The 55345-nt window shown below is 44.0% G+C and overlaps 5 protein-coding genes across 8 annotated transcripts in view; 2 read left to right on the forward strand and 3 right to left on the reverse strand.

Moving 5' to 3' along the window:
* Positions 1–249: 249 nt before the first annotated feature.
* Positions 250–1852, forward strand: LOC133906619 (B3 domain-containing protein Os11g0156000-like). The gene is made up of 3 exons (XM_062348575.1): positions 250–854; positions 967–1138; positions 1296–1852. The coding sequence occupies exons 1-3, from the start codon at positions 251–253 to the stop codon at positions 1306–1308; spliced, it is 789 nt and encodes a 262-aa protein (XP_062204559.1). The 5' UTR covers position 250; the 3' UTR covers positions 1309–1852.
* Positions 1025–9370, reverse strand: LOC133906617 (pentatricopeptide repeat-containing protein At5g04780, mitochondrial-like). 4 transcript variants are annotated; one of them, XM_062348572.1, is made up of 5 exons: positions 9081–9370; positions 7158–8514; positions 3633–6052; positions 3386–3535; positions 1025–1163 (listed from the first exon to the last, which is right to left on the reverse strand). In XM_062348572.1, exons 2-3 carry the CDS (start codon positions 8190–8192, stop codon positions 5951–5953), a joined length of 1137 nt encoding a protein of 378 aa, XP_062204556.1. In that variant the 5' UTR covers positions 8193–8514; positions 9081–9370; the 3' UTR covers positions 1025–1163; positions 3386–3535; positions 3633–5950. The 4 variants fall into 4 exon arrangements, with proteins under 4 accessions (XP_062204556.1, XP_062204558.1, XP_062204557.1 ...); XM_062348574.1 differs by lacking the exon at positions 3386–3535 and having other exon boundaries at positions 1079–1163; positions 5813–5915; XM_062348573.1 differs by lacking the exon at positions 3386–3535 and having other exon boundaries at positions 1079–1163; positions 5813–6052.
* A 14699-nt stretch (positions 9371–24069) lies between these two features.
* LOC133905784 (cationic amino acid transporter 6, chloroplastic-like) lies at positions 24070–29584 on the reverse strand. Its single transcript, XM_062347545.1, has 5 exons — positions 29000–29584; positions 27524–27746; positions 26424–26775; positions 25383–25614; positions 24070–24879 (listed from the first exon to the last, which is right to left on the reverse strand). Exons 1-5 carry the CDS (start codon positions 29409–29411, stop codon positions 24329–24331), a joined length of 1770 nt encoding a protein of 589 aa, XP_062203529.1. The 5' UTR covers positions 29412–29584; the 3' UTR covers positions 24070–24328.
* A 23255-nt stretch (positions 29585–52839) lies between these two features.
* On the forward strand, positions 52840–54046 carry LOC133905719 (probable F-box protein At2g36090). Its single transcript, XM_062347480.1, has one exon. The coding sequence runs from the start codon at positions 52939–52941 to the stop codon at positions 53887–53889; it is 951 nt and encodes a 316-aa protein (XP_062203464.1). The 5' UTR covers positions 52840–52938; the 3' UTR covers positions 53890–54046.
* Positions 54047–54658: 612 nt separating this feature from the next.
* Positions 54659–55345, reverse strand: part of LOC133906737 (mRNA-decapping enzyme-like protein) — a 4410-nt gene continuing 3723 nt past the window's right edge. The window contains exons 7-8 of the mRNA XM_062348722.1: positions 55149–55345; positions 54659–55070 (exon numbers count right to left, since the gene is read on the reverse strand). The exon at positions 55149–55345 is cut by the window's right edge and continues 259 nt beyond it. Of these exons, the coding sequence (XP_062204706.1) occupies positions 55017–55070; positions 55149–55345 (251 nt within the window). The 3' untranslated portion in view covers positions 54659–55016. The remainder of the gene's footprint in view (positions 55071–55148) is intronic.

Consider the following 55345-nt stretch of genomic DNA (forward strand, 5'->3'; position numbering starts at 1 on the left):
TACCATGAAAATATTATCGATAGTACATTACATGTAGACACCTCCCTGACCACCTAAAGTTGTTATTCTACTACTTGGGAGGCTGGCTATAAATGCCTGGCCATGACATATGCATGGCTCTCTCTACACAGCACACCATCGCCTCTTCACTGCCAAACTTTTTGCCAGGGTTAGTCAAGCTCACACACAGCTTTCTTCTTCCACATCTAGCTGTCTAGCTTCCCTCCAGAGCAAGAAGTCAAGAGCAAGAATGGCCATGCACCCTCTCTCCCAGGGGGCACAGGCGTGGCCGTGGGGGATGGCCATGTACACGAACCTGCACTACCACCACCAGTACGAGAGGGAACAGCTGTTCGAGAAGCCCCTCACGCCCAGCGACGTGGGCAAGCTGAATCGGCTGGTGATCCCCAAGCAGCACGCCGAGAGGTACTTTCCTCTTGGCGGAGGCGGCGGCGACTCCAGCGAGAAGGGCCTGCTGCTGTCTTTCGAGGACGAAGCCGGCAAGCCATGGCGGTTCCGGTACTCGTACTGGACCAGCAGCCAGAGCTACGTGCTCACCAAGGGCTGGAGCCGGTACGTCAAGGAGAAGCACCTCGACGCCGGCGATGTCGTGTGCTTCGAGCGGGTACGCGGCGGCCTCGGCGCGGGGGACCGCCTGTTCATCGGCTGCAGGCGCCGCGGCGAGAGCGCACCGGCACCGCCGACATCGCCACCGCCCGTGCGCGCCCCGACGCCCGCGCTGAACGTCAGCGAGCAGCAGCCGTGGAGTCCGATGTGCTACAGCACGTCGGGGTCATCGTACCCGACCAGCCCCGCCAGCTCCTACGCCTACCACAGCGACATGCCACGTGCAGGTATATAAAATATACAAGAACAAAACACAGATAATTAACATGACGCTAGCAAAGTTAGTGAAGATCAAAGATCATGCCGGCAGCTGACGCCATTTGCGGTGACCAATCGCAGGAGAGGCGGACGCCAAGAGCAGCGGCACGCCGTCAGCGCCGTCGAGGAAGCTCCGGCTGTTCGGCGTCAACCTCGACTGCGGCCCGGAGCCGGAGCCGGAGACGCCGACGGCAATGTACGGCTACATGCACCAGAGCCCCTACGCGGCGGTGTCCACAGTGCCAAATTATTGGTGAGTCGTCAGTTGGTACTGCAAACTGCAAACATCACCGAGTTCAGTTGCATTATAATAATCTGGTAGAATAGAAATCAACTAGCTAAACACATCTCTCATCACACAAAAAATCTTAAATTAATTGGTTGAATTTATGTCTTTTGTTTGTCAACAGGGGCAGTTCATAGGAGAGGAGATCTGAGGCCATGCTTGCGGAATCCTAACCATCAACAATGAAGGAACTAGTTACTACTGCTCTGTAGTCTGTCTGTACTGAGTGACAGGTTTGAATTGACCCGTGGAAGCAAAAGGAAGGGGGTGAAAGAGATCCCTTGTTTCCCGGGCAATCTTCCTTCCATCACCACAGCCCAGAGAGCCCCTTTTTCTGCCTTCTTTTTTCCATCTTGTCTTCCAGAAACCCTACTTGCGGTACCGGCCGGGGCCTTTGCAGCAGCAGGTAGGAGGTTTCAGGAAACATCAGGTTGATAAGGAGAGGTAGAGACAGAGGGGGAGCGAGGGATGGTGATACACATGAAGAAAAAAAAGACAATAGGACATGCTTGCATGTATGTATGTGTCAACTGTAGTATGTGGGTTGGTCCACGAACAAACTGTGATGGGTGAAGTTGATGTATATGTATCTTCTTCTCCCTCCCCTGCCTCCTCAAGGAACAAAGATGTCCCCATAGGGATTCTGTTCTCTCGCTTCTATTATACTAGTGTTCTAGACCTCATGCAGTCGTTTTTTCCCTTTTTATTTTAAACGGAAAAGCAGGAGAGATGCATTTCATTTCAAATAAGAGAAGTGCAAAAATTGAGATGACCCAAAGAACGAAAGAAAGTAAAAAAGAGAGAGAATTGAACATGGCCAAAGGCCGGAAGCTGATGCAGTCAATTGGTGCAATGCTTTTTACTCTACTTGTCTAGTTCATGCAATCCAACCAATCTATCCAATGCGTTCACCTCAAGGGGTAAACTAGCTAGTAGCTACGCAATGGCATTTCACCATCTCCAAACAAACATAAGGCTAGAAAAAATCACAGATGCCCAAGGACCATAAAAGAAGAAGCCATGTTGTGGCACAAGCGATGCCGACATCTGGGGATTTTCGTGTCCTGATCTCTCACTAGTCTATTAATGGCCGGTCTCCGCCTTTTTGTTCCCTCCAGAAAGAAAGGCTGGGTAAAAGTTTCAGTGTCCAAGTGGGCTCAAATTGCCCTAATAGGATACTAACAAAAAAAGGCTGGCTGGCTGGCTGGCTAAGCTGACGGTCTTAGAGGGCAGGTTTCAGACAGGAAAGGGACGCTAAACTCCAATAACCAGCAAGATTCCCCGGCCGCAGCACATATCAAAAGATGAACGTAGATCTGTCTCCCCCTTTTGTTGCCGGCCGGCCTACGTCGGAAAGGCTTGCACGAGGCTAGACAACAGCTCTTCTGGCCGGTCAAATAATTTAGAGCATGCAGTAAGATGCCTGGAGAAACCTGACCAAACTAAGCTGACGTGGTGCAATCAGCTCTTAATTATAGTCATTGCGAAAATATTTTATTTGCCTTAATTCGTATCCACATGTGAAACACAAGAAAGCTTAAACAATTTACCTGAAGAATCTAGAGTGAGGGACTCTTACCTAGCTAGGTCCCGTAACTGGGTATAAAGACTGCGCAACTGCAAGTTGCCTGGGAGAAACTAGTAGGTATAAAACTTGCTCAATATGCAGTACAAGTGCAACGTGATGAGACGCTGTATTAAACAAGGTCCTAGAATATTGAACTGATTAGGAAAAAATAATCGAGATGCAGGTTAATTTCACATTCATCTGAATGGAGTAGCAGCAACTGTGGTAACGACGATTAAACTTATAGGTTAACTACCGTATCAACAGCAAGATTTCATGTCTGCTAGCGAGAACAGGAGCCATGTGCAGGGGGGAGGCTTTTCCTAATGACCACAAATGAACCTTATCCGAGGCACTCCAGGGCTACATGATTAACACCTTTGAACACCCAAATAATATATCTTAACGCTAGAACTAAAGTGTCATGTGAGGGCCATAATGGTAAAGTAGACTCGCCTACTAACACATACCGAGAAAATAAGAAAAAGTACCGTCTAGCGAAGTGGAGTGCCATGGGCCAACCTAGAGACTAGGGTGGTTTAGGGATAAGGGATCTGGATGCCTGTAACTTGGCCATGCTATGTAAATGATTTTATAACTTAGAAACATGAGAAGTGAATTAGCAAGAGTTATTGCGGAACAAATACCTTAGATCCAAACCTTTATCAGGGTTACATGGAAACCTGATGACTTCCATTTTTTGGGCTAGACTGATGAAGGTCAAGAATATCCTATTCCGCTTTGGCTCCTTCGTCATCAAAGATGGGTCTCAAATCAGATTTTGAGAAGATCAATGGCTGAGAAATGCACCACTTAGAGAGCAGTACCCTAGTATGTATAATATTGCGCAAAACAATGAGGACACGGTGGCCACCGTGCTATGCTTAAACCCACCTGGAATTTCTTTTCAGAGGAGCCTCATTGGCCCAAAGCTACATGCTTGGAACGAGCTGACTCAACGCCTTATATATATCTGCTTGTCGCAAGGGCGTGATGAGTTCCGGTGGAATCTCTCGCAAGAGGGAAATTTTCGAGTTAATTCATTATACAACGCACTAATTCATCACAATGTGCTTCTTTGGTACCTAGGCAAAGGAGTTCTGTTACCAAAAAAAACCTTTCTAAAAGACAATGGCAAGTAGCCATAAGTGTTGCTTTTGTTACCAGAAGGAGAGGATGAAGCTTGAAGCACCTCTTTTTTTACTGTCGTTTTGCCTGATCAGCATGGTTCATAGTCCAAGCGGTCTCCAATATTTACCCACCACGTAGCACAACTAATATGTTTGATAATTAGCTCCATGATCTAAGTAAACAATAGAAAGCCAATCTAATGACGGCTGCAGCCATCTTTTGTTGGTCTATCTGGCTATACAGAAATGATAGTCTTTAACAAAAAAACAATGTTCCTCTCCTTTGCATATTATCTTTTCATGTACACGGTGGTTCCGTATGTGGTCTATTCTGCAGCGACAGGAGCGATGATTTTCGGTGGCTACTGCGTGCACGTACTTGGAGTGGGCGGTCAGGAAGCTCTTTACTCATTTTGGGTGGCTGTCTGGACTACGCATAGTAGATTGACGTTCTTAGACGTGTTTTGAAGTGTTTCACCTCTCAGAGTATTTTGTTTTATCCTTTTTGTTCCTATTTATGTGCATCTTAGTTAAGTAGAGATTGAGAGCACACTCTTTAACAGCTATATCATCTTGATGTGACAACAAGAGTTAATAAAGTTTCCATTATAAAAAAACACATACCAAGAAAAGTAACAGATTCTTTCATGCAAAAGAGAGTTGTCGAAGGATGCATGCAACTAGTACAAAGTACAAACTAACCACGTCATCCAGGTAAAAGTACACTGCAGCTAAAAATGAAAGTTTTTTTTTTGTTTGTCTGGGAATAAATAAAGTCAATAAACCCTTCTGTCTAGTAGTTTCACTGTCTTGAGCAAGGTTGTGATAGTTGAGTTTTACTGTCAATAAACCCTGGGACACAAAATACGAGTGTATGGAGAAGATAGGAAGGTAAACCAAGAATTAATATATGACAATGTCATGATGGTAAGCAGGCATTATTGAACTACTAGCCAAGATGAGGGTGCATCACATGAGTGAATGACTTGGAGGTAGCAGAGGCCTGGCCTATGAAACTGGCTGGACCTACAAAATGCTATGATATACCCATCAGGCATCAGCCACATGAGGCCAATGGCTTCATGGAGCTCATGAAGCATGGTCCACAAGAAATGGCTAACCCGACGAATAGTCGTGGTCTCTAGTGTCCATTATTTGCCCTTTCCGCAGTACCTGCTAGTGGTTCTAGACGCCAGCTTTGTACGCACACAATACTTTTGAGAAACAGATGTAACATGTGCAGATGGTGGACCAATGGAGACTCTGTAGGACCTAATACAAGATGTGTCAGGTTGCAACATGATACGGAAACTATGCACAGCTAAGTTGGCAAACATGACAAATGACACGGATAAGCATTTTCACTGTATTGGTACTTTCAATGTTGATGAGAAATGCCACAGAAGGAACTACGTATATATCTTTGCTTCTCAGAAGTTCAAAGCGAGCGTCAATCCATGAACTCAACTACCACAACCTTATGCTCATGATTTGTCAGAAGAGAGAGAATGTCTTTGTTATTTTCTATATAACATGTGATTGAAAAGTTGAAACAACATCATGTTACTGGGTAATGAAAATGGGAACCGATGTTCTTTGGATTATTTCTAGGATATTCAACAGCTTGCACCTTACTGTATGCCATGCTGGACCAAGCCTAGGTAGTAATTAACTGCGATTGAAAGCTTGGGAACACAAAAAGAACAAAAATGCCCCCACCGTATGACCAAGCTCCAGGGAAACTTGGTTGTCACTTGTGAAAGTCAGAACAGAAGAATTGCTAGAAAAAACTACAATTAATATGGATTCATAAGCCCAGATGAGTAGGTTTCTGTTAATGTGAAAATGCTAAAATGCAAATTATCTGGTATGCAATATATTTAAATACAGCACAGGAAAAAAAATATAAAAATCGCAAGAACATTTTGAGACTTGTAAACATACCACTTTTGAGAATTAATTGTGGACTGGAAAGATAAGAGAAAGATCCGACCATAAGGCAGCTGTGGCCAAAATGTCATCAACTGGTGCAGTTCCAGTAAATCCACTGCAGTATCATAGTTATAAGTTGAATCGGAATCTTCAGGAACTGTAATCAACAAATGTTGCGGGAAGAAGAAATCCTCCTCCCATGTACATTTCTCCAAGATCAATAAATCTTGCATCCACTTCCCATCTATAGCTCTACAGAGACAAATTCATTGCTAAAAAATCATTGGCCTATGATGCATGACACAAGCACTGTACAAGACATAGTTTGTAGCCTTGTAGGTCACACAATCTATTCGGATAATCAACGATTCACAACTGTGCTTGGATATGGTATGCTAAGTTCAAATGATAGTGTTGATGTTACACCAAACGGGGCCAAAAGCATGACATTATTGACTTGAATGACAAAGCTACCAGCAGCATGCCACTACCATAGTGCAATAATTTGCTACATGATGAGAGTGCCAAACAATAGATGATTGCTATTCCTCATTCACGTCCTCAATTACCAGAACTCCGCACAAGAATACTGTTCAGTGAAATCTATAGATATCTCTTACAATGACTTAGTTCAGTAATACTGTTTGAAATCATAAAAAAGGAATGACAGTCTGCACCAACCTTAAGGTTCCTATATATTGTCATTGGTATATTAGGAGGGATGCTGATTAAACCAAAAGCAAGTGCTAACTTCTCTATGTGGTGTTTAAGAAGCTCCTCTTTATGTTGGATCAGTGAGCAAATTTTATCATCTCATGATAAACTTTCGCCAATGTGTTATAGATATCAACGATTCCAGGGTGCTCTATCTCTATCCAACACAAAAAACATGAATTTTACCCTTTGCCTAGATCCAACTCCTGCCCATATCTTTCATTGCACCACTATCCTTCAAATACTTCCTGGCCAACACAGCATTATCCCAGTTTCCACAGGCAGCATATACATCTGAGAGCAAAATATGGTTCCCCCCATTTTCAGGTTCAAGTTTGAAAAGCTGTTCAGCTGCTATTCTGGCTAATCTAATATGCCTGTACTTCTGGCATGACCCAAGCAAAGATCCCCACATGGAAATCATTGGTTCGAATGACATTTGTAGCATCAATTCCCAAGCCTCATCAATCTTCCCACATCGCCCCAAAACATCAACCATGCAGGAATAATGAAGGACATTAGGCTCAACAGTATGATCAGAAATTACAAGGCTAAAGTAGTGGCGGGCCTCTTCAACTAAACCTGCATGGCCGCACACAGACAACATGGATAGATAGGTAACTTCATTTGGAAAAATCCCTACCTGTTGCATTTTCTCAAAGAGAATCATTACTTCCCAAGAATGGCCATGCCTAGCAAAACTAACAATCATTGCATTCCATAGGACGACATTCTTATGTTCCATATCAGAAAATACTGCATAACCTTCCTCAATCTGCCCACACCTTGCATAGACATCCACAAGAGATGATGCCACAAAGAAGTTAACATGAAAACCACACTTGACATTAACTGCATGCAGCTGTGTTCCTTCCATTATCAATGCAAAGCTTGCACATGTGCTGAGCATCGCAGAAAGCGTGAATTCAGTCAATTGTATTCCATTCCTTTGTGAACTCTGAAATAACCGCAATGCCTCTTCATGAAGACCATTTTGCACGAGTCCTGCAAACAGAGAACTCCATGTAACTGTAGTTTTCTCAGGCATTTTCTCAAACACCCAGTAGGCATCGTTAATCATATTACATTTTGCATAAACATCAAGAACTGCAGTTCCAACAAAACTATTGGAGTCCAGGGCAAGCTTAATAGCAATAGTGTGTAACTGTTTGCATTCTATGATAACATATTTCACAGCACATGCGCAGAGAGTACTGGATAGGGTAAATTCACTCATATGTGCCCCTTCTCCGTGCATCATTGAAAAAAGCTTCAGAATTTGTACATCCTCTCCATTACGAGTATACCCAGCAATCATGGTATTCCATGATACTACACTTCTGACATGCATTGTATCAAAAGCATGGCGAGCACAATCATTCTGACCACATTTTGTGTATAAGTTGATGAGAATATTGCATGTGATAGTGTCAGTTACCAGACCAAAATGAATGGCTAAACCATGCCAACCTTTTCCAACCAAGAGGGACCTCCTCTTTGCACATAGTTGCAAAAGTTCATGCAGAGCAAACACGTGAATCGAATTCCTATCAAACCTAACAGGTCTTTTCTCCTTTAGGGCACTTATATGGTTCAGCTTGTTACAAAAAGAACGAGCAGCAAAATAAAGTCCCGAGCGCACAACAGTAAGAGATCTAGTATCTCTGATGTATAGCATGATGGTCAAACCAAATGCCCATCCAAGCAACTCAAGTACCCACAAGTTCTTGATTTTACTGAAACGCAAACTTCACCAATGGAAATTGTTTGACTCACAAAAAGGGACAATCAATAGGGAAAACATTTGGATGCTTGCCTGTTGTTAGGAACACATTATTTTTTCTGCTGCCTGACATGATAATGTTTCACCTTGTTTGCCCGCCTTCAAAGCTTATTACAGCATTGCATAGCTTCACCGGAAGAAACAGACAGTTAGGAACAACCATGTGATACTCATCAATCATCATAGTTTGGTGCATATTTTGCTAGGAAATTTAATCCTGTGAAAAATGAGATCCAATGAGAAAAAGGACACGAGTTTTCATGAAAATGGTTTGAGAAAATATGATGGAATATTCCTAAATAAATATACAAAGGATTCAGATAAAAAAACAAATGAAAAAATGAACCAGGAACTGAAACAAATGGAGCTACTGGTTTAACACCTTTGGACTGTACAAGCTGGAGTTAGTACGGTACTTGTCATGGGCAGTGAACACTGTATTTTAATGGAAACAGAAGTCCAAAGCTAATTAGCTCCAGGTTTCATTTCAATATTTCAATTTTGGGGTGCAGCTTTACTCAAATTGCAACTGGAGGGGCATGTTACAATCATTTGAAATGACGGAACAATAGAAGTGGAGGAAGAAAGAATTTGGTGCTAACTGAAAGCTGAGAACATTCACTAATATGGGGCTTTTTGATTGTCCAGTCCAGATGAGATGAGCTCATCCTGCATCAGAACGGTGTCAAACAGATGAACAAAGAGAAGACTCCGCTAATTAAGAAAAGTAGCATAGATACGCGGGGGTGAATAGACAGGCATGGAAACTCTTTAACAACCTACCTCTTTCGGTGGGGCATTCCGTCGAACAGCCACGGTGCACGCCGCGGACGACCCAAGGGTGGCGCCACCAGACAACGCAACGTCCACCACGCGCCTCCAGGAGGGGTGGGATGAGGAGGAGCACGAGGCGAGAGTAATTTGGAGACGGCTTCGAGGAGCCGGTGGAGGAGGTCACCGAGGCCGGATCGGAAGCTGGAGGCGGGTAACGCAGCGAGAGGAAAAAAATGGCGGGTATTCACGGACGGGCCGGGCGTCCAGATGGTGTACAAGGATTTCAGGCCCAACTGAGATACAATTTTCGTTTTCATTGAAAGGAAAAAAAAAGTGGTAACTTATTTAGCATTCTGTTTGGCAAATAAAGTGGTTTATGTATATATTTTTAGTTTAAAATAAAAATAAGATAGCTCATCTAAACACTCACAATATATCTACCGTTTCAGCTATATAAATTTTTGAAACTAGAGATACCTAGCTTTTTAGAGTTAGAACTCTACCAAATAAATCCTCCTTAACTAACATTCTGTTTCTAGAGTTGCTGAGTTGAGCTAAAGAAGATGAATTTGATAGGATTTCTTCAAGTAAAGAGAGCATAGAGACCAAATCTAGAATTTGAGGTCTATTTTGTGCTAAATCAGCAGTTCCTCCTCAAAATGTTGAGGAACTGATTCATAGGGCCTGGCGTTGGGACGTGCTTTTTTTTTTTAGGAACACGCAGCAGAGCAACACTTTTATGATATGGATGTGCAAGCCATACTGAATATTCCTGTTTCAGCTAGAGGCCTAGAGCTGACGCATGGACTTGATTTTCTGAAAAGAATAGTATTTGGTTTTCTGTATATGGTGGTATATGTATGGATGATACAAGATATGTTATTATGATGGTGTTTGGTTAGATAAATAGTATCAACTCGTCCAAAACAGATGTTATTATGATGGTGTTTGGTTAGATAAATAGTATCAACTCGTCCAAAACAGGTGATACAGATTATAGAAATATTTTATCAAGATGTTGAATCATCTCATAAGAAAAAATTACCCAAATGACCTTGTACATACTCTATCAACTCCTGTAATTACATACACTTAGTGATGATTAGTGAGTAGTAGTGAGAATTAAGAGCAATTAGATATGCATTAATTATTAGATGCTATGAGCCGTAATAAGTATTATTGTAGGTAATTAGTGATGAATAGTAACATATTATGTTATAATTAATTGTAATTAGTAAAGAATAGTACTAATTAGAATAATTTTTTTGATAATTATAATTATAAATTATCACATTATAAAAAAATTAAATTATAAATAGATATATTATTTATCTTTTTAGTAACTAAACACATTCATATGTGTATCTCATACATTCAATCAAACACTCTTATGTACCGTTCCATATATCAAACCAAATATACTACTTGTACCATCTCATCTAAGATCCCCATCCATCCAGAATGATCTCATCCCATTTAATTTCGTATAACCAACCAAATATAGTATTAGTGTGAGATCAGCGTACTCCATTTTATTATGTAGGTGAGAGTGACGGTGACAGTGTTACAATAAATTTTTCACATCCTCTAAGATTCTTTTAAGTACAAATCCAACACACAAGCACTCACACCCACACACATCCATATGGGTGCATTCGAACATACCTCTAAAAAAGCTAGGTGCACTATTGTCAACAATTATTTTCACCATGTGTTTACCAAAGAATTGCAATGTGCGATAGTTTTCTGATAATTGTCAAAAGGTGGCATCTGCCCGCTTCACGCTTTCCCGTGGCCTCTAACCCATATTCATTTGCATATTTCGTTGCGCTATTTGCTATTTTTTTGTTTGCTGAAATAAAAACCTTTGTAACTAATATCACCAAAAGAGAACCTTGGTTTAGTTAATCTAGTTTATGCATTTTTTTCAGAGAAATATTAGCATAGGCCTAACCTAAGGATATGCTTGTGCATATTACTGAGCACGCTTACCTGGGAGTACCGTTGTAACCATTGTTCGACGCAATATCGTAACGTCAACAAGAAGGTAGGGTTGGGCCACAAGTTTTATTGTTCATGCGTTCTTCCTGCTTCAGAGCAATTGCAACTTACATCTACAAGTTCCTCTCGAACAATTTGTATTTCTTTCGACAAAGTCTTAAAAAAACTGCAAGCTTTTGATCATCTTGAAGTAACGAATACATGCCGTTCCTGATACATTTTACGTCACATCTATACTAATTGGGTATGCAATGTTGCAAGATTTTCAAGATGTGTGTGTGTGTCTTTGCATTCTTGATGGTTATATGGTCGCTAATACTTTCGGTTGTTATTCGGATCATGGAGTTCCGCGATGCTTTTGTAATGCTAGTCTAATAGCTAATGACAAAAATCCAAAATTAGACAATATATATTAGCGTATTTGTCGAAATAAACAATATGTTGTCATATTTATAAATTTAGCATCCATATTCGACACATCAGTTACCGAAAATCTATTTTCGGTACACCATACGCCGAAAACCCTATATTCGGCATACTGTATGCCGAATACGACACTGTAACCCATATTCGGCACATCGTGTGCCGAATATCAACCGTATTCGGCACACGGTGTACCGAATACGGGCTACAGTGTCATATTCAGCACACGGTGTGCCGAATATGACTGTGTGCCGAATTAGTGACTGCACAGCAGGCAAAAGCTATATTCGGCATACAGTGTGCCGAATATAGCACTGTAGCCGAATATGACTGTGTGCCGAATTAGTGACCGCACGGCAGGCAAATACCATATTCGGCATATGGTGTGCCGAATACGGTTGATGCCGAATATGAGCTACAATACCATATTCGGTACACGGTGTGCCGAATATGACCGATCTAGCGGTTTTTTGACGTACGGTGTACCAAAATTTCATTTTCGGTAAATAATATACCAAATACGAATGCTAAAAATGTAAATACGACAACATATTATCTATTTTAGCATATATGTTGTCTAATTTTGGTCAATAACTGATTAGTATATTATAGAAAAGGCTCTACACGTGGGAAGTTCAACCTCACCATTGTAATCATTTTGCGTTTTGTTTAATTGTCAAAAAGGACATATGCAACCCCCTGGCCAATAGTTTAGCACACTCTTTTGTTGCTACTATGGACCCAGAAGCACAAGGGAATTTACTCGTTGGTGCCAGTTAAGTGGTCCATGGACTCTCCACGGGACTTTTGCATCGATAGGTTTCACGTTACATCAATTTAAACTTACTCGGTCTGTTCAATTGCACTCTGGTCCAATCATTACGACTCATGTGTGGTATTTGAATTGGAAGATCTTCCTAGTTATATCGCGAATCTTTTAGAGAGATCCTTTAAAAAATTGAAGAGCCTAATATACGGCGATTTCTCTTTTGGTAGATCCGGCGCTAAAAAAAATCCATTTTCTTATGATGATGCGCCCTCCCTCCCCTCTCTGCTTTGCATATCTCGCTATGCTATTTTGTTTGTTGAAAACCTTGGTCCAATTAGTCCCTATGGCCCCTACATGTCACCATGCTCATGTAAATGGTAGGTTCAATCGGTTTGTATAAAATTCCATTGCGGAATAAAAAAAAAATTGATTGTGCAATTTCTAGGTAGATTGACTAAAACCAGGGGAATTGTGGGTTTGGAATAATCGTTTCACAAGTGAATAAGGCGTTGAGGCCTTCTACTCACTAACATGCCAATCTCAGGTAACGCCTTTCATCTTCATGCTCAACCTCACGGTTCCATGCACAAACGGCACTGGGGACAGATGCGCTCCCCCCCCCCCCCTGCCCCGAGAGACAAAGTCGGGCCTAAATACTCTTTTGCACCTTGGCTTCGGCCTCAGCTATCCTCTAAAAATATGCCAGCCTAAAGATTATCACCACTAGCACTCAAAGGGGCGACTGAACGCAAGCCGAGCATAGTTCGGTTGGTACCGTCTCCCGACGAGGAGCGGATCCTTCCGGGTTCAAACGGGCATGTGCACGCTAGGGCGTCACCCCTTTGCGGCCACGTCCCAGCCATTGGCAACTGTCGGTTGTCCCCCGAGACGCTCTCAGCTCTCTGTGCTGAGGGTGTGGGTCTCGTCTGTGAAAGAAAAGGGGCGATTGAATACCAAATATGATACAATAGCAAATCTTTATCCGATAAAGGATGTTTCCTGTGGTTGATGCCATTGGTCGAAACTATAGAACGCATAATTTTAAGATGTGAAAGTGCATCTCATGTTTGGAGAAAGCTGTACGTCTGTTCTTCCAATTTCCCTAAAATAAAAAAAGGAATTCGTCAAGTAAAGTTATTATCTACACGGGTAACAAGGAATATGACTCACATAGAACTGGTTGGTGTGGGGTCAGAGAAACAATCTTCGTATGGGCCACAAGAGCAAAACAAAGATAATTTGCAATTCTTGCAAAGCTGTGCATATTTTTTAGTGGGTTCTTTTTCTTAACTTTTTCAAGGGTGATTCTTCTTTCCTCCTTTTTCTCAAATCAAATCACCTTGGTGATATTTGTTACCAGGTATTAATATGCTTACAAGGTGGAGGATCATCATCATTCTAACCTGATCATCATCATACTTTTAACAAGGTATGGATCACATCAGATGATTCACATTGCAATTGCGTGATCAGATGATCCACATTGCAATTGCGCGATCAGATGATAACCACTCAGTTCATTAGTTCACATCGCTCAGACTTTTGCCCTCCACAATCCATGAAGTTAGCCAAAAGAATCTTGCCTGCCTTCGCGCTTTCCTATTTAATTTCACCTACTCAGGTTGAGCCTTTTCTTGCATCAATAATCAATTGCTTATTTGTTTCATGCTCATCTCCTCTGGACTTTACCACGCTGATCAGTTTTTCCACGTTGCACTTTTCAGAAAGAGATGGCCATTTGCACGCACCGATTGCCAGTGCTGAAAACTCTTTAAACTTATTAACACTGAAACTTCGTACGATATGCCCACTCGTAATTCATCATTTTCATGTGATGGTGACGCAAATACCTGATGCGCTGCATGATCAGGTTAGTTTATTGTTTAATGGAAGTGAAAATATATTGGCCAAATCTTGTCTTCCCTACAGGTCAAAATATATGAAAAAATTCGAAGAAGGAAAACTATAACATTTCTCTTTCCTACCAAAGAAAGTGTAACAGTCAAGACAAGTAATCAGCAGAATTTAAGTCATCAAGGCTGTATGCCTGTATAAATCACTTCATTATAAAGGGCATAAATTACTTTATTCAGCAGCAGATGAGTCATCTGGTTAGGCCGTTGGTGGATGTTGGAAAAGGTTTTGAAAGTACTTACTTGCATTGCATGCAATCTGCAGCTTACATACAAGGTTGGGAGTTTGGCATTGAGCACTCAGCGATCTTTCTTGATGTATGTGACTGGAAAAGTAAACGCATTATTGTTCATCATCTATGCATGCATTGTATGGGATCTGCTTATGGTGTGACTGCAGAATCTGTTTTACCTACCTAAAGATACTACAAATATGAGTATATGGCAGAATATTTGCATACTTATTTCTAGAATTCACCTAGTTCAGGTACTTCTCTTTGCATTCCTTTTATATGGCATTCACTGCATGGAAAACCCTCTGGAGTCATGTAAATAACAAAAGGTGAAAAAACAAAGAACAAAAAAGAAAGCCTTGAACAATTGCTTTTTTTTTTTTGAAAGCCATCATGTGGGCAACTATATTAGATAGAGGAGAAGATGCATCAAAGATGCTTACAGAGGAATTACATGCCTATAGTCCGGGCAATTCGAGCCCGAGGCAAGGACTAGAAAAAAGAACACAAAAACAACATCAGTACAGTTCAAAGGTACATATTAAGATGAACTCTCACGGCTATCTCTAAGAGATGATACTCACGGCTATCTCTAAGAGATGATAACGCATAGGCACCCGCCATACCTCAGACCGTAGACTCCTCTTGGATCTTGTTGAAGATTGCGTCTTCAGTGACCTCTTTGGCCTTAAAAACCCATCGATTTTGTTCTTTCCACCACTCTCAGAGGATCGGGATGATCAGTGTCTTGACGCCTTTTTGTAAGTTTGCCGGCTGGCATGCACGTTATCTCCACCACCCTTCAATGGAAGTTGTGTTGGTCCGTGAAGAAGGGTTTAGGGAAGGAAGCTGTAACCACCCCGCAACTCGTGTCCAAATTCTTTTAGCACTCGGACACTCAATGAACAAGTGCACCGAGGTCTCCAGATTCCGAAGGCACATGGGACAGAAATATTGGTTAATGCAATGACGAAGTAGTAGGCGTTGGGTTGTCCTAACTCGATCCTGAATCATCAGCCATGAAAAGAATTTGCATTTAGGCGGCGCCCATACTTTCTAAATTATTTCCTTGTATCCTTTATTCGGCATGTCCACAAACTGGGTCAGATAGGCGGACTTGGCTGTGTATGTTTTATGAACTGTAAGTGTCCAGGTGATCGTGTCATCCATATGGTTCAGCTAGACCACATGGGTATTGTCCCACAGAGTGACAAATTCAGTGATTAAGTCTTTCATCAAGTTATGGCGAATGTCACAGATCCAATTGTTGTCCTGGAAGGCATTGGCCATTGTTCTATTCTTCCTTCTCGAGTGCAAATAAAGTGAAGGGGCTAGGTCTTTAGGGGCCTCCCCATGTAACCATCGAGCACTCCAGAAGGGTGCTTTCTTTCCATTTCCTAGTGTGACCTTGGTACAAGAGTGGAATAGAGTTGTGTCGACGGCGTCGCATGGCACTGGGTGTCCTATCCAAGGGCTCTCAAGCTTTGCCCATTAGAACCACAGTCACTGTAGCTGAAGTGCCTAACTAAACTTCTGAAGATCTAGGATTCCTAGGCCTCCCTTTTCAATCGGTTGACAGACTCTATTCCATGCCACCTTGCAAGCTCCCTAACTACACTCCTCGTTTCCTTTCCATAGGAACCCACGGCGGTAGCGATCCAGAGATTTGTAGAATTGCATAGGTGGCTTGACGGTGGTTAGCAAATAGGTTGGCAGGGAAGAGAGGACTAACTTGACCAAGGTATTTTGTCCTGCTGGCATTAGTAGTTTTGGTTTCCACCTAGCTAGGCATCGTGCAGCCTTATCAAGGATTGGTTGCAATTGTATCATGCAAAGCCGCCCAAGCGCCAATGGTAAGCCAAGCTATTGCAGCAGAAAGGAAGCCACAATCCCCGGAAAGATCTGTAAGATGTCATCCATGTCTATGCGCTGGCACCTGATTGTAGCAATAGAGCTCTTTTGCAAGTTGACATGCAGCCCAATAGACTCTCCAAAATCCTATAGAATGGCAAGCAGTGTTGCTAGCTCTTGTCACACGGGATTAAGGAAGAGGATAACATCATTAGCGTATAAGGAAAACCGAAGGCACGTCGAGCGTTCGCGAAGGCAGCACAGTCTTCCTGCCTCCATCACTAAATCCAAGATGCGTTGTCTCTTTGCCTTAAGCCATTCCTATGCTTGATTGGTTCCCCCAGGACACCATTTAGCAGTATGGATGATGTGGAGGAGGCAAGTGTAATGGCTATCCAGTCGCATCATCGCACACCAAAGCCCCTGACCTGTAGAAGCTCTAATAGGTACTCCCAAGAAACTGAGTCAAAAGCTTTCACAATGTCAAGCTTTACCATTAAGGATGGAGTTCGACTACGATGGTAACCCCTAGCTCTATTGTGTACTAGCATGTAATTATCCTGAATGCATCTCCCTTTGATGAAGGTGCTCTATGAGGGAGAAATGAGGGCATCAATATGCTTGGCTAACCTTATGGCCAACCAGTGGTGGACCTATAACAAAAATGACCGGGTGTCTCACTTATTAGGCTAGAGGTTCAAGTGTCCCACTTGTTGAGCCAGGGGTGTCATATAGACGTGGTGCATATAGTTGATCACTATAAAACGAAAAATTACCCGATGTCCTGTGCACCCCTGACTTTGAACATGGGTCCACCCCTATGGCCAGCACTTTATCTAGGCAGTAGTAGGAGCCTCCTTTTTAGGGATCAAGGTGATTCTGGCAATGTTAAGGATCAAAAGCCTATGTTGAAAAATTATGTATGCATTGAAATACCATCATCACGTAGTCCTTAATGAATGACCAGCAAGATCTATAGAAAGTCCTAGTAAAGTAATCTGGCACAGGTGCCTTTTCAGCCGGCATTGCTAGTATAGCATGCCAAACTTCATCCTCAATGAAAGGTATCGCCAAATCCAGGTCGTCGATCTGTGGCAGCTGAAGAAGGTCCCAATTGAAGGTGTGTGATCTGCATTTTTTAGTGCCTAGAATCCCCTCATAGTGGAGGTAAAGTTACACTGCTTTGTCATCATGAGAAAATGCGATTCCATGTGGTGTGTGCAGCTGTTGGATGAAATTCTTTCGCCTCCGTCCAATCATTTTCTGGTGGAAGAAGCTTGTACTAGCGTCTCCAGCTCGAAGGTAGGTAACCTGAGATGATTGCCTTTTGCGCACCTTCTCTACTGCCACAAAGCCTAAAACTCTCAATTTAAGGCTTTTCCTAAGGGCTACCTCCTCCAAGGAAAGTGGCATGTTCTCTTGCACTAAATCTAGCTGTAGAATCACATGATTTGCCACGGATAGCTAGAGTCGCACCTCACTGATGTCTGCTTGCTCCACGCTCGGAGGGCTTTAGATGTTGCACCAAAGCAATCAACCAATTGTCGCATTAGATGTTGCACGGTCTCAATGAATCCTAGAGTCTTCAGCCAGAAGTTTTCAAACCAGAAAGAAGGTGGTCGTCGTGGCCCATTTTCGCTAGCCAGTAATAGTGGACAATGGTTTGACATGGAGGACGAGAGTGATTGGAGGAGGTGGGAAGAAAATAGCGCATCCCAGCTTGTGGTACAGAAGAAGTGATCTAGCCAGACTAAGGTTGGAGCAACCCTTTCGTTGCTCCACGTGAACTTCCGATTATGCAAGTAGATTTCTTTGAACTCACAGCGATTCAGGACAGATTTGAATTGGCCCATCAATCGGCAATTCATGTTACTATTATTCTTGTCACGTACTTCGTAGATCAGATTAAAATCACCCAGGATGAGCCACAGTGATCTATCTGTTGACTTAATGTTCATAATCTCGTGCAAGAAATCCGGCCTATCCCTATCGTCACTAGGCCCATAAACTACAGAGAGCAGGAACTTCTGGTTGCTTTGGAGGAGTTGCACTATTGCTGACAGGGAGTGATCCCCATAAGCCTGGTTTGTGAGGTTCACGAGCTGATCATTCCATAACACCAGGATGCCTCCCCTCACCCCATCTACCGGTAGATAGAGATTACCAGCTAGAAGCGTGCCGCCAATTTGGTGTAGTTGGGGGGGGGGGGGGATAAATTGCAATTTTGTTTCTTGAATGCAAGCGATCGCACACCGCACAGTTGCATTTTATTGTTTCCATCCTTCAAGTAATAGTATCTAGTAGGGTATCTCTGAAGGTGTAAAGTGCAATACAGTGGACCAAATATGCATGCACTCACTAACAACCATTTGAATTATTGCATTGCATAGGCAGGTCATAAGATTTTGTCTAAAGCAAAAGAAGTGCACTCGAAAAGGCGATGATCACTTACCAGAAATGGAACCAATGCTCACCGTTTGTCATCTGTCAATGCTCAGATAAACCTCCAAAAATAAGTGTCGGCAAATGGAGCGTATGGAACTAAAATTCTGAATCGAAGTGTCCGTTGCTCTCAGGCTGCACTTTCAGTGTTCTCAATTCAGTGGTGAATCGATGGCGGTGGAAGAAAATTTTGCCGCAGCCACCCTCTGCTCCTTAATGGATAATCGATTTGATTCTTGCACTGATCGTTTCGGAGACAAAGAGAATGAATTATCTTGACATCTGGAGCTTTCTACTTTTCTGAATGCACAAAGCATGTTCACTAAGCAAATTACAAATTACAAGATACAGAGGCACTTATGTATTAAAAAAAGGAATGCTAAATGTGAGTATTATTTATTTGAAAAAAATCTATCAGCATAGACAGGTCATACAAGACAATAATATATCTCGTTATTTCTGTCAATATATCATACTCGTTTCCATTAATTTGTGAGCTATGCGATGTGAACCAGTTATACAAAAGATATGCAAAGTTGAAAAACCTAGAATTAGAAATTGGTTATTGAAACTCAGTAGGTAGCACAAGGATGTTTTTTTGGCGAATTATTGCGACCAGCTGGATCAACTTTCCAATCCATGAAAAGATAACTTCTTTTCAATCCTCATCACCCAAGTTAGTCTGCAATTCTTGTAGATGAAATATTCAGAAAACGAAAGTACCAGAGATGGCACTATGGAACAGTGCAAACATCTTGATCCAAAGACACGTTGTGCCACTCCCATCTGCTTCCGTATCACATTTCTTGACACACGTTCCTCAAAATAGGACATTTCTAGACACACAATGTGCGTCAGTGAGACAGTGATGCAAGCATGGCGATCCATCCCCTTCCCACAGCAATTTTTCATCAACACGGCAGATTTTCAACGAACTCTTTTAGCAGAATCTACTACCCAACTGAAAAAAAGCAGTTGGCTCCATGCATGCGTGCAAATCGCCTCTTGACCTAGATGATCCATACAAGATAAGCATGCCAAAACGATCAGGATAGGAACCGATATGCTACTACTAGGTTTCGATTGCCGAGATGGCGTGCGACCAGTTCGGCGCTGCATATCTGCAAGTGGATATCGCCATATCTTGGCTCAATCTGCTCGTGGCAAATGCGAGTGTGGCGGCCCGATCGCGATCGTGGGTCTTGGATCTGTGCCTATCCTGAGAATCCGCGCGGAGACGCAATTCGGTGGCGATGCGATGAAACGAGATTCTTTCTCCGGTTGTGGAAAACGTTCTGCATTTCGCTGGTGAATAGAATAGCCCCAATCTGTCGCTGCACATTGTGCAGGTCAACGACTGAACGAGAGGAGCAGAGTACAGTCCGCTATGCACCAATCAAGCGGGTTGGCATGGAACAATCTGTCGATTAATTTCACGTAATCATGGTCCTGAGCATAAAATCGTGCAAGAACGCATAGGATCGGTACTGTCATACCTAGGATCATGATCCTGGAAACAATTTTTGCCAGCCTGTAAATTAATCTGATAATATATATATATATATATATATATATATATATATATATATATATATCATTAATTCAGACAGTATCAATTTAATTTTCTTTTTTTACTCTTTACAGAATGTTCATGGTTGAATCATAGTATAATTCACATATGAGACTTTTAAATGACAAAAATATACATAAATAGTATTAAACGATGGTTGAAACCAAGTTTAGTTGAAGTTGAGAAACTAAGTGAAAAAATATCTTGATTTGTATGTGATGAGATATTGATAGCAGTTGATGTGTCTTGAACTTGATTAGTATGTGTTTATAGATGTTTATTCTTATCTAACTCAAATTAGCGATGTTTGAAATTAGTGAATTCTTATCTGTACGTAGAAAAATTACACACATCGAAAGTTCCATTGTGCGCAGTATATACTTGTCAGACTATTTTTTTGCAGAGAGTAATTTTTTGAATGAAATTGGATATCAATGCACCACAAAGTCCGGTGAATATGGTGACTACACCAGAGGGTATCACCGGAGTATTTTCAGTGCCGAATCAGAAATGAAAGCAAACAACGGATGGTCCGGTTATGGACTTTGAGAGCACTAGAGTATTTTCTATAGAGAGGAGATTTTTTGGCGTCAAGTTTAATTATGTCGCCGGATAGTACAGTGCTGAGATTGTGAACACCAGATGATACACTAGACCTTATATTGTAGAAATGTTGCAGAAAGGTGGTTCGGTGAATTAGCACACATCGGATTATCCGATGATAGATATGAGATCACCGGAAGTTTTCACCAGACCTTTTCTTGCAAAGAGCAAAAATTTTCTAGAATAGATAGTGTTACATTCACTGAATGGTCCGGTGTTTAGGAGCAGATCACACCGGAACATTCGGTGTTCACATTTTCTGCAGAATGTACTCTGAGTTGAAGTTTTTGATTTTGCAATAACCTGGAGATATTTTAGAGTGTGGAGAAACGTGTTTGCTTATTTTATGTTGTACATGTGATGGATGCAACTTGACGATCGACGGTGAGTGATCGGGGCTAAACAGGTGTTTGTTGCCGGACGATCAAGGAATGTCGGACGGAGTCAAAGGCGATCCTAGCTGTACACATGAAGATCAAGCAAAGCATAAAACGGTGGATGAAGATGGCGTGTTGACAAAATCAAGCAAAATGGATGTCGATGCAAGTGATAAAGTAGCCTGAGGAATTGGGAGTAGAAGAGACTTACCAACGGTCAAGATCGCAAGATAAAGGACACACGTCATCGTCAGAGCGCTTGCTTCATGTGAAAGCAAGTGACGGCTAGTCACGCTTTGATAAGTGTGCTAGGTTTCGCGGTTTGGCCTCAAAATCGTAAGAGAACTGGAGGAGTACGTGGAACCATCGCAAAGCTTGCGTGGAAGCGAAGATAAGTCGTAAAGCCGTCATGGCCATTCGATGAATGGAGAAGAAAATAGGCTAAAATGTCCTTGGTGGTAGGTAGAAATATACTACAAGAGAAGTGTATTTGGTAAAAAAAACTAGGAAACTTAGAAGTCACGTTTTCTAGACTTATAAATAGAGGAGTAGGACAATGAGAGATGTGGAATAAGCTATTTGAGCCCAATGTGGCATCCATATAAGAGTATTGTGTTACAGTTTTAATGGAGAGAGGGATAAGTGCTTAGCCTATGTAATAGGTGAGAGTTTTGAGAGAAATTTTTTTAATCCGCTTAAAATAGGGTTGAGCTCTTTGAGTAATGAAATTTATTTTGTTTCATATGTTTGAATTTTCCTCCTTCTAGTTTTTCTCTCTCGGTTCTCTTGCCTTATGTGCAAGTTTTTTCTTTCCGGTTTTTATTTTTGTTTTTGTTTTTAGGTTGAAATTTTAGCACATTGTGAGGTCAATCTTCTAGTTGCTAGAGGTATAAAATTCGCATACATACGTTTATGTGATGGGGTCTTAAATTCCTTTACCTCTAGACAATTAACTTGGAGAGTTTCATTGCTCAATGTTCTTCTTTTCTTGTTTCTTTGCTAGTTGTGATCTTTCAAGTGCTAAGACACATGATTATTTAAGTGCTAAAAGATATGAATTGATCTTAAATAGAACATATGGTTCATATATCATTCGTAGTGTTGTGTTGTCTCGATTTTATTTGGTTAAAACTTCTCTTGATTTTTACTTCCGCTTGAGTTTTGAGATGCGTTAGGTGGTCTAAATATGAGAAGACTATCGATTTCGTAAGAAATTTGTTAAGACGTCTATTCACCCTCTCTGGTCGTCAATCTCGTTCCTACAGAAATTGATGAGAAAAAAGGCACCCAAATTTACAAAATGTAATCAAGTATTTCAAAACTAATATTATACAGTTAACTTTCAAGAACATTTTTACTTTTTATATAAAATATTTGAATATCTCAAAATACGAAAAATGGTTCTAGTATCCGATAATATCAAACAGAAAAAGTCTGAACTCGGATTGTAATCCTGAAAACCTCGGTATACTCCCATGCTCTCCTCGTCTCTGGGCATTTCAAAGCCACTTGCTGAATCTAAGGGAAGACGGTGTGTGATCTCTACGATATAAAATATAAGTTGATTCTCGTATCAATTTTTTTTATATTTTTCTCTTATGTAATAAAAATCATAAATTCGAATGATTTACCTAGATTTATCATCCACTCTCGTCCTTCAATATCTCCGCTCGTTACCGGCTACGGATATAGGATCCATTTTACTAATAAAAATAAATGAAAAAAATTAGTAGGAAAACTAGCGGATAATCTTTTTCTCCTTTTTTTTATCCCATATGAAATGAAACTATAGCTTCGCTCCCAACGTATTCGTTCCGTGGTATTTCCATACACATCCATATCATACTTTGAGTTTATGCTTGATATTGATATATCCAATATTTGTGCGTTCATTATAATGCATGATCACTTAGGCCCTATTTGTTTCAGTTTCGGATTGTGACTTTCAGCTTTTACAATTCGAAGCTGAAACAAACAGATAGCTTTTGGTTATAGCTTTTTAAAATCTGCTGGTTGGATTGTGGGAATCTGAGGAGCTGTTTTTTCTCAGCTTTTAATAGATTGTGAAAGCCCATTTTACTAAATTGTCCATAATTTTTTTTTTTGAATCTTCAACCTAAAAGCTTTTCATAATTCAGCTTTTTACAATCCAACTTTTATAAGCTGCTTTTCAGAATCTCTAGCTGAAACAAACAGGCCCTTACTAGTACAATGGAATTTTGAAGTCTGATGAAAACACATGCAAACTAATAAGTTGCTTTCGACCTTCATTTAGATGTTGTTGACTTTGTTACTTTGATGAAGCAGATATCATATTTAGGTTCTGTTTGGTATAGCTTGTGCTTCTACACAATCTGCTTCCTGGTGAATCATGTGAAAAACAGATTTTGTTTCTCCAAATTATACAGTTTATTCTTATAATCCGTTTACTAATAATCTACTGCAAACCGTTTAGTACAATTTGTTTAAAATACTTCAGAATCTACATACAGAAACTATACCAAATAGGACCTTAAAGCTCCATGTCAAGCTTGCCTTGTTGGCTCTGGAGTAGTGCAGGCATGTTTGGTTTGTTACTACAATTTACCAGTCTAGTTTGATCGACCGTGGTTAGTGTTTAGTTTACTACCAGACATTTGGCTTGCTAAGTTTTCTCTTAGCCGGAGTCCAGCTGCCGGTGGCTTGGTTTTCTGCTAGAACTTGCCACAGCCAAAAAAATAATAATAATAAAATCTGACAGTCCAAAGTTCCAAGTTTAAGGACTCGTGCAATTTGAGGGGTAAACATTGGTGATAAATCAAATATGCAAGGGAGACTACACACATGAAGTAGGAGCTCTCTCTTCCTTTTCTCTTGTTGTGAAGGATATAAACATTTTCGAAGCAAGATATGGGGAGTGCTTCCTTGAGCATATACACATTTCATGTTTGAAATTCTTTTGTTAGAAATTCTTTTGTTCACTCTGGTCTCGTCAGCCAGCAGAAGTCAAGAAGAGGAAACAGGGAAGAACCTAGAGCAAGTAGGCAACACTTGACTAGTTCTCTGTATGACGTCAGCCAGGCACCGCCGCCCCTACTACACCTTGCATTCTTCGTCCTGCACCTTGGCGCCGCCGTCACTCTCCTCGGCGTCGTAGCTGGCGTGCACGCTGTAGAGCACGTACACCAGCACGATGGCGGCCGAGAAGAACCCGAACCGGACGTAGGACGGCCGGTCCAGCGAGCCGAGAAGGAAGACGTTGAGGAACACGGACGCCGCGGGCACCCACGGCATGCCGGGCACGCCCCAGAGCTCGGGGGTGTGCGCCTGCGGCACGAGCGCCTGGAACGCGCCGACCGTGGCCACCGCGACCACCGCGCACGCCGCGAGGAGGCCCGTCCTGACGCCGCCGTCGCGAGGCGCCAGCTTCCACACTAGCGTGAAGGAGAGCGCGACCAGGGAGAAGGCGAGGAGGAACGCGAGCGTCGGCCAGGCGCCGCGCGGCCCCTGCTCGCCGCCGGCGCCAACGTAGCGGCGGTACACGACGGCGTTGGCCACCATGTAGAAGACGAAGAGCGTGCCGATGCAGACGAGGTTGAGGAGGATGTCCAGCTCCGTGAACAGCGCCAGCACCGCCGTGAAGAGCCCTGCACGCGTCACCAGAAGAGCAGGGGTGATCAGTGACAAGTGCAGAGGTGAAGCGTGAACTGATAGCCGAGTGGATCATGTGATCGCTGCTTCGTTTCGGAATAGACTAAGCACTAGGAGCAGCAGCACGAATCACATCCTCTCTTTTTTTTTTTTTTGCCTGCTGCTCTGCTTTGTCATGCGAGCTGAGCGGAGCCGAGCCAAGGCTCCCATGAAATGATGAAAGCAGAGCAGTTCCCAGGCCGCAAGGTTTTCAGAAAGCAGAAAACGCGTGCAACGGCTTGTCCCTTTAGATCGCCGGCCCTCATATCATGATATCGCTGACGGAAAGCAATAGGTCATCGCTGTTGCTCTTGTTGACAACTCTACTACTGTACGTCAACAATCTTTTCTTTAATGGATAAATCTTAAAGCGGAGCTGAAACTGAATAACTGAAACCGTAGTAGGCAGACTGAATTGATGATTTGTCATTGAAAAGATTGATCCTTAGTATGCACGCACCGAGCAAGACGGAGGCGTTGACGGGGGTAGCCGTCTTGGGGTGCACCTTGGCGAGCCAGGCAGGCATGACGCCGGAGCGGCCAATGACGCACAAGTATCGGGCTTGCCCCAGCATCGCCACCATCAGCGACGTCAGGATGCCCAGGCTCGCGCCGCCGCCAATCACATTCGACACCCACCCCCACCCGTCGTGCCCCTTGAACGCCCCCGAGAACGGCGCCTCCGTGTCGATCTGCAGATCAGGAAGAAAAAAAATCAGAATTCCAATTTGCACCAGGTGAAAACATTGTTTTCAACTTGTGACGTAGCATCATCTAACGTCCCAGCAGTCATTGTTCATGCGCCAGTACAAAAGAAAATCTAAAATTTTACCATATGCTTTGTTCTCCTATCCTAGAAAGTATGTTTGGGCCGTCCTGCGATTGGGACAGCAGACTGGTCCCAAATCACACGACCAACCTCCCAGAAAGGAGAAAGAAAAAAAAGGAAAGCGACTGCAGAATCATATGCCAATGGCATCTGCTGTTCTACAGAAACTATAGCCCCATTGACCATATATTCCCAGAGCTATCCTCACCTATGCAGTCAAAGATAAGCTCCGAAGTGATCTAAAACAAGAAAAGGCTCTCTAGTCGATTCTAGTTCTAGGTGAGTCAGTGAGTGTGCAGGATAACGCGAAGTCCTAGCCATGGATGGAATTCTGAAATAGGAAGTCTCTAAGGTTTGGATAGACCAATACTAGCAGCATCAACTGTGTGCACATCCTGTTGCATGCAACTATAGCCAGCCACTTCACCTTTATAGAATATATCCCCTGAATTATCCTTGGAACTATCCCCAGCAAGATGACTGTTCATAGATGAGCTCTCTCTCTTTTCTAGGTGAAAGTAACAAAACAGTGTTATGCCTATGTAGGAATCTCAATGTTCCCATACATAGAATCCTGAACTAGGCAGGATTTGGGCATCTTCAGAGTTTGCACAGACCACCAAGCTCCATAGACAATTAGAGAGCTGAACAGATGAGCGCGCACGCACTTACCGCGTCGTAAGGGAGGAGCATGGACATGGAGGCGGCCATGAGGCAGTAGAGAACGGTGACGACGACGACGGAGCCCGAGACGCCGACGGGGATGTCGCGCGCGGGCCGCTCCACCTCCTCGGCCATGGTGGACACGGCGTCGTAGCCGATGTAGCTCAGGTACACCATGGCCGCGCCGTTGAACACGCCGGTGGCGCCGTGCGGGAAGAAGCCGCCCGGGTGCTGCGCCGGGTCGGCCGGCCGCGTCAGGTTGCGCGCGTCGCCGTGCACGAAGCCCATGACGATGATGAACAGGATGAAGATCACGTGCACGGCCGTCAGGACCATGTTCACCACCGAGCTCTCCTTGGTGCTGCCATCAGTTGCAGAAAACAAGAGAAAAACTTATCAGAACAATTATTTTTTTAGGGAAAAAAATCATGGCCGTTACAGCTCTCAATCATTCAGAAATCGTGTTCCAAAATTCTACAGGTGTAACAGAGAAAATTGTGTGGTTCTTAAACGATCTGATGTGTAAAGAGAGATACGAGAACTGGAGAACAAGAGGTCAGTCAAGCAACAGACTGCTAGCTTTCGATTCGATTCTTTCATTTTTTCGACAAAGTTCGCCAACATTTGCCCCAAAAAAAAATCGATCGCGAAAGAAAGGAGAAGGTACACTGGTAAACAGTGACCGGCAAGATTCTCTGTCACAGAACAAAATCTTGATTTGATTGACGCTGTTTTGTCTGAACCTTATGAATCTGGCAAAAATAGATCAAAGTACAGAAGCAGTTGCAGAGGAAGAAATAAAAAGCCAATACTGCCAGAATCATCTACACTAGGCAGTAACAAGGAAGTTGCAAAAGTGATTTGCATTTGCTTTTGTGTGCAGAGATTCAGAGAAGCCAGGGGTTCCTTTCCTTCTCATATCACTAATGCAAAACAGACAGAAGACAGTGACACAAGAAGAGACAGCTCGAGTGCCACTTGTAAGCAATATATTTTTCGTAAACTCGAAAAAAAAACCGAAAACTTCAGTAGTCCAAGAGCCACACAAGAGCTTGGCATCGGAGAAGTTGAATTCTTGCAAACTTGAGTGCGTAACGTGCGTGACGCACCTGTAGCAAATACAGACGGAGATGAGGAGAATGACGGCGACGGCGACGAGGTCGACCTCGTTGAATCCCTCGGGCAGGCCCTGCACGACGATCCGCCACTTGCTCGGCGCGTCCACGCCGACCGCCGTGCCGAGGTACGCCGTGAAGCTGCGCGCCACGGCGGCGTTGGAGAAGACGTACTCCATGATCAGGTTCGCCCCCGTCAGGAACGCCGCGAACTCCCCTGCCACAACACCCAAACAAATACCGGACGTCACGTCGTTGCCACGACGAAACAGTGAAATTCCGGCAGAAATCCCGTGAAATTCCCGTTCAAGCGGCGCCTTAGGGAAAATTGGTGGTTGTGAAAATGACTGGGACCTTTTGCAAAAAAAAACGAAAAAAGAAAAAAAAGGACTGGGAGCTTGTCCTCGTCCTTCAACTGTCTAGGACTCTATGTTCCAACTTCCATGTGGACGAAAAGAGCAAACCGTTTGGGAGATGCAAGAAAGGGACAACCAATATTACTTGGATGCGGATATGTGAGTGTGATAAAATTTGTCGAAAGTCGCAATCCAAGTTTATTTAATTGTTCATGGCAGTCACAAAAGGCCTAAAATGAATTTACAAACAACCAGCATGTGCTGCAAAGTTGGGCAAATTTAAGTCCTGTCCAGTTGAAATGCATCATTTCTTAAAACAAAAAGAAAAACAGAATTACCAGCCGACAAAGTGAAGCCAAATCTTTTGAAGGAGGAAAAAAAGGAAAAAAAACAAATCCAACCTTTCAGAAAATGAGGAGCCAAAGAATACATGAAAGGAAACATCATCAAGAAGCACTTTCTTGCTCACATATGTCACTCTCCAACACAAACATAAGTAACAGGGGAACACATATTTGAACAGCAACAATCAGCAGTACCAGCAATAGCAGCCTAAGTATTCCAAATTTTATCCAGAAGAAGAAGAAAAATACCAGCAAACAAACAAAACGCTAGCAGGAGCAGCTATAACACAACACCTATCGCGCACACATAAATAGGCATGAAAAAAAGATGCCTAATGGATTACCCCACGAACAACATCCTGTTGTCGACAATTACACTTCTATGGCTATTCTGTAATATCTGCATGTAGGCAGCTTCGAGCTGCCACATCGAACTTCTTTTACTCTGTTTCTGAACTTGATCCTTACTTAAATGAAATGGCAGAGCACTTGCCGCCTTGCTTAAAAAAAAAGCCTCTTTTGAGTTTTGAGCAAATGGAGAATCGGAAATATGGGGAAAGAGCAAGTACGCATGAATGGAGATAACCATGAATTATTTAAGAAAAAGGGCATCCGCAATGCCGTGAATCGCACGAACAAAAACGAATTGAAACCAAATTCAATCACCTCAAGAAACCCCAGAGACACCAAAAGAAAGCAGAATATATGTGTTTAATTGTAGGGGCACGGCAAGTGGTGATCTTGGCAGTGATATCGGGGCAGCAACTCACCGAAGGTGACGCGGAGGTAGCTGAAGGCGCCGCCTGCGACGGGCATGTCGACGGCGAATTCAGTGTAGCAGAAGGAGGAGAGCAGCGCGCAGAGCCCCGCAATGGCGTAGGACACGACGACACCCGGCCCCGCGAACATCCTGGTGGCACGGCCCGTGGTGACGAAGACCCCCGCGCCGACCATGCCGCCCAGGCCCAGGCCGACGAGGTCCCACCACCGCAGCGCGCGCGCCATGTCGGCCCCGGACCGCGCGCGCACGCGGCTCATCTCCTCGCCCGGCGCCGTCGCCGCGCACGCGCGCCGCGCCACCCGCCGCGGGGTCTGCGCCAGCGCGCGCCCGTACGCGCGCAGGCTCGCGAACGAGCCGCCGCTCCCATGGTCCTGCACCAGCGCGCCCTTGTCCATGGCCATCAGAGGATTGGTGGGGTCCGGTGGGAGCACGGATGCTGAGGAGCGGCGGTTTGGAGAAGGAACGGAAGAGGAGGCGTGGCGTGGCGTGGCGTGGCGAGGGTGGGAGGGCGCGGTATATAAAGAGGCGCGGCGAGCGCAGGTGGCGGAAGGGTGTGGTCGCGGGCGCTCCCACTCCCACTCCCACTCGCACTCCCCCTGGTGAAACGTAACGGTAAACGAGGGAGGGAGACGCAGGTAGAGTGACACGCCGCTCACTGCTCCTCCGCTCCCAGCAAGATTTCAGGGTCAGGTAAGAATGGGTGAACGCCCGATCGATGCTTGAGCATCTCTCTGCTGAATGCTGCAATGCAAATGCAATCGTGTCGTCATCTATCTACGGCATGTTTGGGACGCGTGATCTATACAAGTCCTGATCTTGGAATTCCCTAGCAATACTGGAGAAATACCGCTGGCCACAGTAAACTGAGAAGGGGATAACTACGGAATATTTGAAGGATATAAAATGTGTATGGGCCCAGCATGTCATGTTCAGCACTAGCTGACCAATGAAATTTAGTAGCAGCACCTAGATTTCCACTCACCAATGATCTAGTACCACCCATAGTTTTTATTTGGATAATGCTTAAGCCTTCACAGCAGTACCTAGCTGCATTGTTTCTACTACCATATACTATTGTTTATCGGCATGCACCTGTTGTGCTGTTTTACGTGCTGTCCAAACATAAAAGTCTGATAGCTCACGTCAATCGGTTGAGGGAGGCTGATCAATCGGGTCCACGGGTGAAGCCGGTTCCATTTTCTACCGGCGCACACAGCCTCAGCCAAATTGACTGGCAGCAGGAACAGTATGTTAGAATTCCACGTTTAAGCATATTCCGTTTATATATTTATATGCAAACCCTTTATTTCTCGCTGAGTATTTATGGAGTTCATGATCGACACTGACAATTAGGAGATATGCGCGGAAAGTTTTAGGTGACATCATAATTATACTGTTTAATAGTTTGTCTACGTCAAAATAAGTTGTATAAGCAAACAAGTAACCATATAAATTATGGCTTAGCTTCTGTTAGTTAATCTGTAATTCACTGATGTTATGCAGCTATGTGCTACCTTCATGGGTGGAGTGGGTGCGAGGCGTCGGTGGAATCTTGGTTGGTGGCGCGGCTTCGGTGCTCACGATCTGAGCGTGTGCGGTTCGATCGGCTGGTGGGGTGCAGGAGCTTCAGGCAAAAGCTTGCTTGGCTTTTTGCCAGCGCTGGCGACGCCCGTAGGTGCCACTCCCCTCTTTGGAGGTATTGTCGTGGCGCTTCCCACCCCCGGATTTTCTGAGTAAAAACCAGATCTGATTTTCCGAATGAACAATAGTAGCGTCTTCAACATTATGTCCTCCTTCGAGGTATCACCTGGGAGGTCCTTCCCTACATTGTTGGTCATTTTGACGATGAGGTTGACAACACTATGCCAACTTTAGCCAAGTAGTTTGTCCACGGCATTTGTGGTTTAAACCCAATTTTCCCTAAAAATCAAGCATTGTAAGGTTTGATCTTGTTTTTCTCCGAAATAATGCCAGGATTGGAGACATTTGCAATGACAGTAAAGTAATCAGGAATTGGAGACATTTGCAATGGCAAAAAATAATTATCTCTTTTCCTACACATGAGACAACTTCTTAAATGAAACGGCAGTGCTCCTTGAGTTAAAAAAAAAAAACTGTGTTTGTATCGGTACAAGTTTAATTTTTGCCTTAACATGCCAATGAGTTTTTAATTTATAATTACGCGGTGGCTGTCACGTGGGCATTAAAAATTTGGAGGAAGTAGTATCTAGTAAATCGGTTCCACAATTAACCCCATGTAACCTAACAATTGTAAGCCGGATGCATGCAGTACCCATATCCAAATTAAGCGGCGCTGAGTTAATCAGAGAGACATTACACACACGAGAGACTCGGGCGCTGGAAAATTTGCCCGACGGGGAGATATATCCATCGGCTGGGACTTGGCTATCATGCATGCATGCATCCCCGTGCCGTGGATCGGAAGCTGTAACCTTTCTTTTGCGATGCGATGGACGGACAAGCTCACGTGTGAAGACGTACGCTGCTCACCTAGCTACCTGTACGTGTCGTGTGGCTGTGTACGTACACCAAGTGCAAGCGTCGGTGAAAATTGCTCCTTGATTTTTAATCACCTATGAAATGGTTTCGCCTCGATGCATGATACAAGTGTGAAAATTGCATGGCACTGAGCCACACTATCGCCGGGCATGCAGTACAATGGTGGGAAGGAAACTGAAATTAAACTAGTGCCACGGGCATTATATTTCGGGTGATGCTAAAATCGTAGGCGAGCAATAGAGCGAACGGTCCACTGATTTGATCCTTGATTGGGAGGGAAAAGGAGGCACGAAATAGATATATAAAGACGAGTGTAGACCACCCTTGGATGCATGATGAGCAAGAGGTGCAAGTTGAAGCCTGTTTCTAACGCACATAACCATCTCCTCTCCAATGATATTCGTGTGAAGCGCTACCTCTTTATTTTGCATCGGTTTGTGCTTTTCCTTTCTCGCTTTGAACTCTCTTTCTTTTCGCTACACACAAAGACATGTTTTATGGGGAGGATTAAGATATAGTCAAATCATTAGATTTATGCCGGCCCCATTTGGCTATGCTCTATCTTAATTTTTTGGGCTAGCTCTAGAGTCTACACATTTTGAAGGAGCTGGTTAATTTACAGAGTGGAGTAGCCGATAGCCCACAATTTATGTATGATATTTAAGTTGATTGGAGGTCCTATGGTTTTGACTGACGTTGATAGTCTTTAGAGAAGCCTTACGAATCGAATTATTTCTACCTTGATATATAGTAGCTAGCTTCATTTTTTAATAATAAAAAAATCAGCCTATGCACCACACAGTGCACACATAATAGTTAATTATTAAATCATTACAGCATTAAGCAAGCATCTTGAATAGGGAAATAGATTAAAAAGACTACATAATAATTGAAATGACATCCACCACACAACCTATTATTAAATCACCATCCATTCTTAGCGAAGACTTTCGTATATAGCAACGATCTCCAATGTTTGGCATACCAGACATCTTCTCCCTTCCTCTTTTTGTATCAATGTCCAATGCCGAAGCTAGTATATTTCTCCAAAGAGTGCCTGTATAAAAATATGACCGTCTCCACACAGTGCCTATCACATAGAAGAGGTGATAGGAATATCTCCATAGGCCGGCCGGGAGGAAATATTCACAAAAAGTTCGTCTCTTGTTCGAGGGGTATTTAATTTACTTTGCTCCTTTTGGATATAAGATTATCTAGTATATACGGAGTAGTGTTCGAAATGATGCATGCAAATTTGCAAATGGCTGTGCCTTCTTCCCATGCTTCCGGGAAGAAGTGCGTGTGGAAGGCAGTAGGCGGTGCTACTGCTGCCCTCATGGTCATGGCGGCGTTCCATTGGTCTCCACCCGGATAACCACTAACCGGATGAAAAGTGGACCTCCGACGCTGACGCCTCGAGCGGTGTGCCACCCCATAAGCACGCACGCAGCGCCGTGTTTCTTCGTCGACGAGCCGCGACGGCCGAGGACAGCGCCTTTGCTTCTCCCTCCCGCACTCTTGGTCTTGGCTGCTTCGTTGTGATAGGGCAGGGTGGAGGCCGCCGACCAGCCGCCGTGTCGAGGAGAAGCTACCAGCTGCTGCCTCTCACGTCTCCGGCCGCTCCCATCCATCTCCGCTCCGTTGTGCGTACGTGCATGGCCGGCCGTTACGTATAGATAATGTCTTAGAGCATTATCGATATTTTCTCTCTAGGGTATCATATCTTTGAAACACAGCTCCGCAAAATGAAGGAATACAATCTTATATAATTAATATTGCAAGTTTCTTTGAAGCTAGCTCTTTGGGACATGGGAATAGGCTTCGATGTTCCCATTGTATTTTTATGAAATGATGTGTTCCATAGGAACCTAGGAGGAGCTAATACATGAGCTCCGACCTCGTATGAAAGTTGGTTCTGCTGTGTTTACGTACCTATTCTTGTGTCCAAAAGAGGCCCTAGCTAAAACATCATACCCATCAGCCAAAATGAAAGGTTGACATGGAGAGCATTACTTCAAGAGGGAAAAGGCTAACACCTTTGGGCCACCTACCTAATTCAAGTAGGGGTTTTTTGGATGCATGGTAACTAAGCCCATGCTAATTCGTGCCGACAAATAAAAACTTGTCCTTGTTAACTCTCTTCCTATGTACTCATGCTAGCCTGTTCTTAGCTTTCCAAAAGTGACACCTAATCACCATTATTTTAGGACCAGATCATTGATGCTTACTCTCCAAAAGTGACACCGCTGCATATATATATGAGCGCCCACAGTTTTGCTCATTTCCACAACACCTCAACCCTCGGCCTCGCCTGGTTTTGAAATGGTACGTTCAGAGAGATCTGCTGGTTTCTGGTATTGCCGCAGATCGAGTGATCATCTGATCATGCATAATAAGTTTCTAGGTTGGTTCAATCAGCTAGCATGCGAAAAGCTTGTGTCAAGGGTCGTATGAATATTTGGATTCGAGATGATCACTTGCAACTTGCAAGGGCATGGCATATATTCTTTGTTATCATGGTACAACACAAATACTTAAAATTACGGACAAATATGCTCTAAGATATTACCTATTTTTACAAAAGGTATATATCCCTAGACACATGCATGTTGCTCACGAGCAAGTATACAGTGTATGGTTCCAACCTCATGGGAATCAGCAAAGGAACCAATGAGCTGCGGATACATAGCAACCATCCATTTTTTTCTCAACAACTGGTACTACATATATGCTACCACCTTTAAAGAACAATTAGTTATTTAGTGATCTTGAACAAAATTAGTTTGATGCACTACCGACCACGTTAGCCAGGAAATAAGTGTCGAGTTCTCCACAGCCGCAAACAGCAGATCATCTTTTTCAGCAGGCAGGGGACCAGCTGCTAACAGCAATCGCCAGTAAGTACACTTCCATCTTGCCCAAATGATTAGGTCTTGGAATCGGACGTACAGACTTCGGTTGGAGCGTACAGCAGAACCCTTTCATCATTCCGGCCTTGTCGATCGATCGGGTCCCTTTGCTGCACTGCGCATGTGCACGGGTGCAGTCAAATTTTGCTCTGTCCTGCAGGTTCCACCACAACTGTCTCATCCGTGCATACAGTATCTTTCAGATAGATAGATGATCATGTTGTGATTATTACTTCTTAATCTGGCTCCTGAACTCGAATCGGCAATCAGTGTACATGCAGGTACGTCAGTTTGCAGCAAAATTAAGAGCCGCTGTATGTTCAGACTTCAGAGAGACCACCCGGCCGAGATGCACATGTACGTATAAAATCGCAGGCAAGAAGTGGGAAAAGGGCGTACACCAGAATGGCAACTTACATGCATGGTTGATACAGTCCACACTGTATGATTCCAACCTCATGGGAATCAGCAAAAACGAACCAATGAGCTGCAGATACCTTATCAGCTACTCAGGAATGTCTCTTTTTTTTTCCTGAAATAAAACTACTCCTATGTGGTAGCATGAACTTAAAGAAGAGCAATTTTTGGAGTGATTCTGAAACAAAAATTTAATGCGCTACCGACCATCGGCAGCTAGCTAGGGAGCACCACAAGGCTCGAGTTATGGACCGCCGCAAACAAACAGCAGATCATGTTTTCTGTTAAGGGCCCGGCCGGTCGACCAACATTGCAGCTAACAGCAATCACTGGCACGTACTATTCGTCTTGCCTAAATGATTAGGCCTTGCAATCAAACAAGCTTCAGCTGGAACATGCAGCAGGATCCCTTTGCTGCTCATTTTGCTCTGTTCAGGACCAGGCAGGAGCCACCACAACTCTCTCCCTGTCTCTCTCTCATCCATGCAAACAGTCAGACACAGTTAATCACCCTTGTAATCTATCTCTAGTGGTTTACTAACACCCGGCTCCCCTCATGATCATAACGTTTAGCTCAAGCCCAACAAAGCAGCAACTCAATAACGTACGTGAAGCCCAAACCAAACTGAGTATCAATCTGTTGAACCCACCGGAGAGGGGAGGGCCAATCAGTGCTTGCAGGGCGTGGACGGAGTTGCTCTCGGCCCTCCTCCATGTGCCTTGTCTGTTCGTCTTCGAGGCCGCTGCTTGGCCGCCGCACGTCGCATCGCCGCCTTTGGCTAGTTACGACCGCCAGTCGGACCTTGCCGGCTACTGCTCTGCGTGCTGCTGCGCCTTCTCGCTAAAAGGTATGTCAGGTACTTAGATATAGTGAGGTCCCTTTTGTCATGATTGATCTGGTAGCTTGGTAGGGGCATCAATTTTTTTTTTAAGGAAACTATGGTGAATCTGCAGATTCGGCTGAACTTTATAATAAACAACTGAATACTGTACATCAAGAGAACCAGAGACAACGGCAAAGATAGGGGAGGAGTGCCGCGCAGGGCAAGGCCAAAAACCAGCACCAGAGATCAATGGTGTGTAATTACATCAAAATGATGAGCCTAATCTCAAAGTAGCGTCTTACAGTGTTGTTTATTGGAATGGTAGGACCAGAGGTCAAGGTCCTCCTTGCAGCTACGAAGGGTGTCTTTCATTGCTTCACTTTTACTCTGAAAGACCTTGGCATTGCGGTATTTTCAGATGTTCTACAGAATTGTTGTTATCACAGCTAACTTTGTGCAGAGATCCCTCCAAGGATGGGCCCCAGGGTGGGCGATCACATAGCTCTTCCACTTGTTGAGGTATAGGAGCAGTGTAGCCAAGGGTTTTCCAAATGCGAGTCACACGGCGGCGTAGAAAAAGATGAAGGGCATCCTCCCACTCGCCACAAAATGGACATAAACCATCATTGTTTGCTCTTCTACTCTGGAGGCGAACATTGGTGTTGAGTTTATGATGGTGCACAAGCCACAGGAATAGGCGACAGCGAGGGGAGGGGGCAAGTTGGTCCAGATACAACCCGCGAAATCATCTTGCTCTAGATCACTGAAATGCAATAGGTACATTGCTGAAGTTGTGAAAGGCGAGCGAGCAGGGTTGTTCAAAGCACGGTCATCGATGTGATCAGGCGCTAAATGGAAATCTTGCAGGAAGGTGCAAAGGTTGGAAAGTTCCACCTCGGCAGAGCAAGTGAGGCGAGGGTGCAAATGTAGCTGGAGAGCTGGGGTGGAAAGAGCAAGGCAGATCGAGATATGAGGCCTAGAGGTGTGCGAAAATAGGGCCAGGAGAGACTCAGCAAGAGTGGAGGGGCCATGCCATCGGTCCAGTCAAAAGCCAATGGTTTCACCATTTCCAACCACTACTAAGTTGGATTTTCGGAAACTGTCAAGACCACTAACAATTCCTTTCCATATCACAGTATCAAGATGGTGTTCGTCCCCCAAATCGCAGGACCCAGACCAACCATATTTGTTGCAAAGCCAAACGCGCCAGGGGGAGCTGCCTAGTTGGTGAAGTTTGATGAGGAATTTGTTTAGCAAGAGTCTATTTTGGACAGCCAAGTCTTTGATACCCAAGTCACCCTTGTCCTTCGGGCAACATATGTCAGTCTATGCTACTTTACACTGACCACCACAGCATTTCCGTTCCCTGGTCCAGAGAAGGCCCTCCGGTGTTTATCCATGGCTTCAATGACGGTAGGGAGCAGGAGCAGAGAGCTCATAGCGTAAGTAGGTAGGCATGAGAGAACAGAGTCTACTAGCGCCAAACGACCACTAGTATTGAGGAGGGTGCCATGCCAGCTGGAAAGATATTTATCAAAATGGGAAATGACATGGTTGGTAGTCAGCAACATGAAGTTTGGTGGTGGATAGAGGGAGGCCAAGGTAAGGCTGGGGAAGGAGGAGATAGAACATCCTAAGGCACTGGTCAAATCCACTGCTTCATTGAGCAGCACATGAATGGGAACGAAGGTGCTTTTATCGAAATTGATATGGAGCCTAGTAGCCTTGAAGAAGTCACTGGGGATGTTCTTAAGAGTAATGAGCTGGTCCCTGTTGGCTTTCAAAAGAATGAGAGTGTCATCGGCATATTGGAGGACCAAGCAAGGGTGATCGAAAACCATAGGGTGCTGCAAAAGTCCGAGCCGAGAGGCTCGGAGGATGAGCTATTGTAGGGCATCTGCGACAATGATGAAAAGGTAGGGGGAGAGAGGGTCCCCTTGTCGCAGACTTTTCCTGCAACGAATCCAGCGCCCAGGTTTGCCGTTAAGGATGACCGCAGTCTCACTGGAGACGAAAATTAGATCGGTGATGTTATGAATAGGTATAGGTTTTAGAATTTAAGTTGCCATTTTTCTTTATTCCAACCAATTTGTAAATTCCTAATCAAAATACCGATAAACATCAGAGATAGCTGTTTTATCTCCGTTGTCGCTTTAGGGAAAATCTTAGATTGTAACTTCGCCATATGAGAGGGACACAGCCACACAGGTAAAGATACCCTCATTTTGTTATCCATACTATGTTGGGTAAATTGGCAGAGGGACTAGGTGGATAGCTGTAGTGAACATGATCTTTTTAGGGTATGTATGAGTCCCGAGGTCCGGCCAGCCATCCGTCACATGGCGCTATTCCACGAGGTCCCTTCTAAAGGATGAGAAAAGCTCAAGTCCCGGGAGAAGGTGCTCGGGGCCACAGTCGATGGTCCCCGAGCGCCCCAGTTCCCCGAGGATCCACAGAGCCTAAAGTACAGGGAAGAAAGTGCTTGGGGAGGTTTCCGGTCACCCCCGAGCACCCTAGTCCCCCGATGATCAGAAGAGCTAAGTTCCGGGAGAGAGTACTCGGAGCTGCGTGCGGCAGCTCCCGAGCGCTCGGTTCCCCGATGATCCGTGTAAGAGTGCTCGGGGCTACACATGGCAGCCCCCGAGCACTCGGTTCCCCGAAGGATCGTGCAAGAGTACTCGGGAGAGAGTGCTCGGGGAGGTGAATAGTACCCCCGAGCACCCAGTACTCTGAGGACAAGGATAAGCATTCTCGGGAGAGAGTGCTCGGGGAGGTGAACAGTACCCCCGAGCACTCGGTGCCCCGACGACCCAGAAAGGCCCCTGAGGGGCCCGCCGATGAGGTGTCCACCAGTCAGAGGTCCGATGCCGCATTTAATGAGCGTGCGTGGCCTGACATCTCCAACTGCTGCCGCCGCGGCGTCAGTTCCTGCCATGTTTTGGCAGAGAGGCGTGGGGCTATTAATTGCACGGGTCACGTCCCGTATTATCCGGCTTGTCTTGGGATAACATCGCGAGGATCAAGGCGTTCCGTCTGCCGCCCTGCCGTGGCAGAGGAACAAGACAGGGCGGGCACGCTGGGTTGCTCTGCGGCTGCCCGGTGGGCCCTCTCCACGGCGCCCGTTGCTAGGGCGTTTATGGTGACAGGCGACCGGGCGTGCGACGCATTTTTCACCCCCGGTCACCTCACCCAGAAGAAATGATGACGCTTTTCCCAGTCATGGCGTCTTGAAACTTGTGCCCCCTCCTTCCCGTTCGGGGCATGTATCGGCCAGCGGATACTTAAAAGAGCCGGCAACACAGAAGAGAAAGACGAACACAAAAAACCAACACAACGCACAAGGCATAACGTCAACAAAGAAGAACGAGAGACATTGTGAGCTAGGTTGAGTACAGTTCCAACCGAAGAACGAGGAGCCTCAAGCTCTTAGTTAGGCCAATATTCTTGTAACCAGCAACATCCTTGAGGGATTTCCTCAGGACAGTTATTGCATCCATACAGGCGTAGGGTATTACGCCCCCGTGCGGCCCGAACCTGTCTAAATTTCGGTGCATTTACTTCTTTTTGCACTAGGTCATCACCCCCCCACCGGCCGTTGCATTCATTCCATTTATTTCTCCGACGAACTTATTCAGGATCATCCCCCCGGCCGAATCTCTAAAAAGGGGTCTCTCGGGATCCCTGCGACAGGAGTTAATCCTCCGACAGTATGCGTTTTTGGTAATTAATGACAACATAGTCAATAAGACTAATATATTTGTCATGTATATGTTTTAGTATGTCTCATGGATGTAATATATGAAGAAGCCACCATAGTCGAGATAAAGATTGATTGAATTGAAGAAGTCCTAAGAAAAAATGACCTCACCGGATGGTCTGGTGCTCTGGCTGTTATACACACCGGAGTATTTTTTAGCTCAGAGGAGAAAAAGGAGAAGAGTATACTAGATGGTCTAGTGCTCAGCAAGTGTGCACACCAGAGCATTTGTCTTAGAAGAATGTTCTGCGGTTCAACACACCGAATGGTCCGGTGTTAAGGAAAAATGCACACCGAAGTTTTTTAGTGCAGAAGATTTGTACACACCGGATGGTCCAGTGCTCAAAAGGAGTGCACACCGGAGGCTTCACTGGAGGATTTTCCAGAAGATTTTCAGAGGTGTGAGAAGTTATACACACCGGATGGTCCGATGATCAGAAGATTACACGCATCGGACAATGAACAGTAAGAAGTGACTCGGTCAGGCTCAAGTCTACACACTGGATGGTCCGATGATAGAGTTGAAGATTACACTGGAATATCTGGTGTTCACAGATGAGTTTGAGTGGGATTCTAACGGTTAGTTTGTACTGTTGTACACACTGGATGGTCCAATGTTGGTACTATTGTTGACACCAGATCGTCCAGTGTTCACAATCTGTTTGAGCCGTTGAAGCAAAGGCCACTTCGTGGGTTTGAGACTATAAATACCCTATACTCGGTCATTTTAAGGTGTTGGAGTCCAAGGAAGTTTATAGACACTTGAGAAGATATCTAAACCACCAAAATACTAAAAGTGGTTATTCAAGGCAATTAAATATATGATTAGTGAGTGATTAGTGCTAATAAGTTTAGAGAGAGTTGTTGCTAAGCGTTGTTGCCTATAGAAAGGATCAAGGAGTGATCCTATATTGTACCAAGTGGTACATCGGCAGCTTAGAGTCTTGATGACTCGTCGGCATCGTGAGCCTTGGTGGCTCATGCTTGTTGACTCTACAACTTAGTGTGGAGCGACGAGTAGAAGTTTGTATGGGGACGCGAAGACTCCTGCCTTGATGGCTCAAGCTCTGAAGTGAAGATATCGGTAAGTGACTAGAAGATAGGTTTGGTGGCTCAAGAGCCGTGATCGGAAGAGCCTTGACAACCGGGAGCATATCTTTGGTGGAGCTCCAACGTGGATTAGATGTGACATTTATACTATCGATACTACGGGATAAAAATCTCTTATACTGAGTTTGCTCTCTCTACTATCTTTACGTTTCCACATTTACATATTTGCAATATATCCTTACATATTTATCTTCGTAGAGTAGTTTATTAGAATTAACTATATGTTACAAACCTTTTGAATATTAGAGTAGACAAACAAAATCTAAAATATATTTAGATAAAAATTAATATAATATTTTTTTTAAAAAATTAAATAATTTTAAATATTCTAATTCATCGTCTCTTAATAAGATTGACAAGCGGTTACATGGGATGGTGTCGCATAATACCTATGATGGGATAGACGGCTACCTACGGAACACTATAACTTGCCCCCACGTTAACCTGGCTCCGCCCTAGACACACGGCTGGCTAGTTAGCCCGTATCTGTCAGAGAGACACTTTTGCTGACAGATAGATGGCCACTCATGTACATTATGCTTAATGATTTAGCAGCAATTAACGAACAGATCATGCATGGACCTGTCTGCCATGCTTCCTAGCTGTCACATGTACACACAGTGGCCTACGCATTCCTACTAAATTTGATGGATTAGCTTACGATGATGTGTTGAATTAACACACCGAATTCTCTGATTAACAGCCATGTCTGTTCAGACTTTCAGTGGGATAGATCACCCCAACACATATCACATAGATGCATGGCAGGCAACAATGAGAGAGCAGGAGAGAATGACAACTGCAGGATTAGGATTTAGGACGTACGTCAGTAAGAGAGGTGACGGTTGACAACATGGTAGTACTTAAAAGACTTGACGAAGATGGCTCAAGAGAGTCAAGTTTCTGCAGATGCACAGAGCATATATATATAATCACCAAGCTAGCTATAAGCGGCCTGAACATGGTGCACTATTAGCATGCATTTATCTACAGCTGGGAGAGGCATAAGGTACGATGTGCATCACGGATTAAAATTTTGTCAAAATTTTACGAATTTTGGAAGGAAATAAAATATCTAATTTCGATTTTTTTTTCACTGACGAGTGAGACTCACAGACTGGATGATAAAAAATAATCGAAATTTTAACCTTTTTGCCGAAAAAATTTAAAACAAATTTGAAATTCCTGCTGGGCATGCAGCTCGAACAAGCCATCTGGCTGTCCAGCGCGCAGTTCGAGGATCAGTTCCTAGCAGCCAACTACTACATGCCCGACCATATACTTGATATACAAGCCAGTACGAGCAGGTGTATGCTCCATGCTGATACACACATGCATGAGAAATTATCCATCAATCGACGTACCTAACGCGGACAGCAGACCATACATATGGGCAACACCGGTTAGCATGGGCCAGCTACGTAACCCATATCGTTCAAAAAGGGGGAAGAACTCCGGTAGACCTTTTTCTAAAAAAATGTTTATGAATCTTGATGCAAAGTGGTTAGTATTATATGGGGGTAAGTCTGTACCAACAAGAAAAAAATCAAACGGAAGATTAGAGATCTACAACGCATCTGCTAATAAAGAGGTTAAGCATCAGGTGCGTATCAATCCAAATCCATGCCTCGTCTGTTTGATAATGTTACGATAGTCTTCACATCCGTTCACTATTCATAGAAAAAAGCATCCGTTAGTTGAGAATCGGGAGTCGGCGGCTCGTAGAACTCTTGTAATCTCGTTTGTTCCCTGTCCGCCATGAATGTCAATGGAAGAAAACCGGTGAGTCAGTTTGAAAAAATGAGAAAGTTCTGTATTTCCTTTCCGCCATTAATCTATAGGGCAAGAACGAGAGATCTCAGGAGATGGTTTATCCAATATAAATTCTGCGTTAGTTTGTTTGAGGTTAAGATTTGATTGCCCTGCTTATGAATAATGTCTAATCTTTCATTTGATGTCTTTGTACAGATTTACCCCCATATAATACTGACCAATTTGCATCGAGATTCGCGAACATTTCTAGAAGAGGTCTACCTAGCCTTGTTGCAAAACAAAAAAACGAAATAATCTAGCTATAGTAGCTAGGTAGCTTAGCTGCTTGTAGACAGAGTGACGATATACACAGTACACATTAGGTAGGATTGATCGATATACTCCGGTGTCGACAGGTGATCGATCGATGGTACATAAAGTCGCTGATTGGTTATAAGCCTATCTGCAAGCACATCGAAAAAAAATACGAATTTATACAATATATCTGAGTCTATTTATTAAAATAGATAACAAATTACTGTATTTACAAATTTAGCATCTCTATTCAACACACGGAGTGTTAAAAATTATTTTTTGGTACACGGTGTACCCAAAAAAGTATTTTCGACATACGGTGTGCTGAAAATCACCTGTATTTGGCACACAGTGTGCCGAATATAGGGAACAGTGTGTATTCGGCACACACGGTGTGCCGAAATACACTTTTTGGGTAACCGTGTGCCGTCACGTCATGTCGTGTCACGCTTTACTTTTCTTTTCTTTTCGCTTTTGCTTTTTTGCTTTATGCTGTCGGCCGGCCGGCTTCATGCCAATTTTCATCGCGTGCGGTAGAGCGACGGCTATAAAATGGCTCCCTCCCCTCCATCTTCTGCATTCGTGCAGAGCGAGCGCGAGCAGAGCGACGGTGAATACAGATGCTAGATTCCTAAATACGGCGAATACACGATGTGCCGAATATGCCTTTTTGGGTATACCATGTACCGAAAAATAAATTCTGCACACCATACACCGAATACATATGCTAGATTTCTAAATACAGAAAAATATTATCTATTTCAATAAATACGCTCAAGTATATTGTACAAATTCGTATTTTTGCCCAAGCACATCTGGTTGAGAACTATGGGATGAAAAGTTTGTGAAGAGCTAGCTACAACACCAGCCCTAAATAGTGATATATATATACCACTGTTCTACACCCAGGGTACACCCCGGAACCTCTGTATCAGCCAGCTTGAGTGCCTCGACCGCACCCGCGCCGCCCCCTCACCCCCGCCCCTCTTGGCCTGCCTCCACCACCGCGCATCCCAAATCCCGCACGATCGTGCTTGCATGCCTGATCGTGGCCACCTACCTGCGTGCGATTATGCCCACTGCCCCCGCCCTTAATCCCATGCTCGTCCGTGCCCAGAGCACTCGTTCCTCTCTCTGCTCTCGATCAGTTTCACGACCTCCCTAGTGCCATGGTCGTCGGAGCTCTGCCTTTGTTGCATCGAGGCCTCTGAGGAGGCTCAAAGAAAAGCTGAGGGCAGGAATCGGATGCCTCGATGGAGGGCAACCTGTTTTAGGGTTGGGCAGCGGCATCTAGGTTATTAACGTTGGAGTACAGGGCTCATCTGCTATAGTATTGGTTGGGAGTGTTGGCCTGCCTGTTACAGTACCAGCGGGGGAGGGGAGGAAAGTGGGTTGATTTTTTGGTTAGCTGGGTTATACCTGGTTATTAGTTAGGTTAGGTGTTGGTCCTAGGTGTAGAATATTATTTTACACATGGTAGTGCTAGATCTAGGGTGTAGAATAGTATTCTACACTCTGCCCAGCCCACAGCAAGCCATTGGCCTAGCTCCCAACGCGCGCACCCGCTCGACCCAAGCTCCACACGCGCCCGTGCTCGCGCCAATGTGCCCGCTCAGCCCGAGAGCCACGTGCACCCACGCTCGCGCCACATGTGCACGCTCGCTCCTCGTGCCCCACGCCCCCTGCCCCCGCACCTGCCCACGTGTGCCACGTGCCCCCGCCCCCTGATCCCTTCTGCACCCGCCATGTGTTCCTGCACCACACGCCCCCACCCCCGCGCACAACTACTGACCACTGAAGGCGTTACCAGCTATAGAGAACTACTAAAACAACTACTGAAAATACAACTGATATTACTAAACAAACTATTGATACTACTGGCAACTACTGACACAAACTACTGGCAGCTACTGATAACTACCGAACAAACTAGTGACCAAAACTACTGACACTACTAAATAGAACTACCGACACTACCGACACACTACTAAACAATTTTACTGTGACCTAGAACTACTGAATACTGAACTACTGATGCTATTGATCAATTTTTTTATGACTTGAAAACTGTTGAACATGTATTGACATAACTACTGAACAAAACTACTTACAACTACTGAAGCATCCAAATCGTAGTAAATTTCTATTGAAGAATCCGAGGCATAGTAATTTTTCATACTCGTACTTGAAAACATCCTAACCATAGCAAAATTATGAAAGAATCGAGTCGTAGGAAATTTCCACACTTGTACTTGAAAATATCCAACCTATACAAAATTATTAAAGAATTACTAAAGAGTTACTAGATAATAGTTATTGGACAACTATTAAGCGGAGCGGCACAGGACTTGGCGGGCGCGTGTGCGCGGAGGCGAGCGAGCTGGGAGGCCACATGGCGCACGTGGGCTCGACTGGCACGCGATCACGTGGCACGATGCGGCTAGGCGGGCACGTGGCTGGCTCGGCTGGGCTAGCTGCTACAGCAACTAGCGGGGTTATGGGTTTGGCTACATGCTACAGTAACTGGTGGGGTGTGAGTTGACCCAGATGCTACATTAAGGGGCAAGCGGAGGAAAGCATGCTTGGTTGGGTGGGTGTTGGGTTATAGGTGTATAATACTATACTACACCACAGGTATACCATAGCACTTTATATATATATATATATATATTATAAAGTAGTATATATTTTAATTATAACGAGATCAACTATAGATCGATCTCGGAGTGCGTACTTTCAATTTTTTTTTCAAATATATATATATTACTTTTTAAAATATACATAGTTATTTATGAACACGTAGTATCAGATAGGAGTATATAAGGAGTACAGAAAAGGAGGAAGTGACAGTCTTAATTGAGAGATTAGTAGTGTGTGTTTCTTCAGAGTGACAGGTTAGCAGTAGCGTTTGGGACAGCAAAAGCAAACGTACGCTGGGGCCCAAGATGTCGGCAAGCGAGCGCGTACTGGCACTGCAGCCCATATAGTACGTCTTTGCATCTCCATCACCAGTGTAGCCCAGTACAAGCTCCGGCCTATGACGTAATTAAGATCGTACAATTTTCAACAAACGGCCCATGATCTCCCCAACCATAGCCCATCGGGATTTGGGACACTCGCAGCGAATGAAACGTTTCTTCCCGCTATGACGAATGTTCAACAGTCCAGCAAGAGATTAAGACCCATTAAACTTGATGGAAATTTTGTTGCAGACGTACATGATCTTATTGATAGACGATAGTTTAGATTAAGCATGGCCAATTCAGGCGCCAAAGAAACACTTCCGATATTGATCGGAGGTGGCTTCAATATTACGAGGGTCCGGAGGATAAAAATAAGGGTAATTTTGAAACAAAATGGTCCGATTTATTTAATGCAGTCATTGAGGTTCTCGACCTAAGTGAAATTAAAATGTCCGGTAGACAATATACGTGGGCTAATACCATGGATGAGCCTACATTTAAAAAACCGGATAGAGTATTTATAAGTATAGAATAGGATCATAAATTCCCTCGAGCAATTGTTGAGGCACGGGATAGATACCTCAGATCGTACACCGCTGGTCCTAAATATTGGGACTACCACCCTTGATAAGAATCAGCCCTCATTTAGATTTGAGAGGGGCTGGTTAATCTGGGATGGCTTTTTTGATATGGTAGTTGGCATCTGGCAGTCGGAACATCGAGGTAATACGGTTATGGAACGATGGCAAGATAAGATTATATCCCTACAATAATACCTAAGGGGATGGATCAAACATACTTCTGGGCTCTATAAGAAGGAAAAGAAAACTCATTTGGACAATTGATGCCTTTGATAAGAAAGTTGAGCACACTGGACCTACAGATAATGAAATTAACATGAAACAATTTCTTTATGAGAGGTTACTCCAAGTTGCTTAAAGAAGAAGAGGTAAAGTGGTATGAACAAGTCAAAGTGAAAGACACGTTGGAAGGGAATGATAATACCCAATATTTCCATCTGGTGGCCACATAGGAAACAACACATCTTCAAATTAGAATAAGAAGATGGGATTATACTTGGCGGTGCTCAATTAAAAAGATATATTGCTAAGTACTACAAAAGCCTTTTGGCCCACCGGATGATAATGATTTCTCCATGGTGTAAACTCGTAGGGATGATATTCCTCAAGTGAGTAATATAGATAATAACTTCCTCACTGCACCATTCACTAAGAAGAAAGTGTGGAGAACAATTTTCCAGATGGAGCATAACAAGTCTTCAGGCCCATATGATTTCCCAGCTGAATTATATCAAGTTTTCTAGGAAGTGATTAAAGGGGATCTTATGGCACTATTCATGGAATTCCATGAAGATCATCTACCTCTTTACATTCTTAATGTTGGGGTGATTACTCTACTCCCCAAGATCAATGATGCAAAAAATCCAACAGCATAGACCCACATGTCTACTTAATGCCAGCTTTAAGATATTTACTAAAGTTAGCATTAATAAAATCAGAGGGGTTGCTGGAAAAGTTGTATATCCATCTCAAACTGCTTTTATGCCGGGTAGAAATATCATGAACTACATACTAAAAAGATGAATGGATTCATATTAAAGATTGACTTCGAGAAGGTCGATGAAAAGTTAAATGGTTCTTTTTCTAACAAACACTACGAATGAAAGAGTTCTCACCCAAGTGGTGTAAATGGATTGAGAACTTTGTAACATGGGGAAGTGTTGGCATTAAGGTTAATAATGACATTGTCCACTACTTTTCAACAAAAAAGGGATTGCGACAAATGTCTCCTATCCTCTTTAATATAGTAAGAGAGCAAAGAAAGATGGACAAATCAGCAGGGTGGTTCCACATTTGGTTGATGACGGACTGTGTCTATTCTACAATATACATATGATACCATCATCTTCATGGACCACAATTTGGATGAAGTTAAAAACATGAAGTTATTACTTTGTGCTTTTGAACAATTGTCTAGGCTCAAAATAAATCGTCACAAGAGCAAATTTTTCTGCTATGGTGAAGCAAAGGAATATGAGGACCAATATACACAATTATTTAGGTGTGATGTTGGGTCATACCCTTTCAGATATTTGGGCATTCCAATGCACCATAGAAAGTTAAGGAATTCTGATTGGAAGAGGGTGGAAGAGCGCTTTGAAAAGAAACTGAGCAGCTAAAAGGCCAAGCATCTATCTTATGGAGGCAAGTTGGTCCTAATCAATTCAGTAGTCAATAGCTTACCTATGTTTATGATGTTCTTTTTTGAAATTCCGAAAGGGGTCCTCAAAAAACTAGATCACCTGCGCTCGAGATTCTTTTGGCATGGAGATAATCATAAGAAAAAGTATAGACTAGCCAAATGGAGCCACTTGTGTTGACCTAAGAATCAATATGATTTGGGTAATACAGACCTTAAAATCCAAAACAAATGCCTTCTCGGTAAGTGGTTATTCAAATTACTAAATGAGGATGGAGTATGGCAAACCTTACTTAGAAATAAATATATGATTTCAAAGACCTTATCACAGGTTAATATATATAAAGCCTAGTGATTCACATTTCTGGAAAAGGTCTTTTAAAGGTTAAAGAATAATTCCTAAGATGTGGGTCATTCCATATTAACGATGGCTCACAAATGAGGTCTTACTCAGAAATAAATATATTAATTCAACAACGTTATCACAGGTTGGTATAAAGCCTAGTGATTCACATTTGTGAAAAGGTCTTTTAAAAGTTGAAGGATAATTCTTAAGATGTGGGTCATTCCATATTAATGATGACTCACAAACAAGGTTTTAGAAAGACATTTGGATAGGTACCTCTCATCTTAGTGTGCAATATCCTATGCTTTACAACATTGTACAGAAACACCATGCCATAGCGGACGTTTTTAACAGCAACCCACTTTTAGGCGAACTTTATTGGGTGATAAACTCATTGCTTGGCATAACTTGGTGGCTAAAGTGGCTCATGTCCAACTAACACAGGAAAGAGAGATATTTAGATGGACCTAAATAGGAATGGACAATTCACGGTTCGCTCAATGTATCAGGGTATGATAATATCAAGATACACCCTTGCTGCATAAGGTTATTTGGAATCTCAAATTACCACTAAAAATTAAAATCTTTTTATGGTATGTACAATGTGGAGTACTTTTGACTAAGATAACTTAGCCAAAAGGAATTGGGATGGAAGTAAAATGTGTTGTTTCTGCAATAATAATGAGACTATACAATGTATATTCTTTGACTGTGATTGGCTTATGGGTATACAACATATATTGCTAGATCCATTTGGAGGCTTGTTCAAATTGCTTTGGGGTTACCTCCACCAAGTTCTATTCCTCATATCCTTAGTGATTGCCTTATGGGTATGGGGAAACAGTAGAAAAAAAGCATTCTTGTGGAGGCGGTAGCTTTATGTTGGGCTATTTAGGTATGCCGAAACGATATGGTGTTTAACAAAGCAAAATATATTACTTTTATGCATGCTGTTTTCAGATAAACGTAATGCTGCATTATTGGGCGTTGCTGTAGCATGAGGAGGCAAAGGAGGAGACTTGTGCATCATGCTTCTCATTAGAAGCCATTACCATAGAGCTATTTACGAGGCACGGATGGAAATTTGATAATAGACTTTTTCATACATAATTTATGTAATGATTCTCTTTCTCTGAGCTCAGCTTGATGCTAAAGTTGTAATAAGAACCAAACTGTGTGCATTGAAAACTGCAGAGGCATGAAATTATTTTCTTTATCTAAAAAGAGCACCAAGCTAAAGATTTTTTTGTTGAAACTTGTTTATCTCGCGTCATTAGGATCTACCAACTACAATGATACTGAAACAAACACCTAATCTCATCATATTCTTTTTTTTTTAAAAAGAATATGATTATTTTTCTTTAAAAAATGATTTGGACTTCTCATTTAGCAGAAAGCATCCTAGACTGAGCCCATCTGAGCCGGCAGCTGGCTTATTGTCCATCCACATCAAGCCACTCACTCAAAAGAAATGGTTATATGTCGCTTGTCAAAACACAATCACAATTATTTAACCAGTCCTGGTTGTACAACTTGGAACTGAAGTAGCAGATCGAAGTGATACTATTAGACATGAACGCATCATGCTATTTTTTTTTCTGTTCAGAACCAGCTGGTTCTTTTTTATGGACAGAGATAGAGGAGCTGCACTGATTTGTTTCTCATATGTCGTCACATTACAAGTTCGGAATCTGAACAACTCTAGGAGTATTAGTATTAGTATTATCTCCCCATGTATTATAAGCGAGGTACCGGGGACCTGAGCCATCTGAGAGTCATAGCTTCCAAGCATGGCACTGGTAGCTTCGCCGAAATTCGAGTGCGCGCGTTACAAAGTCAACCAACTTGATCCCCATCGCGATGGGGAAAAAATTAAGGTGCGTGCTGACCGGTATGAACGTGTAGTGGAGGCCGGACGTCTAGTCGGCGTGCTCATCTTCGCGGCCGAGATCTATGGTCTTAGGAATGGCGACAGCTTAGCCTATATGAGTCTACGAGAACATGCAGCGACAGCGACGACCGTTTCTTCCGTCGGCTACGGGAACATGGCAGATAGGAATTTTCAGGATATCATCAGATTTAACCGAGCCGATGCATGGCTGGAGTAATGATTGATTAGTGGCCCAGTCTTCAGGGCACTCGAGAACAAAATACTCGATTTTTGGGCCGTGGGATCTGAGTTTCGACGTCCTACAGTTTTCTTTTTCCTCAGACTTTATTCTTCCTCTAATCATCTTCCTCTTCCTGATATATTCCCCCCCCCCCCACGTGCCTTGCCCACACCATCCTCCTTCTATATTCGATTCTTCCACCGCTGGCTCCACAACCTCAGCCCGTCTCCACGCAATCCCCTCTTCTTTTGATGCCACTACCCCTACCCTCCTTGTCGGTCATCCTCCGCCACCCTCGCCGACGGTGCCCTCCCGTTCCCGCTCACCGACTATCTTCACTGTCGGATTGGACTCCCTCTAAGCCAGGAACATTGTGAAACTCCAATCCCTATCTCTAAATCCTTAACCTTAACCTGTCAAAGTTTGAGGGAGAAACCCATCCTCGAACCCTAACCTCTCGTAGCCTTGCTGGAGCTTGCCGGAGACGGAGAAGAGGGTGAAGAGGAAAAATCGAGTGTGGAGATGCTTGAAATCAATCATCAGGGCAAAATATAGTAAAGCCGTTGTTTAATTCATTGGATAAGTGACTTCCAGGAGTAGTAGTGCATGCACAATCTGAAAACTGACAGTGGTCAGCAATGAACAGTTCACTTGGCTAGAGTTGCAGCTCACATACGATCACTACAAAAATCCTGATCTTTTTACACGATTGAGCCAAAATCAACACATTGCGAACAATTAAACCTCACCCACATGGTACAGACGCTCAAAAGGAAAACGTCACATGCCAAATAATGCACCATCAGACTGTACGCACACGCGCAGTTGAGTGATTGGCGCCGAATCAAACTAAGTTTGGCTTCAACACGCGAGAACGGAGCCCGTGTGTGGTTGCTGGTCGTTGCGCAATCAGGATCCTTCCAGCGAATTAAGGTCTCGTTTGATAGAGTTTTGGGAGCTGATTTCGCGCTGGAATTGCTTCCAGCGCTGCCAAACGGGCTGGTCGGGGAGTGATTCCGCGCGGGAATCACTTCCCGTTTTTATAGCGAGGTGGGAGCTGAAAAAACTAGCTTTCACCTGATTCCCGACTGATTCTCCTCGATTTCAACACAATATTCTCTCAGGAATCACTTCCATCCTCGTAGAAGACGGTGGAGGCTACAACGGATCCATGTGGATCGTGCGCGGGAGGTGGAGGTGGCTGGCGATGGGCGAGAGAGAGTGAGTGAGCAGAGTGTGAAAGAGTGAGCGAGGATCACTCACATTTAAAGTCGTGCGTGTGAAACCTAGCAGTCGCACGCGTGAAGATGTACATATTTTGAAGATCACTACTGATTCATAAACCCAACCATTAGTGATAGCCATTTTCACTGTCGATTATTGTTTGCACGTCTTTTAATAAGCTAATATCATTACCAGTTAGTAATATGAACCGCAGTGATGTATCACTGCTGGTTATTTAGATACAACTGGTAGTGAGAATTTGAATATCACTGTCGGTTAGTAACAAGAACCAGCAGTGATACATCACTGTCGTTTCGTATTACTAACTGGAAGAGTTAATTACTATCACTATCGATTCTTGCTAGCTTTGTTTTTTATGTGTAGCTGAAGCTTACGAACTAATAGTGATATAATATCACTGCCGGTTATTTTTGAACCGACAGTAAAAAGAGGGTACGGATGAACATTTTTGTGGTAGTGCAACACCTAGTTTTGGTGTTGGGGCTATAATACTCCACCACCACTGCCATTTAGGGGTGCTAGAGCTTAAGAGTATACATATACACTTGAAAGGAGTTTTTGCCACCAAAGTTGAGTACATCCAAAGTTAAGCACATTGAAAACCAAGACAATTATTACAAGATTAATAACTTGATTAATAATAGTTTAAGCTTAATATTCATTTAGTTAGGTGATTAGTCTAGAGTTGGATCAAATAAGTAATCTACACTGGTTTCTCACAGTGCTTATCAACACCTAAATGGTTTGGTGATGTTCGTGTCTTGCAAGACACTCTAAGAAGGTTACAGAGTGGCCACATACTTTGTGAGTGGGAGGAGTGAAGACGCTATCATAACGAAGACGCGGTGAGCATCAAGGAGAAGCCTAGTAGGAGACACATTTGCGAGTAGGAAGCTTTAATGGCTATTCACAGGTGTAAATATCAGATAAACTAAAATATATTTATATATAAATTGAGATATATTTATCTAGTTAAATTTAAACTTTAGTTTTAAACCATCCTAATTCACCGTGACGCTCACCATCCTTACCGGAAAAAGATTCTGCAGAACGCCGAGTTTTAGTTTTGGAGGTGACATGTCCACGTCCACCCGACCCCTACGGTCGTCAGTCAAAGGAGCTTCCACGTCGAACACCCCATGGATTGGTCCCACCTCTCAGCGTCGGATGAGGTCGTGGAATTTTCAGCCGCCGGCGCCGTGGCTTCTCAGCTCTGCAGTCGGCACCATAAACGTGACCAACAGAGGAATGTCACCTTCGGACAGTGACCACTTACCCTACCCATCATACATGTATATATAGTATAGTTATATACACAAACGAAAACCAGATTGGTATCCAAATCCAACACGAGGGAGCTAAGTTGCACCACACTTCCATTTCATACCAAGCGCCGCGATCCTATCCACTCCTCCGGCTCACAAAGCTTACGGCGTGTCATGGCGATCGACGACCGGTGCCCCGCATTTGGGGACGACGGCGGAGGCGAAGCGACCGCCATCGAGGACCTGCCCACGGACGTCCTGGCCCTCGTGCTCCGCCGGCTCGACGGCGCCTCGCTGGCCGCGCTCGGGTGCGCGAGCTCCACCTTCCACGACCTCGCCACCGACCCGGACGCGTGGCGCGCGCTCTGCCTCGCGCTGTGTCCCTCGGTCCGCGACGTCGTCCGTGACGGCGACGGCGCCAAAGGCGCCCACCGGCAGCTCTTCGCCGACGCGTTCCCGTTCCCGTCCCCGGCCGTGTCGCCGTCGTCGGCCGTCCCGCGCTGCGGCCTCCCCACGCGGCTCGTCTCGGCCGTCGACCTGCACCACCGGGGCGCCTGCATCATGTCGCGCGTCGTGGAGACGGATGCCTCGGGGTGGTTCCTGGGCTCGCCGTTCCGCGTCGACGCGCTCGTGCAGGAGGGCTTCTCGGCGCCGACCTCGATCGCGCCGGCCGAGCTGGCACTGAGCTGGGTCCTGATCGACCCGGCGTCCGGCCGTGCCGTGAACGCCTCGAGCCGGCGCCCGGTGTGCGTCGACCGGAGGTGGCTCACAGGGGAGGCCGTCGTTCGGTTCGCCGTGGTTCTCGGCGACGTCGTCCTGGACGCGGCAGTCACGTGCGACGAGCGGTACGGGCACGTCAGAGAGGTGAGCTTGTGCATGGAGGACGGCGAGGGCGGCGGCGTGAGCGGGCGGGACGGGCTGGCCGTGGTTGCCGCGGCCATGGCCGGCGCGAGGCAGGGACGCGGCGCCGAGGAGGCGGCGAGGCTGCGGTACCAAGAGTTCGTGAAGGGGAGGACGGACAGGAAGAAGCGGAAGGCGAGGCGGGAAGGCATCATCGACCTCTGCTGCTCCGTCGTCGGAGCAGCGGCGTTCCTGGGGTTCCTTTTGATGCTGACGTTCCGGTGACCGTACGACGTTCGGCACGCGCGCTGACAGCACAAGCAATGCAAATAGCAGAAAACAAATCGTTGACACCCACAAGAATTGTAATATGTAAATATACAGGTCTTTCACAATACTAGCAATGGCCATTTATCCAAGGCTCATCGCACTACTGATCCTTCGCTTATTCTTCTTATAAGTTCGGACACGGAAGCAAGGAAAAAAAGCTTTGGTTTGCAGTTTGCTCCATGACAGACTGACAGATCCATGATAAATGCTTTACATTACTGCATGTATGAAAATCCTTCGATTTCGAAGTTATTCCAGCAAAACTTACAATACCATTGTCAATCTCCGCATTTCAAACAAACAAAAAGTAACCTTCACTGGTGGTTTTAGTAAAACATATGCTCCCTCTGTTCGTAAACATGTTACGTTTTTAACATCAATACGGTCTCTAATACACAACTAACTATTATTTTTCTATAAAAATGATAATATAAATTTGTATAATTGCTATATTTAAAAATCTTTTTCACAACAAATCCAATGATGTTATGTCCATATGATCAATCCAAATAGTTTTTCTTCAATCAATGGTAAGTTAGAGAGCTTTGACACGGAGGTAGCAGTAGCCAGTAGTACTAGACTACTAGTAGCCTAGTAGGCAACGGTCTTCTGCACCCCTGGCAGAAACGAAAAATAGCCTTTATCGGTATTTGCTGCCTTGCCGGAGCTCGGATCAATTATATGAATTGACATGAATATTTCAAACATAGCACACAAAACCAGATACTGCGGTGGTAATTGTGGTAAATCACACAAAAATATGGTATTTAAATATTCCTGCACAAGTCCTGATTTACAAAATCAGGATGCCCCAAAAAGGGACATCGCCGAATCTAACTTTCTTGATACTCACTAACATAGATACTATCTGACAATACAGTTATTGGGAAACAAGTACGACAAATACTACCAAACAATGCTATAAGCCCTCTACATCAAGACATTAAAACAAGCTATACAGATGTTTTGAGAAATAAATCTTACAAAACTCACAAAAAAAAAGACAAAGGCAATCTTGTTCAGCCAGCAACTCCATACAGGCTACCTTTTTTAGATGAACTCCATATATACTGCTGAGCAGTCTACATGTGTGCATTTTGCAGCTCCCGATAGATTAAATCGATGAACTCGTCGCTCTGTTGGACACACGATAAGAGTTACATCATATAACGAACAAATATTTTTAACTTGTACATTTTTTATGGTAACAATACCTGAACAAGTCTCTGGAGGGCGTCCTTAACTTTATCCCTTGAAATAACAGGCCCATCGTTGTGTGCAGGGGTAAGGGAAGGAGGTGGAGTAGGTGGGGGGAAAGGTTGGAGCAAGGGGGTGCCATATGGAGGAGGTTGAGCAGATGCAGAATTTGGGTGAAGAGGCGGTGCTGTAGGCATCACGGATGAAACTGGTG

Source organism: Phragmites australis, chromosome 23 (assembly GCF_958298935.1).
Source record: "Phragmites australis chromosome 23, lpPhrAust1.1, whole genome shotgun sequence".
Classification (NCBI taxonomy): domain Eukaryota; kingdom Viridiplantae; phylum Streptophyta; class Magnoliopsida; order Poales; family Poaceae; genus Phragmites; species Phragmites australis.

Bases quoted from the DNA above. Each gene is read 5' to 3' on its own strand.
- LOC133906619 (XM_062348575.1), top strand. From the start codon at position 251: ATGGCCATGCACCCTCTCTCCCAGGGGGCACAGGCGTGGCCGTGGGGG. The intron at 855-966 runs GTATATAAAATA...GACCAATCGCAG, and splicing joins CAGCGACATGCCACGTGCAG to GAGAGGCGGACGCCAAGAGC.
- LOC133906617 (XM_062348571.1), bottom strand. From the start codon at position 8,192: ATGCTATACATCAGAGATACTAGATCTCTTACTGTTGTGCGCTCGGGA.
- LOC133905784 (XM_062347545.1), bottom strand. From the start codon at position 29,411: ATGGCCATGGACAAGGGCGCGCTGGTGCAGGACCATGGGAGCGGCGGC. The intron at 27,747-28,999 runs GTGAGTTGCTGC...GTGTTGTGGCAG, and splicing joins CTACCTCCGCGTCACCTTCG to GGGAGTTCGCGGCGTTCCTG. The intron at 25,615-26,423 runs GTAAGTGCGTGC...CCTGATCTGCAG, and splicing joins TGCTCCTCCCTTACGACGCG to ATCGACACGGAGGCGCCGTT.
- LOC133905719 (XM_062347480.1), top strand. From the start codon at position 52,939: ATGGCGATCGACGACCGGTGCCCCGCATTTGGGGACGACGGCGGAGGC.